At 40.3% G+C, this 66424-nt stretch overlaps 1 protein-coding gene across 3 annotated transcripts; it reads right to left on the bottom strand.

Annotated features, from left to right (window-relative positions):
* Positions 1-20370: 20370 nt before the first annotated feature.
* On the bottom strand, positions 20371-50364 carry rd3 (retinal degeneration 3, GUCY2D regulator). Of its 3 annotated transcripts, XM_059985340.1 has the most exons (4): positions 49968-50364; positions 38522-38624; positions 24080-24397; positions 20371-20929 (listed from the first exon to the last, which is right to left on the bottom strand). In XM_059985340.1, the coding sequence occupies exons 3-4, from the start codon at positions 24373-24375 to the stop codon at positions 20638-20640; spliced, it is 588 nt and encodes a 195-aa protein (XP_059841323.1). In that variant the 5' UTR covers positions 24376-24397; positions 38522-38624; positions 49968-50364; the 3' UTR covers positions 20371-20637. The 3 variants fall into 3 exon arrangements, with proteins under 3 accessions (XP_059841323.1, XP_059841326.1, XP_059841325.1); XM_059985343.1 differs by lacking the exons at positions 38522-38624; positions 49968-50364 and adding an exon at positions 30072-30298; XM_059985342.1 differs by lacking the exons at positions 38522-38624; positions 49968-50364 and having other exon boundaries at positions 24080-25588.
* Between the last annotated feature and the right edge of the window lie 16060 nt (positions 50365-66424).

Below are 66424 nucleotides of genomic sequence, written 5' to 3'. Positions count from 1 at the left end.
AAATGAATGCATGACATCACCCAATTTACAAAATTGAGTGTTTCCCATATGGACAAAAACACAATGCACTTGAACCTCATGAAAGACTTATTTTAGGTGGAATGTATTTTGATCATTTGAAAAGTAGTAGAAAAGAATACAGTAATAAGAAATTAACTGCATATTGTAATAAAAGAAAAAAAATAGTATAAAAAACTGGATGAAATACAGAAAATTCATCCCTTCAGACACAGCATTTCTCATTGTGCATGGTAGGTTGTGTCTGACCACTCCTATAGAGTTTTCAAGGAGTTTACCAGGAAAGGCAGTGGATGTTTTCAACATGGGCTTTACCGTGGCTTTTGACAAAGTTCCACATTGATCAACAAGGTTTAGTTATTCGGCATTCAGGATAAGGTAAAAGCCAGAGAGCGGTAGTGGATAAGCTGCCTCTCTGACCTGAAGCCTGGGATTAGTGGTATACACAGAGATTGGTGCTGGGTCAGTTGTTTTCTGTTATCTGTATCAACAGACTGGATGATAATGTGGTAAACTGGACCTGCAAATTTGCAGATGACACCAAGATTAATTGCACAGTGGACAATGAGAAAGACTATTAAAGCTTGCAGCAGGTATGGAGCACTGTAGTCCAGGTGCAGGTCAATGGGACTACTCAGAGTAATAGTTCTGCAAGGACTAGATGGGCCAAAAGGCCTGTTTTTATGTAGTAGTATACTATGACTCTTGCTACATTGTTTTATACAAGTACTGTCAGCAATATTCTTGATTATGAATTGAAATCAGAATAGGTTGAATATCACAGATATGTCATGAAATGTGTTAGTGGCAGCAGCGCATTGCAATTCATTATAAATATAGAAAAAATAAGTGTAATAAATATATATATTAAAATAGTAGTGCAAAAACAGAAATAAACAAACAAAGTGAGGTAGTGTTCATGGATCAATGTCCATTTAGGAATCTGATGGCAAAGGGGAAGAAGCTGTTTCTGAATCACTGAGTGTGTACCTTCAAGCTTCTGTACCACCTTCCTCATTATAACAACGAGAAGAGGAGATGTCCTGGGTGATGGGGGTCCTTAATAATGGATGTTGCCTTTCTGAGGCACCACTCTTTGAAGATTTCTTGGAATTGAACTTCAAACTCCACCCAGCGTTCTAATAGTGTCATGCTAACTGCTACCCAGCGTGGTGCCCAGTTAGTATGTAGGCCTAAAAGACAGTGTTCCTTGGTGGGGTTAACTTGGTCATAGAAGACTTTGAATGTTTTGTTATCTCTACTGCAGCATACCCCTGGCAGACATTTCACGTTCTTTACTCTTTAGACTTGATATCAACCAAAACACTTTCACCAAACCATCTTTGTCCATTTCCCCTGTGCTTTTGAAACCTTTCAATACATCCATAGCCTTATTCTGACCTACTTTTGTAATTTCTTTGAGCCTTCAACCCCTCTTAGCTACATGTCATCCTACATTTCTGACTTCTTAGGCATCACTCCACTTTCAGGCTGTTTATAATCCTGGACCTTCCACTCATTTTTGTTTCTCCCCATCTCCAAGGCCTTAAGAAACCTTGTTGGCAAAGTTTGTGGTCTTTACCATAATATCAATTATATATTGGTAAGGGTTTAAAATAATTTGGCAGGAGGATGGGAACCAGAGTGACCAGACTGAGGATGGGGCGGTTGGTATACAATTCGATGCATTATGTAGAGAGATTTTGAGGAAGGACAGGCAGATGATAAAGCAAAATTGCAGTTAGTGGGATGAGGTGCAGTTTAACATGGGGCAAAATCAAAAATGGTGATGAATACAGGACTGAAGGTGTTATATTTGAATTGCTCGCAGTATACAGAATAAGGTAGGTGATCTTGTGGAGATTGTGGAGGCATTAGTAATGATCTTTCAAGAATCACTAGATTCTGGAGTAGTTCCAGATGACTGGGGAATTGCAAATGCCACTTTATTCTTTAAGAAAGAATGAGGGGAAAAGACCGGAAATTATAGGCTGGTTATCCTGACTTTAGTGGTTGGGAAGACATTCGATTCTATTATTAAGGATGAGGTTTCAGGGTACTTGATAAAGGGGGACATGATAAAGTAGGCCAAAGTCCTTAAGGGAAAACCTTGCCTGAGGAAATAACTGACAGGATTGACAAAGGAGAGTCAGTGGATGTTGGATTTTCAGAAGGCCTTTGACAAGGTGTTGTACATGAGGCTGCTCAACAAGATACAGGAAAGACTTTAGAAGAATGAGGAGGAATCTCAATGAATCCTATTGAATATTAAAAGGCGTAGGTACAGTAGATGTGGAGAGGATATTTCCTGTAGTGGGTGAGTCTAGTACGAGAGGGTACAGTGTCAGAATAGAGGAGAATGGGGTTGAGAGGGATAATAAATCAGCCATGATGGGATGGTGGAGCAAACACAATGGGCAAAGTGGCCCAATTTTTCTCCTATGTCTTATCTCCTTATTTAATCATACTTATTTTTGTTTGTGATGTGCCTTGGGATATTTCGCTGTTTTAAAATTGCTTTTCGTGTTTTGGGGATGGCAGTCTGCCCTGTTTGATAGCGTTCTGTGAAAGTTAAAACTTGGCCACATTTCACCTGCAGTTGCAGCTATTTTTGTAAGATAATATTTGAAGCTTACAAACATCAAATGATGGTGCTGTGTTTAGGTTTTTTTCAAGGGCCTAATTAGAGCTTGTGTGTTTTGTTTTTTGATGGACCTAAAGTCTTGTTCAAGAAAATGTTGATCACTGGTAACTTGGTGCATTTATAGCACCAAATTTTCCTGCAATTGAAAATTAATTTACTCTGGGTATACAGTAGGTGTGTGAAAGTACATGCTTATGAGTCATCACTCTGTTTTTATGCTAGATAACTTGAGTATAACACAATAGATGTATGGTAGCATATTTGTTGTGATAGCAATGAGAGAAACAAATAATTGACTCGTTGGTGTATACTAATCAGAAGGGAAGCATTTTTTTTCTTGGCATTAGTACCGCAGTAAGTACAGAAAATCAAAATGGCAGATGCTGAAAGCCTAAAATAAAAACACTGTTTGAAATTCTCAGCCGCTCAAGCTGCATCTGTATCTTGCTCGAGAAGGAGTATATCATCGCAGAAGTGACTATGGTGTAGAAATGGCCAAGTAAAAAGTGTTTTACAGTGTAAATTTAATTATCTAGATTTTGCAGCAGGAGTGAGCGCTGTCTGATCAGCAATGACTTGTAAAATATGCGTGGAAAATTACATTTGGTCATCTCACTGGAAACTTGAGAAAATCACAGAGTATCCTTTGGTGAGGACCTTCACAGCAAAAAGGGGCTCCATACTAGAGTGGGATCATGCAGGGTGCCAAATCTAACCCCATGCACAAAAAGTGCACCAGTTCACCCTCACATCACTGGCGGATAGAGTTTTCATTAAATCAAGGTTTTAGAAACCAGCAGAACACTTTAAAGGTGTTTATAAAATTTAAGGTCATAAAGGAATTTGAAAAAAATAAAACACAAGGCTTTAAAAAGGTCTAAAATCAATGTTTCTAGATATTTAGAATAAATACAATGTTTGAACTATCTGAATTTTTTTTAATTATCCATGACTCCTGGTGCTGTTTTATGCCATTCAAACTGAGAACCCCAAGAGTCAACAAAAACCTGCACCTTGCAGAGAATTCTTCAAGCATGAAGAACCAGTGTAGTGTATTTACAACGGATTTTCACTTGTATGAATTCCAGAATCAGAATAATTGCTACCCATGTAGTCCAGTATTTCTTCATTTGCAAATACCTGCATAGAAGTCCTTAAGTTGGTGTCGGTTACAAAGGCCAGTATCAGCATTTCCACATAAAATTTATGCCAGTATCTAGTGTAACCCTCTCACTGGGTTTGTATGCAAGCTTAGCTCATTAGCTGGCTCCACTAACAGCCATGTGACTCAGTGATGAGAATGCCGCCTTTCGCAAACAATATACGTCTGGGGTCAGTATGATTTGGGGTTCAACCAAGCCGGAACGTCATGATGCTCCGTTAAAGAAACCTCAATCTGAGCAAATGCTGTGTAAATACTGCCCATACAGAATTGCCGGTCGGCAAGAAATAGCAGATCGTGCGCTCATAAAATTATAAAGAAAGCATATTTGCAAATTTCAGCTTTATTGAGCAGTTAATAGGAAAGAGTAAAGTAAAAGAACATAAAAGGGCCCATTACAGTTGAACCAGGCCAATGTGCACATAAAGTTGCTCATCCTGGAGTTGTCTTTGCTCACGTGTGGACCCAGGGTCTGCATGAAAGCACACTCCATATTCTGAACGGGGCTCGAAATCCATCTCGAGCAACTGGGCTCTCTCTCTGGAGTACTGGCCCTTCCTCCATGGAGCCATTCATCTGCACAAAGCACTTCATGCAAAGGGGATTTGCCTTCCTGCTGCATTCTGTGACATCTACCCTTCTTTGCATCTCCTGCACGAGCCCACGAACCAGACTACTGTCCTTCAGAAAACCCTACCCCACAGCTCTCTAAAACCTGATTGATTGACTGACAGAACATTCCTAAGTTGAACAACATGTGTCCTTAACTTTAGCTGAAGCCAAAACACACTTTCCAGCATGGTACACTGCTTTTACAGAAAGCTGCTAATGTAAATTATCCCACAACATAGCAGTAGAAATCTTAACCAGGGTATTACTCTAGCAATATTTTGCTTAATAAAAACTATCAAGGAAAAATATAAAGTAACTTTAAATGGTATTTGAAAACAAAAGCAAAACTTTAGTTTCCATCGTCTCCAAGGACAAAAAGGCCTTCCACTTCAAAAGAGCAGAAAATATTTTTTAATCAACATGCAATAGCTGAGAAATATAAAACACATTTTAAATGTCAGCCCTAGCCCTATCCCAGTTCTTAAGATTGGTGTTAACCTTTAAAGTTTTGTCAAACATTTCACACCCTTTAAAAGAAATTATTTCCAGCCATTATTTGTATAATTTTCCCTTGACCTTTTTGCCCCTCTGCTGCCAATTCAACATAAACTCTCCTGTTCTATTCCAACAACAGTTTTCCCCTTCCTCTCTCCCACTACCTTGAAAATAATTCATTGTTATACACCTCAAACTTCTCCCCTCTGTATTTTTCAGTCAAGAAGTGCTATTTCCATTAGCGTCAAATTTCCTCTCCAAAATGTATTACACTCAACAGTTCCCCATATTCATCCAACTCCCCAATTTATTTTTGTGTTTTATATAAAATTTTATTTCCTGCCACTCAAACAAAAAATGACCAATTTACCTTATTCGCTACATGTGTCAACCTTCCTTTATCCTTAAGAAACGTTATGGAATTGCTTGCTGCTGCTTGACAAGAAAAGTAATCAAGAAAGTACTACTGGCACATTAATGTGTCATCTCGCATTCCGTAGAATAAATTAAAAAGAAATGTACAGATATGACTATTTCATGATAAAAGATTAGGCCTGACATGCTAAGTATTTCCAGCATTCTGTGTATTTTAGATTCCAGCATCTATAGTTCCTTTCGATTTTCACTTTGAAGATTACATGACCAACTAAGTTGAAGTGTGTTTTATTCTGGCAACTGAGGACCTATTGCCGGCAAAACAAAATGGCTAGCAGATAGTCACCCACTCTCACTGCTAATCTATGAATGAAGACCACACTTGGTGCTTCTCAATGAGGATGAGAATAGCCAGGTTCTCAGCTGTACATGGATTTTAGCCGTTGGAAAACAGAAGTGCATGAGTATGGCCATGTGGAGAAGGGAACACAGGAAAATATTCCCATTTAAATGTTAATAGTTCAGCATTTGTATTCCATGCCATGATCAAAATAGATATCTGATAAAACACCTTACACAGAACTGAATTTTATCATTGCACTCAAATAGAATCATGAGGGAAATTGGGAATTGCAAATGAAATGGCAAAATCCGACAGATTTGTTTTAAATTTGAAAGTCCAGTTTTTATTATTCTGCTTTTGTAACAAAAACGGTTTTGTTATGTGAAGAATTTTTTGCATATATTTTGAATTTTGATATGACTGCCACATAGGGGGTTTTCACAGTAATCCTATTGCTGAAAGTGGCAACGTTTATGTGTTTGGTCTATGAAGGAATAAGCAAAACTCTGTTCTTTTGGATCTCTTCATTAAGACAAAGTTATTTTAAAGAATTAATGTGAGTTTTACAGGGTGACTGAGCAGTAAATCCTCTTTCTGAGTTTTTTCCTGAAAAGATGGTAAGTCGTAATTGCTAAGTCTTTATACTGAAATGTCTTAGAAACATAGAAACATAGAAAACAGGTGCAGGAGTAGGCCATTAGGCCCTTCGAGCCTGCACCGCCATTCAGTATGATCATGGCTGATCATCCAACTCAGAACCCTGTACCTGCTTTCTCTCCATACCCCCAATCCCTTAGCCACAAGGGCCATATCTAACTTCCTCTTAAATATAGCCAATGAACCGGCCTCAACTGTTTCCTGTGGCAGAGAATTCCACAGATTCACCACTCTCTGTGTGAAGAAGTTTTTCCTCATCTCGGTCCTAAAAGGCTTCCCCTTTATCCTTAAACTGTGACCCCTCGATCTGGACTTCCCCAACATTGGAAACAATCTTCCTGCATCTAGCCTGTCCAATCCCTTTAGAATTTTATATGTTTCAATAAGATCCCCCCCTTAATCTTCTAAATTCCAATGAGTATAAGCCTAGTCGATCCAGTCTTCCTTCATATGAAAGTCCTGCCATCCCAGGAATCAATCTGGTGAACCTTCTCTGTACTCCCTCTATGGCAAGAATGTCTTTCCTTAGATTAGGGGACCAAAACTGCACACAATATTTTAGTTGCGGTCTCACCAAGGCCTTGTACAACTGCAGTAGAACCTCCCTGCTCCTGTACTCAAATCCTTTTGCTATGAATGCCAACATACCATTTGCCTTTTTCACCGCCTGCTGTACCTGCATGCCCACCTTATTTCCCCTTTTCCTAATCAGCCACTGTTCAGATAATAATCTATTTTCCTGTTCTTGCAACAAAAGTGGATAACCTCACACTTATCCACATTAAATTGCATCTGCCATGAATTTGCCCACTCACCTAACCTATCCAAGTCACCCTGCATCCTCTTAGCATCCTCCTGACAGCTAACACCGCCACCCAGCTTCGTGTCATCTGCAAACTTGGAAATGCTGCATTTAATTCCCTCGTCTAAATCATTAATATATATTGTAAACAACTGGGGTCCCAGCACTGAGCCTTGCGGTACCCCACTAGACACTGCCTGCCATTCTGAAAAGGTCCCGTTTACTCCCACTCTTTGCTTCCTGTCTGCCAACCATTTCTCTATCCACATCAATACCATACCCCCAATACCGTGTGCTTTAAGTTTGCACACTAATCTCCTGTGTGGGACATTGTCAAAAGCCTTTTGAAAATCTAAATATACGACATCCACTGGCTCTCCCCTATCCACTCTACTAGTTAAATCTTTAAAAAATTCTATAAGATTCATCAGACATGATTTTCCTTTCACAAATCCATGCTGACTTTGTCCGATGATTTCACCTCTTTCCAAATGTGCTGTTATCACATCTTTGATAACCGACTCTAGCATTTTCCCCACCACCGATGTCAGACTAACTGGTCTATAATTCCCTGGTTTCTCTCTCCCTCCTTTTTTTAAAAAGTGGGGTTACATTAGCCACCCTCCAATCCTCAGGAACTAATCCAGAATTTAAGGAGTTTTGAAAAATTATCACTAATGCATCCACTATTTCTTGGGCTACTTCCTTAAGCACTCTGGGATGCAGACCATCTGGCCCTGGGGATTTATCTGCCTTTAATCCCTTCACTTTACCTAACACCACTTCCTTACTAACATGTATTTTCCTCAGTTCCTCCATCTCACTAGACCCTCAGTCCCTTACTATTTCTGGAAGATTATTTATGTCCTCCTTAGTGAAGACAGAATCAATTGGTCTGCCATGTCTTTGTTCCCTCTGATCAATTCTTTTCCTCAACCTCTCAAGACACAGAGCAACTTTTCCTGTAATAGAAATACATGCATGTTCTCACTGTGTCCTGCAAATTTGCCTCTTCATTAATTTTGCAGTTGAAGTAAATATTCTAATGTGATGGTTCTGCTTAATTGTCACTGTGTAAAAGGCCAGTCATTGACCACAAATATGTCCTGTATTTGAACATTATGAAGCTTATAAAAAGGCATTACTGTGGAGAGTTATGTCATTAATGCACAGAGACCATCAATACCTTCAAATTTTTCATAGTCCCTTTTTGAAGTAGTGAAATCATTTCATTTTCACTCCCGGCTGTTTCTAGTATTTCCAGGCCTGAATGCTTGAAACTGCAGTAACGAGAACACTTCTAAATTGTCTCGCTGTTAAAAACCACTGCTTTTTGAACATACACTCAAGCAACTGACGCTATTTAAAAACTGTTCACTTTAAGCATGGTGGAGTGTCTAATGGACACACAAGTGCACATGACTGACACGAGTTAGAAACTGTTCAGCAACAGTCTCCTGTCCCAATTAGGCGGCCTAAGAGTCCCAAATAAATAAAGGAAATCCCAGCAATTTTCTCGATTCATTTTTGTTCTTTAAAGGTTGTCCTAAATAAGCAGCTGCCCGATGGCCCAGTTAACCAGAATCCACTGTATTTTGGAAAATATTGTAGAGAGTCCTAGTGAGATGACAGCATGGAAACAGGCCACTCAGCATGAAAAGCATATCCACGTCGCCTATCAAGCACCCATTTGCACTGACCTACAGTATATTGTTGCCATTTCTATTCTCCCCCATCAACTCCACACTCACCTACTGACTAGGAGTAATTAACAGAAGACATTTAACCCACCAACCTGTGTGATTTTTGGGATGTGGGAGGAAACCAGAGAAACAGAAAACTCATGCAGTCACCAGCCAAGAGCTGAAACTCTATGCAGAATGTCAGAACTGAACCCACATACCTGGTGTGCAGCAGCGACTCTACCAGCTGCACCGGTTTGTATGTAACAGTTCCGTAACCAGTGAGACATTTAATAGAGTCAAGCAAGGATTTAGAATAACAGTAAACATTAGCATCAGTGAGTGTTTAAAATATCCTCTCTAGACAAGATGTTCTCTTTCAATATTTTTATTAATGTATACAAGAATATATAACAAATACAGAGTATATATATAAAAAAAATTACTAACAGAATACAGACAATAGAAAAATTGAACTGTATAGGACTGAGTAACACACTAGTATATAGTACTCCGGTAATGATTACTAATACTGCAAATTTATAAAGAGTATACATTAGGAATTTTATATATATAAAAAAATCTAGCCCCTACCAAGAAAGCCAATGGGTAAGAACAAAGAAAAAATATTTTTTAAATAAGTGTCACTAAGTTGTTAACAAAGAATAACATAATTAATAACATCTACGCAGAAAAAAAACAAGTTAGAGTAGTAGTTCATAAAAGGACCCCATGTCGTATAAAAGTACTGTACTGAATTAGAAATAGAACACTGAATCTTCACCAAACTAAGATGAGTCATAACGTCTTCTAACCACTGCATATGAGTAGGAGAGACTGCTTCTTTCCATTGAAGCAAAACCCGTCTTCTCGCCGTAAGTGAGATAAAAGCTAGAACATACAAGTCTGAGGGAGTTAAAGTTATATCTTGAGTACCGAGAATACCAAAGAGGATTAGGTTCAAAGTTAGTGTTAAAAAGTTGAGAAAAAAGTAGAAAATACTTCTTTCCAAAATTTTTCTAAGCTGGGACATAACCAAAACATATGAATTAACAAAGCATTGGCTGAATTACATTTGTCACAAATTGGAGAAATATCAGAATAAAAACGGGCTAATCTCTCTTTAGCCAAATAGGCTCTATGTACCACTTTAAATTGTACCAAAGAATGACAAGTGCAAAAAGATGACTTATTCACTAATTTCAAAACAGCATTCCAATCTTCATCAGAGATTTGCATATTTTAATTATTTGGATGGAGGTACGGAGTTATTGACACTGCTGTGTATATTTAACATAATGCAATGGCCCATGTTGGTTAGATTTTTTTGGAGTGTTTTTTTTCTTATTTACTCCTTTTTTCATAATTACTATGAGTTTCGGAGGTTATTATATATGGATTATCATCTATTTGTATTTATCCTTTAACCTATTAATTATGTATTCTCAAACTCTCTGTATCTATGTTTCTCTTATGTTTGTTAAAGATTAATAAAAAGATATAAAAAGAAAGAGATTTATATATTCAGATCAACCCATTTCATGTGCCGAAATTGCCGAGGCTAATGCGACTCTTCACTCTGGTAAAACTCCAGGACCAGACGGTTTTCCTTGTGAATTTTATAAAATCTTTTCTAAACTACTTATGCCTCAATTATCCGCTGTTATTTCTGAATCTTTTAAATTAGGTAAACTTACACAATTCTTTTATCAAGCAACTATTTTGCTGATTTTGAAGAAAGATAAAAATCCTGCTGAATGTGCCTGCTATAGACCAATCTCCTTACTTAATGTAGATACTAAAATTTTGTCTAAAATTTTAGCCCGCAGGCTTTAAAATATTTTACCGTTCATTATACGAGAGATCAGACTGGATTTATTAAAAACCACTATTCATATTTTAACATTTGGCATTTATTAAATGTGATGTATTCCCCCTCTAACAAGGTTTCAGAATGTATATTATCTTTAGATGCAGAGAAAGCCTTCAATAGAGTGGAATGGAATTATCTATTCAAGACTTTACAAAAATTTAAATTTGGACCTAATTTTATTTGTTGGGTTAAACTATTATATCTCTCACCTACAGCTCAGGTTCTTACCAATTCTCAACTCTCTAAACCATTTAACCTATATTGAGGTACTAGACAAGGCTGTCCCCTTAGTCCTCTGTTGTTTGCTTTGCTTCTAGAACCTCTGGCCATAGCACTCCGTAATTCCAAGGATATTGCAGGTATCACCCGAGGTAATACTATTCATAAAATTTCTTTATATGCAGATGATATTTTACTTTTTATTTCCAATGTGAATGACTCCTTAGCTTCCACTCTTTTTTTATTCTCTCAATTTAGTCGATTCTCAGGTTATAAGTTGAATTTATATAAAAGTGAATTATTTCCTTTAAACAACCTGATACCAATAAACACCAACCTTCCATTTAAAATTATGACTGATCAGTTTACTTATCTTGGAATAACTATTACTAAAAATTTTAAACATTTGTATAAATCTAATTTTATTCCACTACTGAGTTACCTTAAAAGGCTATTTAGTAAATGGTCTCCTCTTTCTTTATCCTTTAGGCCATATTAATTCTATTAAAATGAATGTGCTACCTAAATTCTTATATCTTTTCCAAGCATTGCCTATTTTTATTCCGAAGAGTTTTTTCGACTCTTTGGACTCAATTCTCTCTTCTTACATATGGAATAATAAACAACCCTGGCTGAACAAAGTCTTTCTTCAAAGGAAAAATAAAGATGGTGGTCTAGCTTTATCTAATTTCAGACTCTATTACTGGGCAACTAATATAAGGAATATCACATTCTGGTCATATTAAGTGGAACGACTGATGGAATTTACTAGAAGGTCAATTGGTTAAAAGTGCCTCAATTATTTCTCTTCTTGGATCGTCTCTTCCTTTACCCTTCAGTAAAATTACTGATAACCCAGTTCTTAAACATACTTTGAGAATCTGGTCGCAATTTAGGTAGTTTTTTGGTTTGTCTCATTTTCCCCTTTCTAGTCCCATTCTTTGTAATTATTTTTTACTATCCTCTACTACTGATAAAGTTTTTATAGAATGGAATAGATTGGGTATTCGACAATTTTTGGATTTATTTGTTGATGGGAACTTGGTGTCATTTGAGCAGTTGTCCATCAAATTTGGTTTACCCCAAACTCATTGTTATGGTTACCTTCAAATTAGAGATTTTCTGCGTTCTCAATTGGCTACCTCTCCTTCAAGTTCAGATAAGAATCTCGTAGATGATATTTTAAATTTGAAACCTTTTTTTGATGGATCAATCTCTAATATATATAATAAACTGCTTATGTTTCAGCAGCTTTTTTTACATAATATTAGGCATACTTGGGACAAGATGTTCTGAAGTCTATTTTCACAGGGAAATCATGTTGGCAATTCAAACAAGAAATTCAACCAACTTGGCTCAAAGCCCAATTAATTTAAATGCATGTTTAAAAGCAAAATGTCCTTGTAGTGTTGACTAAAGCAAATTTGTACAGTATTAAATACATCATACTGTACTTGTCAGTCTTTGTTCAATGGTGGCATTCTCAATTTGGAGTCAGAAGTCATGAGTCCAGAGCCTATTCCAGAGATTTTATCGGCTAATCTAGTCTGCCACTTATCTGCAACTCAATGGAAAATATTGACTTTCAAATGAGGCATTAAACTAAAACCTCCTGTGCATTATTCATAGAAGTGTTGGAGTGGTCTCCTGAGGCCCTGGCTAATATTTAGCTTTCATCCATCATTGCAGAAGTAGATCATTTGGTCATTTATTTTGTTGTAGCTTGTAAAATCCTGTAATGTCCCAGCTGACTGCATAACATTTACTACAGAATGGTTTATCTTGGCTGTGAATTGGATTAGCACATATATTATACAGTACTTTGTTTTTCTGCGTAGCTTTTCAAAACTAATCGTGTTACAAGGTGTAGGGTGACTGGAAGAGAAACTCGCAGAGTGAGTGAAACTTAATCCACTAGTGCCATTGAGCTACTTGGTCAGTTTCAATTTATTTAGTGAACCATGTTGGCTTTCTCTTTCTTTGGCTTCATTGTGATTGAATATTGGGTTGTATTCCATATCACAGGTGGTCATGACGTTTTTTTATTCCACATTCTGCCTTTAACTTCGGCCCTTATTGTGGAAAGTATATGTTTAGAAAGTGGATGAAGTACCTGTGTAGATGCAAAAAAGGGTGATATCACACCCTGTGTTTTCAAAAAGTTATAGAATCCAGAGGAATGTGAAGAATAGTCAAATGTTGTGTTGCCTTTTTAGACAATAATACACACATTCTCGAAGCTTCTGTTTGGTACATCTTGTTCATTACATATGTTCAGACATTGTTTAGGTTCACATGGACTGGAAGTTCACTTTTCAAGCTCGGAGTTGGACAATCCACACCAAGGATGCATGAAAAGAGATACTTTTTCATCAGAGCGGCAGTCGAGGTGTTGAAGGCAGAGATTCGCAGCTGTTTTTCTGAGTTGAGGGGCAACCAATCAGCAAGCGGCAATGCATAGAGGGCTACCTTTTAGTCAAGTCCGCGTTCGACATTTAAGGAGCAGAGCTTCGAGCCAGTTTTCTCTGAGTTGGACAATCCACACCAGGGGTGCATGAAAAGAACGAATTTTTAATCAGAGCGGCGTTCAAGATTTTGAAGGCAGAGTTTCGCGGCAGTTTTTCTGAGTTGGGCGAACTATCAGCAAGCTGGATTCACTGGAAAGGGCCAATAAAAATAGCACAGGTGCAAATGGAGCAGCTATTCTTGTGAGTGTGCCAGTGTTTAGAGTGGCTTGGGCCTATCAGGCTTGGGTGAGGTATGTCGTCCTGTAAGATTCTCTCTCTCTGTCCATGCTTGTTCATTCCTCAACTGTTAGGGCAGAGTAACTCAGTGAGAATGGCTCCAGGGCCAGTGTTTTGTACTGTGTGTGGGATGTGGGAAGTCTGGGGGACCGCCAGACCAATGACATATGTAGACAAGCGATTTTATGTAGAAGAGCGATTTTAGGGAACTATGTAGAAAGCTGGAACACAGGATCTCCAGGGTAGTAATCTCTAGATAGCTGCCTGTGCCACATGCCAGTGAGGGTAAGAATAGAATGATTTGGCAGAGGAATGTGTGGCTGAGGAACTGATGCAGGGAACAGGGTTGAAGATTTATGGATGTTTGGCATCTCTTCTGGGTAAGCTTTGACCTGTACAAAAGGGATGGGTTACACCTGAACCCGAAGGGCTCCAGTTTCCTTATGGGCAGGTTGGCGAGGGTGGTTCAGTGGGCTTAAACTTATTCGACAGTGGGATGGGAACCAGAGTGATAGTGCAGAAGTAGGTAGTCGGTTTACAAACAGAGGCAATGTTTAGTCAAAATTGCAGTCAGCGGGATAAGTTGCAATGTAAAAGGTGGACAAATTCGAAAAGGGTGAATACAGGACTGAAGGAATTATATTTAAATATGTGCAATATATGGAATAAATTAGGTGAACTTGTATCACAGTTACAGATTGGCATGTATGATGTTGTAGGCATCACTGAATCATGGCTGAAAGAAGATTATACCTGGCAGCTTAATGTCCAAGGATACATATTGTATCGAAAGAACTGGCAGGAAGGCAGAGGGAGCAGCATTGCTCAGTTGGTAAAAATGAAGTCAAATCGTTAGAAAGAGGTCAGAAGATGTTGAATCATTGTGGATGAAGCTAAGGAACTGCAAGGGTAAAAAGACCCTGATGGGAGTTATATACAGACCCACAAACAGTAGTAAAGATGTGGTCTACAAATTACATTGGGAGACAGAAAATGCATGCCAATCATGGAGGGGGATTTCAATATGCAGGTAGATTGGATAAATCAGGTTATTGCTGGATTCTAAGAGGGGAAATTTCTAGAATACCTACAAGATGGATTTTTAGAGCAGTTCATGGTTATGTCGACTAGGGGATCAGATATTCTGGATTGGGTGTTGTGCAAAGAACTAGAACTGATCAGAGAGCTTAAGGTAAAAGAATCATAATATGATCAAATTCATCCAGAATTTTGAGAAGCTAATGTCAGATGTATCAGGAAAAGTGAATTACAGAGGTATAAGAGGGGAGTTGGTCAGACCTGATTAGGAAAGAACATTCAGGGATGATGGCAGAGCAACAATGGCTGGAATTTGTGGAAGCAATTTGGAAGACACGGGATATATACATCCCAAAGAGGAAGAAGTATTCTAAAGGCAAAATGACATAACCATGGCTAACAAGAGAAGTCAAGACCAACATAAATGCCAAAGAGTATATAATAGACCAAAAATTAATGAGAAGTTTAATGATTGGGAAGCTTTCAAATATCAACAGTAAAATGCCAACTAAAAAAGTCATTAAGAAGGTAAAGATGGAATGTGAAAGTAAGCTAACTAATTAATATTAAAGAGGATATCAAAAGTTTCTTCAGACACATGAAGTATAAAACAGGTAAGAGTGGATATCAGACCGCTGGAAGATGATGCTGGAAAGATAGTAATGAGAGACAAGGAAATGGCAGAGGAACTGACTATTTTGAATCAGACTTTGTGGTGGAAGACACTAGCAGTGTGGTGTAAGTTCCAGGTGTCAGGAGGCATGAAATGTGTGAAGTTATTATTACTAGGGATACGGTTCTTGGGAAATTGAAAGCTCTGAAGATGGATAAGTCACCTGGACCTAATGGTGAACACCCTAGGGTTCTGAAGGAAGTGCTGAAGAGATTGTGGAGGCATTAGTAATGATCTTTCAAGAATCACTAGATTCTAGAATGGTTCTGGAAGACTGGAAAATTGCAAATTGCAAATCTCCAGGAAAGGAGAGAGGCAGAAGAAGAAAATTATAGACTGGTTAGTCTGCCTTCAGTAGTTCGCAAGATCTTGGAGTCGATTGTTGAAGATGTCGCTCCAGGGTACTTGGAGGTACATGATAAAATAAGCTGTAGTCAGCATAGTTTCCTCAAGGGAAAATCTTGCCCGACAAATCTGTTGAAATTCTTTTGAAGAAATAACAAGCAGGATAGACAAAGGAGAATTGGTTGATGGTGTGTATTTGGATTTTCAGAAGTCCTTTGACAAGGTGCTACACTTGAGGCTGCTTAACAAGCTACAAGCCCATGGTATTACAAGGAAGATTCTAACATGGATAAAGCAGTGGCTGACAGGCAGGAGGCAAAGTGTGGGAATAAAGGGAGCCTTTTCTGGTTGGCTACCAGTGACTAGTGGTGTTCCACAGGGGTTTGTGTTGGGACCAATTCTTTTAATGCTATACAGTATGTTAATGATTTGGATGATGGAATTGGTGGCTGTGTTGCAAAGTTTACAGGTAATACAAAGATAGGTTTGGGGGGGTAGAGAGCCTACCCCCTCAAGAGAGTACTGAGATTAGGAGAATGGGCAAAGAACTGTTAGATGGAATACAGTGTCGAAAAGTGTATGGTCATGCACTTTGGTAGAAGAAATGAAAGGGTTAACTATTTTCTAAATGGAAAGAAATAACAAAAAACTGAGATGCTAAGGGATTTGAAAGTCCTTGTGCAGGATTCCCTAAAGGGTAATTTGCAGGTTGAGTTTGTGGTGAGGAAGGCAAATGCAAGGTTAGCATTCATTTCAAGAGGACTAAAATATAAAAGCAAGGATGTAATGTTTAGACTTTATAAAACACAAGTGAAGTTTCACTTGGAGTATTGTGAGCAGTTTGGGGCCCCATATCTTAAAAAGTATGTACTGAAACTGGAAAGGTTTCAAAGGAGTTTCACGAAAATGGTTCCAGGTTTGAACAGCTTGTCATATGAAGAGTATTTGATGGCTCTGGGCCTGTATTCACAGAAATTCAGAAGAATATGGGGTGACATCATTGAAACCTATCAAATGGTGAAAGGCTTTGATAGAATGGATGTGGAGAGGATGTTTTCTATGGTGGGAGAGTTAAGACCAGAGGACACAGCCTCAGAATAGTGGGGCATCATTTTAGAATGCAGTTGAGGAGAAATTTCTTTAGCCAGAGAGTGATGAATCTTTGGAATTCTTTACCACAGGCAGCTGTGGAGCTATGTATATTTAAGGCAGAGGTAAATAGATTCTTGATTGGTCAGGGCATGAAGTGATTTGGGGAGAAGGCAGAATATTGGAGCTGAGAGGGAAATTGGATCAGCCTTGATCAATGGGCCAAATGTTCTAGTTCTGCTCCAAAATCTTATGGTCTTATATAAACTTCATATTTTATGAAATAGTAATCTCCTGAGAACTTAATAGAAATTTCCATTCATGGGATTAACAATGAACACTAGGATGACTGAGTGTTCAGGATATTCTCTCTAGACAAGGTGTTATTGTCTAAAATCTAATTATTGAACCCAGTAAATGGAAAGGGGAAGATCTAATAAAGGAAATGAAATACTAGTAATTTCATAGAACTTACATTTACTCTGCCTCAAATGTGGTCCTGAACATGTATTCTTTCTGTTTGACACTCAGCATCAAAGTCAAGTACAGATTGCCAGCATTAAATAAATTATTGTTCTATACCAAATTCCCTCCTAAGTTTGGGGTTGCACAGACAAATGCAGGACTAATCTCCTAGAGACAATTTACGTTTCAGGAGGTGTATATAGTTTTATTAACCAAAAGTTCAGTCACACTGTTATTTACTTTTGTAAGAAGGTTTTCATCCGTACATCATGTAATTAATGTGAAGGGTAACACAACATAGGAAAGTACATTTTGAAACGTTATATAGAGACTGTGGTATGTCCCTGAAAATTATTGATTAATTCATCAGTGCAATCAGTAGACAAAGAATAAAAATCACAATGGATTGGTCCTCATTTTGAAGTGAGGAAGGGTAACTAAGATGATCTCTTGAACCTCCCTTTCCAATGAAGCAGATAAAAGATTATTGGCATGAAATAAATGTTAAGTTTCTTCTTTTTTCCACGTGTGATTTGTGATGTTTTAGGAATATATAAGGTTACTTTATCTTTTTGAAGGTGAAATGTACAATATTTTTGATGAAGAATAATTGGAGAGGAATATATGTGTGTGTGTGTGTGTGTGTGTGTGTGTGTGTATTAAAATTTAGTTAAAATGGAGTAGGTCAGCAATACATTGCTAGAGACTAAAAAAGAAGTTGACAGTTTGCTATCAGACATAAAAAATTACCTTTTATAAAGATACGAGGGAAGCAATAGCAATGTAGTAGGATGGAATTTGAACAATAAGAAATATTGGTTTATGACTTTAGTTCATTGGCCTTAATGTCAGCCTGATAATATTATGACCTCCACACAAAAAGAAAGGAAAAATATTTTGAGAGACAGCTTTGCTAGGCTACTCTTCTACATCTAAGTTCACACCTGTACTGTACTGGTATAGGAGACAGTTGTATCAGAAACATATTGGATGAAAATATCCAAACAGTTTGGACACGTGTATTTAGAAATGTTGAGGGGAAAAAATGAGTGTTCAAATTCCACATCATTCCTATTTTCATTTTAACTGCCACATTGGATCAATAAAGGAAGATGGGTTCAGTCATGAACATTTCCATTCTAATTAGGATCACACTGACAGAAAGCATGCAAATAATCCTATTAGTGTGCCTTCTCCTGAAACTTAAGTAATTGCATTATATGACTTAAAGCAAACAAAAGCATGGAGTTGAAAATTGCTTTGAACTGCAGGAAAGCAGAAAAAGGCATTAACTTTTATTTAGAGATAGGTTATGAAAACTACTTTTAAAGATTTGCATTTGTGTAATTCTTGAATGCACTACACTTTATTCCATTGTGTTTCATAATAGCACAGGTGCCATTAAATCAAATGTCTCCAGTGTTCTGTGACCCTGCATCACAAAGTATCTGTTAAAAATTAAGCCAGCAGGTGAAAAATAGGTATTGCTATTATGAACTCCAGAGATATTGGGTAATGAATAAATAGTAATAAGCTAGATGTTTTTCTGTTATATAACAACATTACCAAACAAGGTGATTGAAAACCTGCATCATGTTTAGCTTTGATTCTCAAATTCTTCATAGATATTTTAGTTTGTTGCTGTATTTTGCTGAAGTGCGCTATTTTGCTATCAATGCCACAAAATGCGCAAATGAACTCCAGGATGTCCGGCCCTGCATTTCTTCTCCTTCTCTTTGGAGGTACAGAGAGGAAGTGAGGGAGAGCAAGTTGGTCACATACTTTATACCTGACCTATGGTGCAGGGAAATTTGGAGGAACTGAAAGCATTAATCTGCATCATTCGGCCTGATTTGTCATGTATCACTGCACTGTGCCAAGTTAATGCAAATATCTAATCAGCCGATCATGTGGCAGCAACACAATGCATGCAAACCTAGTCAAGAGGTTTACTTGTTATTCCAACCAAGTGACCACCAGATGGGGTGGTTTGAGTATCTCACAAGCTGCTGAACTCCTGGGACTTACATGCACAACAATCTTTAGAGTTTACAGAGAATGGTGTGAGAAAGAAAAAAATCCAGTTCTGTGGGCAAAAACACCTTGTTAATGAGAGAGGTTAAAGGAGAATAGCCAGACTGGCTCAAGCTGGCAGGAAGATGGCAGTAATAAATAATCAGCATTACAAGGGAGGCATGCAGAACAGCATCTCTCATCGCACAACACATCAAACCTTGAAGTGGAAGGGCTACAACAGCAGAAGACCATGAACATGCACTCAGTGGCCACTTTAATAGGTACCTCCTGTACCTAATAAAGTGGCCACTGAGTGTATATTGTTCATACAATCAATAAATCTGTAAGTGCTACCCCATTCCTAGCTCCTAATTTGTACTATTTGAAGGGTTTAATGTTAACATTATACTTGTGGACAGAGAAAATAAGATTGATTTCTAAATGAAAATCACTTAATTATATGCATTGTATCATGCATTGCAAAATGCATTCCAAAAGTATCAATAACAACAATTCATTAGTGACTATGCACTATACAAACCTGTTTGTAGGAAAACATCTAAAATACCATCGGATTATTTTTCATAGATGTCAAAACAATTGTTCCATAGTCATGAATTAATAATTCATATCTGAGTGCATAGGCACTTGAATTTATATTCAATAGAAAATTATTTAAAATTAATCTTCCAAATCAGTGCTGTTTGTTCAATGCTTTTGTCAGAAACCAATTTCACTTTCAATTTTACTACATCCTGAGACAAGCAATTCAGAGCCTCATCTGCAAGTCTGCAAGTGCAAATTTAATGTACATTTCTAAAAGATTGATTGTATATTAGCACAGTGTACAAGACTGACAATTCAAAGGCCTTAATATTATCTAAAATATTAGCTTAAACTGAGTTCCCATCAGGGCAGATGGAGAATTTAAATTCAAGTATTTAATTACATTTTGAAATTAATAAATATAACCAGTATAAGTGATCATGATATAAAAACCCAACTGGACTGTTATAAAAACCCAACGGATTCTCCAATGTCTCTCTAGGTTAGGGGTTCCCAGCCTTTTTTATGCCATGGACCAATACCATTAAGCAAAGGGTCTGTGGATCCTTTGGGAACCCCCACTCGAGGGGATGAGATTTGCCGTTTCTCCCCAGTCTGCTCACCATGTGATTCCAGATTCACAGTGATGCAGTTAACTTTAATTCTTGTCTGAAATGAACTAGCAGGACAAGAATAACTGGAGAGGAGTAATAAACGCAGAGTTTGCCAATTGTGCTCACACCATCTGAATGTCTAGTTCATGAAATCAATCCTAAATTGAGTGATTAAATATATTTTATTGACTCTATACAATCATATAAATTAGGCTGCACAATCCATTAGAAGTCTTTAATAGTCTTGAACTCTGGCATGCTCCACACTCGTCTGGCTGATATGAAGCTTTGCTCCACATCCTCTGAAACTGTCTTAATATTACTGCTGAAGGGATAGATCCTTACTCGAGATTTAAATGTCATCATGCTCACTGTCCGTTTCTTGCTCCATTGCCTAGTCAGGTTCCTTGTTTCTTGATCTTCCTTCATTCTCCCTATGGTATCCTGAAGAACGAATCGGAATAACTGCACCACCTCCTGCACCTCTGGTTCATATTCCTCAATCAATTGCCGAAACCTGCACATCAAATGAATATCTTAATTTAACCTATACATTCAACTAAAGTACAGTACAGATCAAAGAGTTAATACTTGTTGCTGCTCCTCGGGATCATGCATTTGCAATGGAACAAAAGGACAAGACCATTCAGCCCTTGACACTGTTCAACCATTCATTGAGAGAATGCCTAACACAACCATTCATGTTTTCCCCATATCCTTCACTGCCTTCAATAGATTTTGTTAAGCAATCTTAGAATTAAAAACATCAATTGAAAGGAATTACAAATTTCTACTTTTTGCAAATAAAATTGTTTCCTAAGTTCACTTCTGAGATAACAGATTCTGATCTCTAGGTAACGGTGGCTTTCCCAGCTGGCTGAAATGCTTTATTTATATCTATCTCTTAATATTTTGAAAATTTTATTTAAATAATCTATTAACCTTCTAATTTCAAGGATGTATAGCCCTCCTTTCTGAAATCTCTCTTTGTAATTTAAAATCTATGACCAAACCCAAGCTCCCATGCCTCAACTCCCAGAGACACTTATGCCCAAGCTAGTATTCCCAAAGCATATCATTAGAACAGCTCACAGTGTTCTGGGTGTGGTCGAACCAGGCTTTGAAACAGACAAATGTTTAAACAGAGTATGGCAGAATGAATGCAAAGGTGTTGTTTTTTCTGGCTCAAGTGTCTAGATCCAGGGTTCTTCATCTCAGAATATGGGATTGGCTGTTATGGACGGGGTTTCAAAGGATTTCTTCACCAAAAGGGGAGTGAATCCTTGCAAGAGTATTGGAGAAGTTCAGTCATCGGGGCAGAGGTTTTTAGATAATAAGGGAATCAGGTAGGTTACTGGGGAAAATTGACACTAAGGGTTAAATTCAGCCATAATTCTACTAAAGCAGCAACTAAGAGTGAATGACTTAATTTTGCTCCAATTTTATTTGCATACATTTATACATTTAGCACAAGTATAAGCGTTCATATAAACCTAAAATAATTTAACAGATAATGATCAGCTTCTTGTTGCCAAATAACTTGCCTGTGTTCATTATCTGTTTTCACAAAATAAAAGCAAGAATAAATAATTAATAACCTGTTGGATCAAAGTACTAAACGGTGACCAGCACTTTGGAGACATAGCACAATACAGAATGGAGGATCTTTTATCATTGACAAAACAAAAAAAAAAGCAAAATTGAATGAACGTTATGATATAACTACAGTTATTGGTGGTTTAAGTATGAATGAATCCCTGCTACATAGGATGTCACATAAAAATGCACAAAGATGTATTAAATTTCTGAATTATAGTACTATGTATAATTGAATATTCTGCCCTTAGAAAATATCTCTATGAATAGCACTATGAAATTATCCACCAATCATTTTTATAAAGTATTCATTTAATTAATTGTTAAAATAATTGGTTCTGATTCAAATGATAGGATTGTTGAAAGAATGGCTATAGTTATACCAAGAGTAGACAGACTGTAGCAAATGTTACTTGTTACCGTGGTGAATATGTAATGAAACATTGCTCACTGCACTATAATGATATAACAGAAAGTCCTAAAACCACCAATCTTCCTTTGCTTGACCATGAGACCGTTATATCAGTCAGTGAGAGATTCTGAAACAAATTTGCCCAGAGATGTAATGTTCTTGTCGAAGTCTGTCCCAAGCATCAGTGTAACATTGTGTTCTACAGGCTGCTCCCAGTTACCCCAAAACCACAGACAGAGAGATATCAACTCAGTTAAAGATACCCTTGGTTGACTCAGCACTTAGTGTTCTTTCAATACAAAGAGCCGTCCATGACTGAATTTTGCAAGGTACAGGGCTATATACAGACGCTTGACACAGCCACTGTATAGGTTCTGTGAGGAGAGGCCACAGTTTAAAGAGCTTTAACACAGTGAGGAGTTGGAGCCCATATTGAAAAGAAGCCTCACTGCTTTGTTGTGGAATATGTGTTAAAGGGCAATTCATGTCTGTTTGATTCAATTATGTAAACAAAATTATCTGTCTTATTATGAATAGTGACATGAATAAGCTCTGTTGGATCACTGTACATTTAATGAATAATATACATATATTTTGAGAAAAGAGAATATTCAATAACAAATATATGCCTTGCACAAATCACTGCATCTCTAGCAGAGGCAGAATTTCATAATGCAATGTTTTCCTTTCTGTGACTTAAAAGGGGAATTCCGGAGTGAGTCACTGTGCAGTTGTCGAAGCTCAACTCAGACAGGTCCACTGTCTACTTACCTTGTTATTTTCATAGCATCTTGCCAGCTCACCACCCCACAGTAGCAAACATCAATTGTCAAAAATTTGTGCCCTGCACTTTGACACCCTCCCACCACATGTTTGTACACATCCCCATACACATTACCAGCAGCCAAGTCATCCAGTCCTCATCGCACCACCTCCCCAAAATACAGGCATCAGATTATTTTCCAACACTAAGCTGAGAATCCAAACGCTACCTTTTTTTGCTCCATTATAAACTGCACCACTCTGAGTTCAATACATTGCCATGACACTGTCATCAGGCTGAGGAAGGAAGAACATAAGCTCTGGAGGTTATCAACAGCAGATTAGGGAGAGTAGTCAGCAGAGCAGAAAGATGGAATCAGCTACAGGGCACGTGGAATGCTGCCCAAAGGAGGACAAAGTGTCACCGGAAAAGAAAAAAGTTGCCAAAGGTTGAAGAAGCTTATAAAAGAAGACAATTTCAACAAAGCAAACCATCACACACAACAATCCTGTTCTCTCACTAATTTTTCTCTTGAAGCCACTTCTCCATACATTCCCATTACCATTCACCCTTGCCCCGATGCCACATTCTGCCCTTCACTTAGTCATTTAAGGTAATTTATTATCACCAATAACCTGCTGACCTGCACAGCTTTGGCTGTGGAAGGAAGCCTGGAAACCTGAAAGAAACATTGTTTATTCAGCTGTAGTGGTCATGGAGAGCACATGAAGACAGAGAGGGAACCAAAAATTATGATTAAATTTTGGTCACTAGAACTGCGAAAAGATGGCTCCGTTCACCATACCACTGTGCCTGCTTCTTAATCAGTTTAGTTCATCCAAAGGAAGAACAAGACCATTGTATAACAGATTAATATCACGCTGTAGCAACATTACCTAAGTACCACTGGTCCACAATAAGAAGGGTGGATGTTGGAACATGCTTCTTCAAACTCTAGCCTCTCCCCAGGAGTCAAATCATAGCTGTGTTGAGGATGGCTGACCAGCCAGCTGTAGTCCACACCTGTTTTTATTCTTCTATACTCATCCTCTCGCTCTCTCTGCATCTTCTCAGCTTGTTTTATTTGCCAGCTCAGCTCCATCATGAGGGTCTCTACGACCATATCTGTAGGGTTCCGCTGCGGGAATCTGTGATAGGGCTCATTCCATTTAAACCATGAAGATATTGACATTGTTCACTGGTGATGTTGTTCTCTGAAAGTACATTAAGGAAGATTTAGTGATCTGCATGAATTTCATCCTAAAGTCACAGGAGCTTTAAAAATTTTTCCTTAACCACTGAGGGTGATCATAATAAACAAATGCTGAGTGATTCTCTAAAAAGGAATTAAACTACCAATTGCAATGCTGGAGGAGGCAGTCTTATACAAATATATAGCATTTCCTAGCACCTCTTTCTTAAGCTATTTGATGAAATAATGGATGGGTGGAGGTAGGAAGTGCCTAAGCCCAAGAGATTCCGTCGATGCTAGAAATCCAAAGCAACCAGATGGGGAAACAAATAGAGGTGTCAGAAATGGACCAAGTGCATTTAAGGGCAGGGTGGAAGTTGGAGGCAAAGTTGACAGGTGCCTCCAACTAGCATAGCAGTTAGCACGACGCTATTTCAGCTTGGGACTTCAGAGTGTGGAGCTCAGTTCCAGCATCCTCTGTAAGGAGTCTCTGCACGCCCTCCCCGCGGAATGCATAGGTTTTCTCCAGGTTCCTCCCACAGTCCAAAGGCACACCAGGTAGGTTAATTAGTCATTTGCAATTGTCCTGGGATGCAGTTAGGGTTAAATTTGCACTCTCGGGATTTGCTGGGCAGTGTGGCTCAAAAAGCCAGAAAGGCCTATTTCACGCTGTATCTCTAAATAATTTAAATGCTGGAGGAAATCAGTAGGTCAGGAAGCATCAATGGAAATGAATAAGTAAGTCATCAGGACTGGAAAGGAAGGGGTGAAGATGCCAGAATAAAACAGTAGGGAGAGGGGAAGGAGCACAATCTTTAAGATGATAGGTGAAGCCAGGTGGGTAGGGGCAGAGGAGGATGAAGTAAGAAGCTGGGAAGTGATAGGTGGAAAAGTAAAGGGCTGAAGAAGGGAGAATCTGATAGGAGAGGAGATTGGGCCATGGAAGAAAGGGAAGGAGGAGCACAGGGGGAGCGATAGGCAGGTGTGGAGATGAGGTAAGAGGCAAGACTGGGGAATTGAAGGATAGGGAAGGGTGAGGGGAGGAAATAACCAGAAATGGGTGAAATTGATGTTATGGCATCAGGTTGGAGACTATGAGGGAATACAAGGTGTTGCTCCTCCAATCTCCTAGTGGCTTCACCATGGCAAAACAGGAGGCCACTGAACAACATGTTGGAATAGGAATTGAAATGGTTGACCACCAGGAGATTACTTTTTTTACAGATGGAGCTGAGCTGCTCAACAAAGCAGATCCCAATCTACTCTGGGAGACCAGATAGAATAGAACACTGTAGCCAGTTTGTCATAATAGGTCTTCAGTATTCAGTCAGGTACCCCATCTGGGCCAGATGCTTTCCCTGGATTCACTCTCATGAAGAATGCTCTCACATCGGCCTCAGAGACTGAAGTCACATTGTCATTGGGGGCTATGGGAGTTCATGAAGGTACCTCCATTTCTCCAAGAAACAGACATTCCTTGACATTCCTCCTAGTTACAAGGATTTCAGTAATAATGGTTATTAAGGAGATCAGGAATCTTTACTTCCTTTTTTAAAGTTCAAAAAATATACTTTTATCCATCTTAGAAGTGTAACATAGAAACATAGAAAATAGGTGCAGGAGTAGGCCATTCAGCCCTTCAAGCCTGCACTGCCATTCAGTATGATCATGGCTGATCATCCAACTCAGAACCCTGTACCTGCTTTCTCTCCATAACCCTGATCCCTTTAGCCACAAGGGCCATATCTAACTTCCTCTTAAATATAGCCAATGAACCAGTCTCAACTGTTTCCTGTGGCAGAGAATTCCACAGATTCACCACTCTCTGTGTGAAGAAGTTCTTCCGCATCTCAGTCCTAAAAGGCTTCCCCTTTATCCTTAAAATGTGACCCCTCATTCTTGGACTTCCCCAATATCGGAAACAATCTTCCTGCATCTAGCCTGTCCAATCCCTTTAGAAGTTTATACATTTCAATAAGATCCCCCCCCTCAATCTTCTAAATTCTAGTGAGTATAAGCCTAGTCAATCCAGTCTTTCTTCATATGAAAGTCCTGCCATCCCAGGAATCAATCTGGTGAACCTTCTCTGTACTCCCTCTATGGCAAGAATGTCTTTTCTCAGACTAGGGGACCAAAACTGCACACAATATTCTAGGTGTGGTCTCACCAAGGCCTCGTACAACTGCAGTAGAACCTCCCTGCTCCTGTACTCAAATCCTTTTGCTATGAATGCCAACATACCAGTTGCCTTTTTCACTGCCTGCTGTACCTGCATGCCCACCTTCAATGACTGGTGTACAATGACACCCAGGTCTCGTTGCATCTCCCCTTTTCCTAATCTGCCACCATTCAGATAATAATCTGTTTTCCTGTTCTTGCAACAAAAGTGGATAACCTCACATTTATCCACATTAAATTGCATCTGCCATGAATTTGCCCACTCACCTAACCTATCCAAGTCACCCTGCATCCTCTTAGCATCCTCAGCACAGCTAACACCGCCGCCCAGCTTCGTGTCATCCGCAAACTTGGAGATGCTGCATTTAATTTCCTCGTCTAAATCATTAATATATATTGTAAACAACTGGGGTCCCAGCACTGAGCCTTGCGGTACCCCACTAGTCACTGCCTGCCATTCTGAAAAAGGTCCCATTTACTCCCACTCTTTTCTTCCTGTCTGCCAACCACTTCTCTATCCACATCAATACCATACCCCCAATACCGTGTGCTTTAAGTTTGCACACTAATCTCCTGTGTGGGACCTTGTCAAAAGCCTTTTGAAAATCTAAATATACTACATCCACCGATTCTCCCCTATCCACTCTACTAGTTACATCTTCCAAAAATTCTATAAGATTTGTCATACATGATTTTCCTTTCACTAATCCATGCTGACTTCGTCCGATGATTTCACCTCTTTCCAAATGTGCTGTTATCACATCCTTGATAACCCACTCTAGCATTTTCCCCACCACCGATGTCAGACTAACTGGTCTATAATTCCCTGGTTTCTCTCTCCCTCCTTTTTTTAAAAAGTGGGGTTACATTAGCCACCCTCCAATCCTCAGGAACTAATCCAGAATCTAAGGATTTTTGAAAAATTATCACAAATGCATCCACTATTTCTTGGGCTACTTCCTTAAGCACTCTGGGATGCAGACCATCTGGCCCTGGGGATTTATCTGCCTTTAATCCCTTCAATTTACCTAACACCACTTCCCTACTAACATGTATTTCCCTCAATTCCTCCATCTCACTAGACCCTCAGTCCCATACTATTTCCGGAAGATTATTTATGTCCTCCTTAGTGAAGACAGAACCAAAGTAGTTATTCAATTGGTCTGCCATATCTTTGTTCCCTATGATCAATTCACCTGTTTGTGACTGTAAAGGACCTACATTTGTCTTGACCAATATTTTTCTTTTCTATATCTATAAATCTATAAAAGCTTTTACGTATCTATAAAAGCTTTTACAGTCAGTTTTTATGTTCCCTGCCAGCTTTCTCTCATAATCTTTTTTCCCTTTCCTAATTAAGCCCTTTGTCCTCCTCTGCTGGTCTCTGAATTTCTCCCAGTCCTCAGGTGTGCCGCTTTTTTTTTGCTAATTTATATGTTTCTTCTTTGGACTTGATACTATCCCTAATTTCCCTTGTCAGCCACGGGTGCGCTACCTTCCCTGGTTTATTCTTTTGCCAAACTGGGATGAACAATTGTTGTAGTTCATCCATGCCATCTTTAAATGCTTGCCATTGCATATCCACCATCAACCCTTTAAGTATCATTTGCCAGTCTATCTTAGCTAATACACTTCTCATACCTTCAAAGTTACCCTTCTTTAAGTTCAGAACCTTTGTTTCTGAATTAACTATGTCACTCTCCATCTTAATGAAGAATTCCACCACATTATGGTCACTCTTACCCAAGGGGCCTCACATGACAAGATTGCTAACTAACCCTTCCTCATTGCTCAATACCCAATCTAGAATGGCCTGCTCTCTACTTGGTTCCTCGACATGTTGGTTCAGAAAACCATCCCGCGTACATTCCAAGAAATCCTCTTCCTCAGCACCCTTACCAATTTGGTTCACCCAATCTATATGTAGTTTGAAGTCACCCATTATAACTACTGTTCCTTTATTGCACGTATTTCTAATTTCCTGTTTAATGCCATCCCCAACCTCACTACTACTGTTAGCTGGCCTGTACACAACTCCCACCAGCGTTTTCTGCCCCTTAGTGTTATGCAGCTCTACCCATATCGATTCCACATCCTCCAGGCTAACCTCCTTCCTTTCTATTGCGTTAATCTCTCTAACCAGCAATGCTACCCCACCTCCTTTTCTTTCCTGTCTATCCCTCCTGAATAATGAATATCCCATCCTTGGTCACCCTGGAGCCATGTCTCTGTGATCCCAACTATATCAAATTCATTAATAACTATCTGCACATTTAATTCATCCACCTTGTTACGAATGCTCCTCGCATTGACACACAAAGCCTTCAGGCTTGTTTTTACAACACTCTTAGCCCTTATACAATTATGTTGAAAAGTGGCTCTTTTTGCTTTTTGCCCTGGATTTGCCTGCCTGCCACTTTTACTTTTCACCTTACTACTTTTTGCTTCTACCCTCATTTTACACCCCTCTGTCTCTCTGCACTTGTTCCCATCCCCCTGCCACATTAGTTTAAAGTTTCCTGAACAGCAGTAGCAAACGCTCCCCCTAGGACATTGGTTCCAGTCCAGCCCAGGTGCAGACCATCCTGTTTATACCAGTCCCACCTCCCCCAGAACTGGTTCCAATGCCCCAGAAATTTGAACCCCTCCCCATTGCACAATTTTTCATGCCATGTTTTCATCTGAAATATCTTCCTATTTCTACTCTGACTAGCACATGGCACTGGTAGTAATCCAGAGATTATTACCTTTGTGGTCCTTCTTTTTAGTTTATCTCCTAACTCTCTAAATTCACCTTGTAGGACCTCATCCTGTTTTTTACCTATATCGTTGGTACCTATGTGCACCACGACCACTGGCTATACACCCTCCCATTCCAGAATGTCCTGTAGCCGCTCAGAGACATCCTTGACCCTTGCACCAGGGAGGCAACATACCATCCTGCAGTCTCGTTTGCGGCTGCAGAAACGCCTATCTATTCCCCTTACAATCGAATTCCCTATCACTATAGCTCTCCCACTCCTTTTCCTTCCCTCCTGTGCCGCACAGCCACCCATGGTGCAATGAACTCGGCTGCTGCTGCCTTCCCCTGATGAGACATCTCCCCCAACAGTATCCAAAACAGTATATCTGCTTAGGAGGGAGATGACCTCAGGGGACTCCTGCACTACCTGCCTACTGCTACACTGTCTAGTGGCCACCCCTTCCCTTTCTGCCTGTGTAGCCTTTACCTGCGGTGTGGTCAACTCACTGAACGTGCTATTCACGATTTTCTCAGCATCACAGATGCTCCAGTATGAATCCAATTGCAGCTCCAGACACTCAATGCGGTCTGCCAGAAGATGCAGTTGAACACACTTCCTGCACACATAGTTGTCAGGGACACTGGAAGTATCCCTGATTTCCCACATGCTGCAGGATGAACAAACCACGGGGCCGATCTCAGCTGCCATGACCTACCCAATACTTGCCTCAACTTTTGAAACTTTCTCCTTTGAAAGGAACTTACCCAGCCTTACCTCACTTGGAGTGAAGCTCGTCCTCAAGCTCTCGAGTCAAAGCCTCAAATCTCCACTCCTTCACTGGCCCACTCACTCACTGGCCGCTTTCCACAGAATTGTGTATTGTGTAAGAAAACAAAAGACTTACAAAATAAAGGTAGTCCCTGATGCTTATTCTCAAATCTTCATTGATTTTTGAATTAAATTCTATTGATCAATGTTAATAGAACCTCAAAATGGATTTATTGTTTAGCATAACTTTTAAACTCAGGAATCTTTAAAAAAACACCAATATTAGTGTTTGCCTCTAGGAGATGCTTTGCTTCATTAATGATATGATCTTGTTTCCTAATTTTTATAAAATATTATTACAGAATAATTAGATGCTCAATGACATAGCCAAATCAAACTGAAAAACAATAAATGAATTATTTACACCATCCTAAAAATCACAAGTTATGTGAAGAGAAATATTCAAAAAAAATTTTCATGTTTGTGTGATCACCTCTCATTTCCTAATTGCAGCAATTTCTGCAGCTAACTAGTGTCAGTAGACTGTTAATACCTTTCCCAGTTGTTCATTCTTTATGTGTAAACCAAAGTTCAAAGTACATTTATTATTAAAGTATGTATACATTATACAACCTTGAGATTCATCTCTCTACAGGCAGCTGCAAACCCAAAAGAACCCTTTAAAAAAGAGGTCACTGAACATCTAATGTGCAGAGAAGAAAAAACAAATAATGCAACAATAAAATCAACGTCATTAAATCACTGAGCCTCTCTACTGTGAGCCTATTACAGTCTACATCCTCACAGTAAACATATTTACCACCAGCAGTCCTGAAGTGAAGAAAGTGGCCATGTTGTTGATCACCCAAGCTAATCCATTGGGATAATTACTGCATTTGTAGCCACTTCCTCACCAATTGTCTCAGCATCTATTTGTCCAAATACTAGCACAAAAGCATTCATATGTTTAATGTAACTGCTATTTCAGAATTGGTATAAGTGTACTCAGCACTAGGACGACTGAGAGCAAAGATCTAGATAAGGAAGAGCATCATCCTTCCATGGAGGGGTTAAAATTTGCCAAGCTAGTATGAGAGAGAACTGACTGACCAAAGACCAGAGTGAACATCTTTGTGTGGAGTGAGAGGAGATGGACGAGGTCCTCCGTGAATATTTCTCATCTGTTTTCACCCTGGAGAAAGACATGAAGACTTCAGACCATGAAATAGTTAATGGGAATGTCATGGAGAAAGTCTGATTTAACGTTAAGAGGATACTGAATAGTATTAAATGAATGGAGGTAGATAAGTCTCCAGGGCCTGATTAGGTATGTACAAGAACATTTTCAGAAGATTAAGAAGAAATTGTGGGAGCATTGGCTGAGATATATGAATCATCATTAGTGAAGGACGACGTGCCAGAAGACTAGAGGGCCGCTGATGCTGTGAAGAGCTGCAGGGAAACACATACGAACTACTGACCAGAAAGCCTAGCATCTATAGGGAAACACATACGAACTACTGACCAGAAAGCCTAGCATCTATAGGGAAACACATACGAACTACTGACCAGAAAGCCTAGCATCTATGGTAGGTAAGTTATAAGAAGAGCTTCTGAGGGAAATTATATACAAATGTTTGAAAAAAAGAGGTTAATTAGTCAGTGCTGCTTTGTGCTTGGGAGATTTGATTGGGAATTTTAAAGGTACCAAGAAAGTTGGTGTGATGAGGGTGGTGTATGTGGTCAATAAGGTTCCTCATGACAGGCTGCCATGCAGCACTATGCTATGCTATGCGGAGGAATTAAACTAACTAGAAGTGTGCAGTGAGACTCTGAGGAAAGACAGGTAGATGATCAGGCAAAATTGCAATCAATGGAACGAGTTAAAGTGTAATAGGGGGCTGAATTCAAAAAGGGTGTTGAATAAAGGACTGAAGCTGTTACAGTGTATATATGAAAGCACGCAGTACACAGAACACGGTAGCTGATCTTGTAGTGCAATTAAAGATTGACTGATATGATGCTGTGGGCTTTGCTGAATTGTGGCTGAAAGAAGTCCTGATGGATACACCCCAGGATTCTGAAAGATGTAGCTAAAGGGATTGTGGAAGCATGAGTAATGATCTTTCTAGAATCACCAGACACTGGAATGGTTCCGGAGGACTGGAAAATTGCAAATACACTTCACCCTTTAACAAAGGAGAGAGGCAGAAGAAAGGAAATTATAGGCCAGTTGGCCTGACCTCAGTGGTTGCAAAGATGTTGGAGTCTATAATTAAGGACGAGATTTTGAGGTTCTTGGAGGCATATGACAAATTAGACCTAAGTTTCCTTAAGTGGAAATCTTGCTTGACAAATCCGCCAGAATTCTTTGAGGAAATAACAGTATTGATAGACAGAGTCAGTGGATGCTGATTGTTTGGATTTCAAATGGCTTTGACAAGGTGTCCCACATGAAACTGCTTAGTATTACAAGAAAGATTCTAGCATGAAGATTGGCTGACTGGCAGGAGATAAAGAGTGGGAATAAAGGTGGCTTTTCCTGGGTGTCTGTCATTGATTATTGGTGTTTTACAGAGTTGGTGCTGGGACCACATCTTTTCCCATTATGTGTGTAGCATTTGGAGAGACATATTCTGACTAGGGATAGTCAACGTGGCTTTGTCAAGGGCAATTATGAGCCTAATTGAATTCTTTGAGGCTGTAACAAAATGCAGTGGATGTAGTGTATGTGGATTTCAGTAAGGCATTTGATGAGGTTCGCCATGCAAGGCTCATTCAGAAAGTAGGGAGGCCTTGCTTTGTGATTCCAGAATGGGCTTGACCACAGAAAGGGTGGATGTAGATGGTTCATATTCTACATGGAGGCCGGTGACCAGCAGTGTTCCGCAGGGATCTGTTCTGGGACCCCTCCTCTTTGTTATTTTCATAAATGACCTGGATGAGAAAGAAGGATGGGTTAGTAAGTTTATTGATGACACAAAGGTTGTGGGTGTTGTGGATAGTCTGGAGGGTTATCAGAGGTTACAGCAGGACATCCATAGGATGCAGAACTGGGCTGAGAAGTGCCAGATGGAGTTCAACCCAGATAAGTCTGAAATGGTTCATTTTGATAGGTCAAATTTGAAGACAGAATATAATATTAATGTTAAGACTCTTGGCAGTGTAGAGTGTCAGTGAGATATTGGGGTCCATGTCCATAGGATGCTCAAACCTGCTGCGCAGGTTGACAGTGTTGTTAAGGAGTATAGTGTGAAGGCCTTCATCCACCATGGGATTGAGTTCAAGAGCCGTGAGGTAATGTTGAAGTTATATAAGATCTCAGTTAGACTCCACTTGAACTACTGCGGTCCTGTAGGGTGAGGAAGGATGTTGTCACTATAGAGAGAGTACAGAGGAGATTTACAAGGATGTTGGCTGCATTGCCTTATGAAAATAGTTTGAGGGAACTTGGCGTTTTCAACTTGGAGTGACAGAGGATGAGGGGTGACCTAATAGAAGTGTACAAGATGATGAGAAGCATTAATCATGTGGATAACCTGAAGACTTTTCCCAGGGCTGAAATAGCTAACACGAGGGGGCATGGTTTTAAGGTGCTTGGAAGTAGGTACAAAGGGATGTCAGAGGTAAGTTTCTTTTTACACAGAAAAAATTTCTGGTGTCATTTCACCAGAAACATGGGAGGACAGCACAGATGGACGGGGCCGGGACCCAGCCGAGCTCAACCACACTGCGGCACTTCCACGCCACTAACGTTGTCACCAGCATCAGACAAGCCCAAGGCTTGATGTCTAGTTCTCACTACAACTGAGGCTACACAACTCCCATGTCGACCATCCCTCACCAGATGAGGGTAAAAGGCCTGTGGCAACTTACATTCTCACTGTCCAACAGAGTCTTGCGATCACAAGTAAAGGGTCTGAGACAATCTCCCGCGGTGATACTGCACCAACTCTGATGCTTCCGTGTAGTAGGCAGCCAGGACTACTCCGAACCCAAACCAGCTCCTCCAACACAATGGTGGACTCCTCCAATATCCTGAGTGACTCCTTCAATATCCCGATAGGCTCCTCAGATGCACCAGCGGGCTCCTTCGATATCCATACAGGCTCTTCCGATATCCCACTCAGCTCCTTTGACATACCTTTGCCAACCCCTTCAACACCTTGGCCAGCTCTGCCACCGACATCAGTCCAGCTACTGCGATCAACGAGCAGCTCACTGATGGAGTTGCCCTGCAGTATCCGATGTCCTTGGAGTAGAATTGTCTTTGGATCGTAAAGAGCACATTTTACAAAGAGAAAAGCACCTTTGATCGGCCCCTGAGAGGATGCCGCTTTCATGTGTGCTGCCATCTTACCAGAAGACATCTCAATGGGGTTGAGAGGGATAATAAATCAGCCGTGATGCATTGGCGGATCAGATATGATGGGCTGAATGGCCTAATTCTGCTGTTACAGTATTTCTTATGTCTAGTTAGATTGCGTGGGATCTAAGGAGAGCTACTAATTGGATATGGAATTAGCTTGATGGTAGAATTAGAGGGTGATGGAGGAAGGTTATCTTACAGACTGGAAACCAGAGAATAGTATTGCTATTTGTCATCTATATTAATGCCTTGGATGAGAATGTTCAAGGTGTGGTTGGTGAGTTGGTAGGTGACAACAAAGGAGGTGGTGTCATTGAGAATGAAGATGGTTATCAGGATTCGCAAAGGGATCTTGATCAGTTGGTTAAGTGGATCAAGGAATGGAAAATTGAGTTTAATTTAGATAAATGTGTGGTGTTGCACTTTGAGAAGAAAAATAAAGGTAGGAATTCAACAGTGAATGGTTTTGCTCTTGGGAGTAGAGGGGCTTTAGAGCACAAGTATGTGGTTCTATGAAAGTGGTGTTGCAGGCAGACAGGATATTGAGGAGGCTTTTGTTATGCTGGCCTTCATCAGTCAGGGTGCTGAGTGTAGAAATTGGGATGTTATGTTGTAGTTGAACAGGATGCTGGAGAGGCCACATTTGAAATATTATGTTCCGTATTGGCTACCCTGCTATATAAAGGATGCCATTAAGCTGGAAAGGGTGCAAAGGAGATTTATAAGGATGTTGTTGGCATTCGAGAGGCTACGAAGCAGAAAGAGGTTGAACAGGTTAGGCTGTTTTTCTATTGGTGAGTAAGAGAATGAAGGGTGATCTTTACGAGGTGTACAAAATGATGAGGGGCACAGATAGTGCACAGTCTTTTCCCCAGGGTTGGGAATCAAGAAGCAAAGGGCATTAGTTTGAGGTGAGAGGGAAGAGATTTAATAGAAACCTAAGAGCAACTCTGTAATTCCTTTCTGAAACCAACCCTTTTAAGAAGAGTGATCAAGTCCAATATCGTGACTTGATAACGCCTTCAGTTCCTCAATATATATAAATTATTTTCAGTTACTTATTTAGAGATCCAGCATGGTAACAAGCTGTACAATGAGCACAACCACCCCAGTTACACCCAAACCTGTTTATCTTTGGAAGAAACCCATGTGGTCTTGTGGAGGACATACAATCTACTTAGCACAAGAGATTCTGAAGACGATGGAGATCCAGAGCAACACATTCAAAATGCTGGAGGAACACAGCAGGAAAGGCAGCATCCATGTAGGGTGATAATGAGTCAACATTTCAGACATACACCCTTGATCAGGACCCTGATTTAACCCTTGCCTAATCACAGGACAATTTACAATGACCATTAACCTACCAGCCGGTATGTCTTTGAACTGTGGAAGGAGATGAGAGCTCCTGGAGGAATTCCACACGGTCATGGGGAGAATGTACAAACTCCTTACAGGCAGCGGCGGGAAATGAACCCAGTTCGCTTCTACTGTAAAGTGTTGTGCTAAGCACTATGCTACCATTTTAGCTAAGGTTTGAGGGGACAATTTGGATTGCACTGACACAACAAGTGACGGTGCCTATAAGAAGTAGGTGCAAGTTTTAATTTTTTTCCAGTGAGTGGTGCCCAGCCATCTAAATAACACCACATTACTGCTCTGAAATGAGCTGACATGCAACATATGGAACAATGAATCAGCTGTGGGAATCTGATTCATTTGTTAGGATCATTACCCTCACCCACTTTTCAATATCATCTCACTGAGAGAATTCTTTGTAGGAGTAATGGATCAGAAGCAGTCAGAACTTTGGGTAGGTGATACAAAGGCTGAGTGTGACATTAAGAAGCGTATGTGGGTAGGGAGTCAGAATTCTCTGAAATTGACAAGTGAGCAGTAAATATGGTTTAGACCATAGGTGCAGAAACCAGCTTGTCCATGACTATTTGCCAGTGCTTGACCAAATCCCTTGAAGCATTTCCTATTCTTGCAGCCGTGCAAATGCCTTTTAAATTTGTAATTGTACCCACCTCTGCTACTTCCTTTGATAGGTTATTTCACATACCCACCACCCTCTGTGTAGAAAAACTTGCTCCTCAAGACTCCTTTTAAATTATTCCCTACCCACATTAAATCTATGCCCCCCCCCCCAGCCCTGGGAAGAAAGGACTGTGACCAGTCCCCTGATCTAAGCCCCTCAATAAGTCACAGGTGACCCACTGAGTTTAAGAAACATGCATTTCTGTGGAGGCTTTCAATTTTTAAGGTAAGAAAGACTTCCGGTCACTTGGAAGAAACCTCTGCCGCAGAACCGAAAATTTTGAAGGAATAAATTGTAGATTTATTTTCTACCTGAAGCTTCACTGAGAGTAAAGTTCTGAAAAAAGTGGTAGAGGGTGCAAAAACATGACGAATTTTCATCTGCTCCATCTTCAGTGGAGTGTGGTAAATAAAGCTCACAAAGAGGCAAGGTCACAGCAAGAATCACTCACAACTCAGCAAGTTCAGGGACTGTGAAATATTCTACAAAATTTCTGAGGAATATCTCAAACCAGGAGCTGTAGTGAACAAGTGCTAACCCTAGAGTCCAAATACTAAAAAAATAATCAGAGAAAGGGAGTGAACGACATCAGTCCTCCACTATAAATCAGAGAGAAAGGATTAAAAACAACTTGTCAGAAAGTGGCAAAGTGAGGAACTGCAGAGACAGGGATAAAGGAAAATATTTACTCTCTTTGGACAAGCCACAGACTGGTCATGGTGGGGCACTTTTGCAGAAGTCTATCTGCTATCTGAGGTACAAATAAAAATGAATGAGTGTGAAATTAGATTCCAAATTGCAATAGCATCTGGTTAACGGTCATTTATCAAAATGTATTTTCCATTGCATCTCAAAAACAAGTACAATTAGAGGAGCTCATATTATTAGGTCAGTAAGTATGCTGGGTTTTGTTATTACCTCTGAGGATTTTATTTCATCAGTTTTGTTTTTTTAATATGCAGGGACCTTGTTTTGTAAAAATACTGCTTGCTGCCCAGAGTATTGATAGTACCTGCATCATTCCAGATTTAATAAATAACAATGAAATATACTATATCCGGTTCAATTAACAACGCCACTTAGCTACTTAGCTTTTACTCAATAATCATGTGTGTGAGTTCAACTATTGTTATTAAAGATCCTGTTTATGGACGGAAGATATTGTGTTGTAACGATTTCTACCGCATGTACATAATTTTGTTCCATTTCACTCCGGATTATCACTAGTAGATAGATCTCAGTTTGGAACAGAACCCAGCACAACAGGAGTAAAATCGGATTGTAAGGCACAGTATCTGAATGCTTGTTCTCATGTTAAGGGACGTACTTTTTTACAGAGTTGGTTAATTCAAAAAACAAAAATGTTACTGATAACTACATCACTTACTCTTGTCAAAGGCAGAATCTCCTCTTTCAGGGATCCTCGCGTCTGTAAAGTGTGCTGAAACGCCAGTAAAGTGAGAGACAAAAAATCCCAATCTCATGCACCAACTTTATTTTTTGGTGACCGGGCGATCAAAGGTGAAGGAACAGCTGGGGAATCGTAGCCCGAGCAAGGCTGCTTCCCGGAACCTGTTACCTCCGTTTTACCTTCCTAAAAATGGTTCACTGGTGAAGCCTTCACTCTCCTCTGATGATATGCTGTTGCTATGGAGATGGTCTAAGCCGATTTCCACAATAAGCTTTGTCTAGCGATCAGATTGAGTGCAACCCTGGGCAGCAAAGCGTAGGCCGAGGTTGCAGGCATGGTGCGTTGGGGATTGATGCGCACTGTCACAAGCGGGCAATCAATCATCGCCGGATCCTTTCAGAAGCACAAGAATGAGACAGGGCTCATTAAGCAAATAGCATTAATTGCTGCCCAGACCTAGCATGTTTTTGAATTGATTTCATGATCCGATTGGATTCCTGTTTCAAGAGCTTCCTTCTGTTTTAGCCGGATTATTGTATATCTAATTTGTGAAACATGGAAAACAGTTGTTTGATAAATTACAGAGATTGGAATAATCTTCTTTAATAACCACAAGAGGATTTCTTTAATCTTACCTGTTCTAATAACTGGCAATTTTGCTTTCTATAGTCCTTTTAATTGCATTTCCCGACTTTTAAAAAGAACTTGCATTCCTCAAGATTCCTTCAGGTGTTGTTACTTTTGGAACAAAAAGAAGATATTTTCTACAATTGCATCAAAGACAGTTTCAAATGCTACATATTGTGTCAAAAATCTTTTTTGAATATATGCTCATGGCCACTTTATTAGGTACATCTGTCGACCTGTTCCTTGTGCAAATATCAAATCAGCCAATCATGTGGCAGCAACTCAGTGCATAAAAGCATGCAGATCATGGTCAAGAGGTTCAGTTGCTGTTCAGACCAAACATCAGAATGGGGAAGAAATGTCATCTCAGTGACTTTAACCATGGATTGATGGTTGGTGCCAGTCTGAGTAGTTTGAGTATCTCAGAAACTGCTGATCTCCTAGGATTTTCGCACACAACAGTCTCTACCGTTTACAGAGAATGGTGTAAAAAAGAAAAAAAAACCAAGTGAGCAGTTCTGTGGGCAAAAAATGCTTTGTTAAAGAGAGAGGTCAGAGGAGAATGGTTAGACTGGTTCAAGCTGACAGGAAGGGGACCATAACTCAAATAACCACATGCTACAACAGTGGTGTGCAGAAGAGCATCTCTGAACGCACAATGCATCCAACCTTGAAGCAGATGGAATAGAGCAGCAGAAGGCCACAGACGTATAGAAATTAACTCAGTGGTCACTTTGTTGCCACCTGTACATAACCAAGTGGCAACTGAATGTATACATTTATGGTGAGATGGCCATTGGTTAGAAAAACTGTAACCATTAGTTAAGACATGGCAAAAGCTGGAAATCAAGATTAAACCAAAAAGTATTACAGTGCAAACATTTCCCCTTCGTAAACTCCTAGTTGCACAGTCTTCTGATTTGCTTCATGACTACTGACCATCAAGTCTATTTACTCCTCTCCCCAGAGGTCAGACCCGGATTTATGCTCAGTCTTTTCCCCAATATCTGCTGGGTAATGGCTTGAGATCAACAACTGTATGTAAGCAGCCATATTCCTCCACTGATTGAAAAATTACTGCTGCCTCCTAACATCAACATTTGAATGAAACAAAATTTTTGGCTTCAGTTAGATCTTTAATTTCCTGGTTGCCTTTGAGGCTGAATCTTGCTTTCTGATTTCCATTCCTTATCTACCCAAGAAGATAGAATTATTCTCTTTTATAACAATGCCAGCAACCACTTTGCTCTCACTATGATTTGATCAGCTTTACTCTACCTCCCTGCCTGGGGCATTCCATAAGCTCCAGAGGACATGTGTACAAATAACTCCTCCTGCAAACCTATTCCTTTCAATCTTCAGGCCGGGTTTCCAAATTCAATAACTCTAAAATTCTTTGTTTACATCGTACCTTTAGTTTATTCAAATATTCTCCATTTATCCATCAACTGACATCCTTCTTTATATAAGACCATAAGACGTCGGAGAAGAATTAGGTCATTTGGCCCATCAAATCTGCTCAGTCATTCAATTATGGCTGATTTATATTCCCTCTCAATCCCATTAAAAGAGACTATGGAACAGTACAATGCAGTGCAGGTCCTTTAGCCCATGATGTTGATGTTAACCTACTCTAAGATCAATTTAACCTTTCCCTCCCATATAGCCTTCCATTCTTCTTTCATCCATCTGCCTACCTAAGAGTCTCCTGAAACTCCTTAGTGCATCTCCCTCTACCACCATTCCCTGTATAAAAATATTCCCTCTGACATCCCCCTGTGCTTTCCTCCAATCGCTTAAAATTATGACCCCTCTTATTAGGCATTTCCCCTTTCGGAAAAAGGAGCTGTCTGTCCACTCCTGCCTTCTCACCGTAAACGCCTTAACTAATTAAAAGCATATCAACCTCTGCTTTAAATACAGCATACGCAATGAGCCATCTGTGTCAAAGTATTCACGATTCTCTGGCTAAAGGGATTCCTCTTCACCTCTATTCTGTTAACTCTATTTCTGAGAGTGAAGGAGACTAACGTGGACTCAGTGGTACATTATGTAGAATAAACTGAAGCAGGTTCTTCAGCCCACTTTGATTCCTTATCATGTGTAAGAAGTGTTAAATTATTTGAACTGATTAGCTAATTGGTATATTAAATAATCATGCAATACTATTTCAAGTGTAACGTCATCATTTACACACATAAACTCAGACATTTCAGCACTCAAGCATTCTTTCATTGGGTTGTTCAGGTCAGCATTTGCTCTATTGGATGTCTTTCAAAAACCTTTCTCAATCTTTGTGGCCTGTTATGTATTGAATAATGTGCTCACTTTAAAGCATCGAGGTTTAAGATGGTAGAAACAGGTAATTTAGCCTAAATGGTCTGTGCTGATGTTTCTGCCCTACATGAGCCTCTCTCCATCTGTCTGGGGAAAGAGTGCATCAATTAGTCACGGAGTATTCAGCTGTTGCAGCCTATTTATGCTGACGCATCAACTGGTTTGATCAGTGAACTGAAAGTAACTCTTATCCTGGCATACTTATCCCAAGAGACTATTGAGAAAAAAATGCACAAATCCAGTTGTCTTTCCTGAATGAAAATGTGGGGCAAGAGAGACATACAAATACAGTTTACAATAAAAATCCAAGTAAAGCAAATTCTCCATTGCAGCTGGGACTGTAAACCTGGTCACAGAGACTCAAACCTTTCAGCTTTATGTGTTACAGCATTCAAATGCAAATATTTCAACTGTCACTCAGGAAAGCTGGATTTCACAGTAGTGGTGCACATTCTAAATCATATAGAACGTATTTGATATTGATTTATTATTGCCACATGCATCAAAATACAGAGAAAAGCCTGTCTTGCATACTGTTTATACAGATTATTACACAGAACTGGAATAAGGTAAAACAATAACAATGCAGAATAAAGTGAAAAATGCCATTGAGAAAGTGGCAGTGCAGGTAAACGACACAGGCAGATCAGAGAGGTAGATTGTGAGGCCAGGACTCCATCTTATTGTACAAGAAGTCCATTCAAGAGTCTGATAACAGTGGGATAGAAGTTGTCCTTGAGTCTGGGGGTATGTTCTTTTTGTATCTTCTCCCCGATCGGAGAGGGGAGAAGGGAGAATGTCCAGAGTGGATGTGGATTTTGAATGTGCTGCCTGCTTTACTGAGGCAGCAAGAACTACAGACAGAGTCCATAAAGAGGAGGCCAGTTCCTGTGATGTGCTGAGCTGTTTCTAGAACTCTCTGCAGTTACTTGTGATCATTAAATACGGATTGGACACACACACACCATGTACCATGTGTGAAATAAAAATAAAGGAAAACAAAACTCCCCTTTCAGCTCAATCCCCATTTTCCCTTCCTTCTCCTGATGTTCACCTGCCTGAATATCATTCACGTGTACAATACCAACTTCGAGTGACACTATTACTGTCCGTGCATCAGAGTTCAGAGTTCAATTCTGGCACTGCACCTAAGAAGTTTGTACGTTCTTCCTGTGAGTGCATGGGTTTCCTCCCATGGCCTAAACCAGGGGTGGGCAAACTTTTTGACTTGTGGGCCACAAAGGGTTCTAAAATTTGACAGGGGGGCCGGACCAGGAGCAGATGGACGGAGTGTTTTGGTAATACACCTCATAAGAGAAAATAAAATATCATGGGATATGTAGAAAACATGTGCTTTAATTTCAATTGAAAATGAACAAGTGCATTACAACAAAATATCTGTCTTTGAAGTCCCATGGTATTTAGCTATTTATTGAAATGACTTTTAAAACACTGAAAATTAAATGAATAAAGTACAGCTTTTTTTAATAGTAACAATTATTATTTTAAGCACTGAAAATTCTGTTATCCCTCAAGATATTATCATCATCACTCTCCTCCTGACTGTCTTTATTTCAAAAACGGTAGGAGATGCAGGTCTACTTGTCCTGCTCCTTCTTATTCAATTGTCCCCTGTGCCAAAACTCAACGACCAGCACAAGGACAGAACATTAACAGCGCACCAGTATGTGGAGCGCGTTATTTGATCTGGAGCACATTTTTTATTTTGAGAACGTACATGCACCTGCGCACTACTCATGTCCATCACTTAACAGAAATGACATGTAACATGTAAGGCTTATTGAAAAGAATATTTTCAAATGCATTTTTTACATAACACAACGAAGAAACTTATTTTTAATTTCAGTGGGAACAGTGTTGTTGGTCTCCCTTTTTAGCCAGCGCATCAAAGTCTGGATTTAGTTTTGTTGTGGCGATTCTCAGGATGGATCTGAGGTGTTGGTCAGTTAACTTGGATCTGTGGCTGGCTTTGTTGATGTTCATGATGCTGAACGCCTGTTCACACAAATAGGTCGAGCCGAACAAAGAGTAAAGCGCAAACATGGAGTAATACGCTGCACCTCAACAAAGGTCAATGTGTATAGAGTGCGTCATCTATTGGGAAAACGCCAGAATTGCTGGGAAAAAATGTTAACAAGGTTTATTAATATAATTTCATCAAGTTCTGCGGGCCGGATTAAAAAGCTTAACGGGCCGCATATGGCCCCCGGGCCGTAGTTTGCCCATGCCTGGCCTAAATACATATTGGTTAGTGGGTTAATTGCTCACTGTAAGTTGTCCTGTGATTAGGCTTGTTTTAAGACAGGCAGGCAGACAGACATACTTTATTGGTCCTGAGGGAAACTGGGTTTCGTTACAGTCGCACCAACCAAAAGTAGTGTAGAAATATAGCAATATAAAACCATATATAATTTAATAATGATGATGATAATAATAATAATAATAATAATAATATTAAGTAAATTATGACAAGTGGGAATAAGTCCAGGACCAGCCTATTGGCTCAGGGTGTCTGACACTCCGAGGGAGGAGTTGTAAAGTTTGATGGCCACAGGTAGGAATGACTTCCTATGTCGCTCAGTGTTACATCTCGGTGGAATGAGTCTCTGGCTGAATGTACTCCTGTGCCTAACTAGTACATTATGGAGTGGATGGGAGTCATTGTCCAAGATGGCATGCAACTTGGACAGCATCCTCTTTTCAGACACCACCGTCAGAGAGTCCAGTTCCACCCCCACAACATCACTGGCCTTACGAATGTGTTTGTTGATTCTGTTGGTGTCTGCTACCCTCAGCCTGCTGCCCCAGCACACAACAGCAAACATGATAGCACTGGCCACCACAGACTCGTAGAGCATCCTCAGCATCATCCGGCAGATGATAAAGGACCTCAGTCTCCTCAGGAAATAGAGACGGCTCTGACCCTTCTTGTAGACAGCCTCAGTGTTCTTTGACCAGTCCAGTTTATTGTCAATTCATTTCCCCTGGTATCTGTAATCCTCCACCATGTCCACACTGACCCCTTGGATGGAAACAGGGGTCACCGGTGCCTTAGCCCTTCTCAGGTCCACCACCAGCTCCTTAGTCTTTTACACATTAAGCTGCAGATGATTCTGCTCGCACTGTGTGACAAAGTTTCCCACCGTAGCCCTGTACTCTGCCTCCTCTCCCTTGCTGATGCATCCAACTATGGCAGAGTCATCAGAAATCTTAGATAGATGGGTTGCTGGGTGGTGTGGCTCACTGGGTCAGAGGACCTATTCCATGCCGTATCTTCAAATAAGATTTTAAAAATCAATCAGATGTCAAAAAAACATATAAACATTAATGTTATAGCTTGTCAGAATAACAGTATGACTTAGCTGCCCAGATAAGGAGTGTCCAATTGGCAATAGTGTGGTGACAAGTGCTGTCGGACTGACGAGAGGAAGACATGCTGACAGTTGCATCTTGGGAGTGCTGCTTCTTGTCAGGGCGGCTGCCACTAACACTCTTCATACTATAGTGCAGAGGTTTGTCTCAGGTTTGCCTGCATTTCCTGTGTCACCACGCAGGAGTGAGCCAGTTTCCAACTGGCAAAGGAACATGTTTGCAGATGAGTTCCATTTCAGATGATTTCACAGAAAAACCGACAGACAAAGACAGCACAATCTGCACCGTGATCTGTCTGGGGCACTGGGAGGTCTGATACCGAACTGTGGGGAGTCCTGGATTGTTTCGCACCCATACTAGCACCCTCAGCAATCCTTTTTGCTAGAGAATGGGTTGATGGAATGGCATGACACAGGTGGCCTTCTCTGCCATTGATACCCAGAGCTTCAAAGCACTGTTCTCAGGCAAACGGAGTGTGTCAGACCTTCCCATGCAACACTCAGATGTAGGATGACCGTTACTTGGGCTGTGATGGAATTCCAAGGAGATGATGAATAAACTCTTCTCGGGCTGCCAGGCAGGTACAGGTATCGATTTTAAGAAGAAGCTGGCAGAGTTGGTCATCGAAACTTCAGTTATAATCAATAACTGTACCCAGTTGGAAGCCTGAGAAGAGTTCACTGTTGTGTACGCTGGGAAAGCACGAGATCCTTTTTCCTAGGAGATGGTGTTTAATGCTTGAGTTGTAATTGAAACCTATTAAGTGCTTGGTCAGCTGGTGTGCAAGTGGGAAAAGTGATCATGACCCTTCTCTGCACAAATATTCTCCCAAGGTTTGGTGGGAATGCCCTGCCAGTGGCCCAGGCTATCACCATGCTTGTGCTGTCTGTCAGCGTCTCTATAAATCCTCTGAAAGAGAACTCATCTGCTAACATGTTCCTTTGCTATCTGGAAAACTCACTTTTGCATGGTGATTCAAAAGATGCAGGCCCTGTGTCAGAACTTCACACTAATGTATCAAGTGTGTCAGTGTTAACAGCAACTCTAACAATCAGCTGCACTCCCAAGGGGCAAGGCATTCCTGCTACCAAGGCGTAGATGTCAACATGTCTTCCTAGCACCTGCACCAGAATGAGCTGTGTCCTGACGAAGGAACTCGCTCGGAAGTATTGCCTGTTCATTTCTCTCTATAGATGCTGCCTGACTTTCTGCATTCCTCCAGCATTTTGTGGGTACTGCATTTGCAGAAGCTCTTGTGTAAACCATGCTGCTGGCCCTCTGCCCTGCTCAAACATAAGACCATAAAACATGGGAGCAGAATGAGGCCATTTGGCCCATTGAGTTTGCTCCACCATTTCATCATGGATAATCCAGCTTCCCTCTAGACCCCATTCTCCTGCCTTCTCCCCGTCACCTTTGACACCCTGACTAATCAAGAAACAATCAAACTCCAACTTAAATATATCCAATGATCTGGCCTCCACAACCGCCTGTAGCAACAAATCCCACAGATTAACCACCCTCTGGCTAAAAAATTCCTCTTCATCTCCATTCTGAATGGATGTTCCTCTATTCTGAGGCTGTGTGCTCTGGTCCTAGACTCTCCATTGCAGGAAATATCCTCTCCACATCCATTCTATCTAGGTCTTTCAACATTGATAGGTTTCAATGAGATTTCCCGCTCATTCTTCTAAATTCCAGCAAGTACAGGCCTACAGCCATCACACGCCTCTATATGATAACCTTTTTATTCCCGCAATCATTCTCGTGAACCTCCTCTGAATCATCTCCAAAGTCAGCACATCCTTTCTTAGATAAGGGGCCCAAAACTGCTCACAGTACTCCAAATAAGACCTCACCAGTGCCTTATAAAGCCTCAGCATTACAAGTCTGTTTTAATATTCTAGTCCTCTCACATTGCACTTGCCTTCCTCACCACAGACTGAACCTGCAAGGTTACCTCTAAGGAATCATGCATGTGGATTTGCCCTCCAGATTTTGTAAATTTGCTGACCATTTAGAATATATACTTAAACCTTGCTTAACACTGAGCTGTGTTCCTTGGAGGTGGACAGGATGTAAAGAAGTGCTATCCAGAGTCATTATAACCTCAAGTAAATAAATATGTGTGCCTAATAAAAAAAAATCAAACCTGAGATATATATTATTTTATGTATACACAGTAATTCTTGGAGTAACAAACACACAAATAGCCCTAACCCGGACATTGGTGGAGCAGCAGCTGAGAGAAGCAGGCATTGGTTACCTCTTAGAGGAGGAAAACGGGCTGTGGGTCCTCCTCTAACTTTGGCTTCTTCTTCAAGTTGGCGTCAAGATTTGACTGCCTTTTATTAACTTTCCTCTGATGAAGCAGTTCTAGGTAACAGGAAATCATGTCAAGAACACCTCTCTTTGCCTTATTGCTTTGCTCCCGGTCAGGGTTATTATTGATGAACTGGTCCATGATTTGTGTGATCGTGGTGATGCTGGTCTTGAAGGATTTTGTGGTGAGGTTTCTTGCTGGTGTTTCCTCTTCTCCATCTGTGTCCTCAGCTTTACCCAGAATACTTTGCTCTGCCAGTTCTCGAAGCTCGTCATTATTAAGGCTCTCACCATGAGAATGCAGTTTTACATCCATGCTCACGCTTTTCCTAGACATTTTAAATGTTCTGCCCTCACTGGAAGTTGCAAGCCGTTTTCCAGACATTATGGATGAAAAAAATGGAAAAATTGGTGAGGGAGCAAGAACTTTTACACACGCAGGGGAGGCAGAGCATGAACTAATACATGATTGGCTGTGAGTGGCTCAGAGCTTCTGTAAAGCACTCTCATTGGCTGATTCAATGTTTACTGTAGTGGCAGCCACTTTTGAGAAGTTTTTAAGTGTTATTTAGAATGAATTTTTTGTCAATTTTTAAAATTTCAATAAAGAATTGAAAAACCACAGCATAACAAATTGGCACTGTGTGGGGAAGCGTTATGCGGGCTAACAAAGAGCATGACCAAACACTTCCTGACTCTGCATTCCATCTGCCACTTCTTTGTCAATTCTCCCAATCAGTCTAAGTCCTCCTGCAGTCTCCCTGCTTCCTCTGCACTACTAGCCCCTCCAACTATCTTCGAATCATCTGAATAGTTGGTCACAAAGCCAGCAATCCAGGTCCACAAGACCTTTATCAACTGCAGCTCAGCATCCCTCCAAAACTAATCAATTGTTATGTGTGCTGAACAAACCAGATGGAAATGGGGTCCAGAGCTGCCCCCCCCCCCCGGGAACTATGCTGCTAATGAGAGAGAAAGATGAAGAACAGAGGTCGAGACATCTGCTACAGATAAGAGAGAGAGAGAGAGAGACGAATGATTTATGTATTATGGCTTCTTCAGTGATTATCTACCTTTTGCTACAAGGACACTTCGTTGCTCGTTAATATTCTTGCTGAGACAGCAGGGAGTGGACTAGTTTGATGGACATGGACATGTGGAGTTGATGGATGGCTGATACCCCGTCAGTGGGATAAAAGACGGATCTGGGGAGACACCCTCAGACACACCAGTGGACACTGAAAGAGTGTTGTGCACCCACAGGAAGGTGGGGGCCTGGAGGATCTGTTCAGGAGAATCAGTCTGGAGCACGGTGGATGAAGGCAGGCCGGTGGGGGCTGGTGTGTGTGTCCGGTCTTGCCTGGCTGATGAGCCCACCACTGGAGAACAGTCTAGCCTGGAACGTAAGGGTCATAACCGGTGTCCCCAGCGGTACAACGGAACGAGATGACGATGGAAGGTTTGCCTGCTGCAGCTGCTCATCTCTCTCTCTCTCTCTCTCTCTCTCTCTCTCTCTCTCTCTCCAACATTGCAACACAACTACCTCAGCACGAACTGAACTGAACTGAATTCTATATTCTCTTATGACAATACATTTATCCCTACTCTTTGATAGAGCTTGTTTATTACTGTTGATTATTATTCCTACACTTTTGTTTTTATTATTGCTAACCTGTTTTATATGTATATTGCCATTTTTGATACTGTATTGTTTAGTTACTAATAAACACCTTTAGTTTCAGTACCACCAGACTCCAACGTATCATTCCATTTCTGCTGGTCTGTTAACCCAGTTACAGGGTACGTAACACAATAAACTTCAAAATCTTTGCCCCAGTACCTCCTTGTGCAATTGGATCCTGGATTCCTTCAATTACAGACTCCATTCAGTTCAGATTGGCAATAACATCTCCTCCACAATTTCCATCAACACAGGTGCACCTGTGTCCTTAGCCCACTGCTCTATTATCTTTACACTTATGACTGTGTGGCTAAGCACAACTCCAAAGCCTTACTTAAGTTTGCTGATGATACCATTCTCATTGGCTGAATCAAAGGTGGTAATGAATCAGCATATAGCAAGGAGTTTGAAAATCTGGCTGAGTGGTGTCATAACAACAACCTCTTACTGAAAGTCAGCAAGGCCAAGGAGCAGGTTATAAACTTCAAGAGAAGGAAAGCAGAGTTCCATGAGTCAGGCTTCATCAGAGGATCAGAGGTGGAGAGGGTTAGCAACTTTAAATTCCTAGTGATTATTTTGGAGGACCTGTCCTTGGCCCAGCACATAAGTGCTATTACGAAGAAAGCACAGAAGCACTTCTACTTCCATTGAAGCTTGTGGAGATTTGGCATGACACCTAAAACTTCCACAAACTTCTCTAGATGTGTAGTGAAGAGTATATTGACTGGTTGCAACACAGCCTGGTTTGGAAACACCATGCCCTTGACTGAAAAATCCTACAAAAAGTCATGAATATGGCCCAGGCCATAATGGGTAAAGACTTCCTAACCGTTGAGCACATTTATATGAAACATTGTCACAGTAAAGTAGCACCCACCATACAAAACCCAGGACATGGTGTCTCCTCACTGCTGCCATCAGGAAGAAGGTACAGGAGCCTCAGGACTCACACCACCAGGCTCAGGAATGGTTACTACCCCTCAACCATCAGGCTCTTGAACCAAGGGGGATAACTTAACTCACCTTCACTCACCCCATCATTGAAATGTTCCCACAACCTATGGACTCTCTTTCAAGGACATGTTCTCAATACTTATTTTATTATTATTATTATTATTATTATTATTATCATTATTGTTGTTGTTGTTGTTGTTGTAGTATTTGCACATTTTGTTGCCTTCTTCACTCTGGCTGAATGCTGTAGTTGGTGATCTTTCACTGATTCTGTTATGGTTATTATTCTATAGATTAACTGAGTTTGTCCACAAGAAAATGAATCTATATATAAGATATATCTAAAATGAATGTATATGGTGACATATATACTTTGAAAATAAAATTTACTTTGAACTCTGGATAGATAGATAGTAAAAGATTGTTTCAACTAGTCGCTGAGTGGGCTACAATTCTTGAACTGAGGGTAATTAAATCAACGAATGTATCATTATATATGGGATTTGAAGGGAAAGACTGAATAAGCATTTAAAAGGATTTCCAATAATGATGATGATGAGGCCTCTGTCGGTCAGGGTCGACCATGGATGTTGCATCCTAACTGTCTAGATATACACTACGATATGGAGTGCAAGTTACTGCCCGTGTAACAAGCTTTCCCTCTCTATGAATCTGACAAACCCAAAAGAACGGCAGAGACCGATACAGTTTGGCACCAGCAGCGTCACAGGAGTTTCCAGTCTGCATTGAACTCAATGTAGGATTACCTTAGGAACTTCGGCTCTGTGTATTTTTCCCTCTGGGTTTACTCTTGAAGCCTTCCCGATGAGTAGGTATAGCCACAAGGTAGGAAGGTTTGAGATCAGAGTTTTCCTTCTCCTAGATGAGCTGCCAACCGTGGCTGATGAGCCCCGTCTGGCCAAAGCGACTGGTGTAAGGGCTCATCTTTGTCTCTTCTCCTGTCGGTGGAAATGGCTTAGTAGCTAAGCCACACATGAAGGCCAGGAGCTGGACTTTGTTGTCAGAGGCTATTTGAGAGCATGCCTTTGGAAGCATTTAATAGGTAGTAGGAGTTTATCCCCACTACCAACCCGAGCTTTAAGGAATAATTGAAAAAAGATATAAAACAGGAGCTCAGAATGAAGAGTTGGCACCGGCACAGTTCTGAAAACAGCAAGGTCTCCTTCCTTACTGATTCCTTTCATTCTAAATAAGCTTAACAGCAGACGGGCAAAGTTACTCATCTACAGCAAACCAACCCTTCCCTAATGATTCTTACAGACATCATATGATCAGGGGTCATGTGGTCAGTTTGTCATGTGACCAAGCACAAGTGGAAAAACTCCAACCAGAGTTACTCTAGCAAAGGCAAAATGGGGGAGTCAGAGTCTTGAGACCTACGTTTTTAAAGCCTTTGTACAAATTACTGTCAGGTGACTGTGAGGAAAAAAGGGTCCAAAGAGACCATATGGGAGAATGGGATTGCTGCCTGAGTGTACAGAATCTGCAAGCTCTGATATTTGAGCAAGTGTGGAAGTCAGGGCTGAATCCCAAATATACCTGAACAACTTATTTATGTAAATAAGTTAGTGTTGGTGACTAGGGACTGTTCCAAGATCTCCACTCCCCATAAAGCACTGTGAATACCAGAGGAGCCTGTCAGTTTCTAGTTATATCTAAGGTATAATTAGCTTTTCTAATATACGAGTAGCTATTACTCTCCATATGCTGAAGGCAGTGTTTCAGATTGATTCTATGGCTCCTTCATCATGTTTTTCCTTCCTGAGCTTGTTTGTATTTGTACTGAATGAGATGACTCAGGGGCAGCTCAGTGAGCCTTGTTGTTGGCAGGCAGCCCATTCCACAGGGGCACAGAATCATTAGTGTTTATTCACGGTAAGAAAGGCCTGAGTTTTCCTGCTGGGGCCTGGAGAAGTGCATGATTAGCCTCAGCAGCCAATGCTGTGATAACATTCCAAAAATAAAAGGACACTTCTAGTATCTTTCCCCTCTTCATTGTCCCAGGGTTTTGTCTAAGCTACTTTGGGTTTTCCCAAGGATTAAATGTGGGGTTAGAGCATTAGAAGGCACAACTACCTGATCTCAGGGGTGTTTCTAGCAAATTTCATTTTCAAAAAAAAACACAACTTCTGGCAATTGTTTGTAATATAATTGGTTGGGAAAACATCATAACATGCAATTAAGGTGAGAGATGGAAAGCTTAAGAGAGCTGTGTGGAACAGGAGTGGTGAAGGGTGCCTTGACTGTGCAGCTGGAGGACATGGTAGAAGCAGATACAATGGTGATGAGTTTGGCACATAAGTGGAACGTGTATAAGCAGAGGAGATTTCATTTCATTGTGTTCTGCATGTACATGACGAGCTGAAGAGCCTGTACCTATGCAGGGTGTGGTTCTACGTTCTGTGTTCTATGTTCAATGGAACTCTCGGTCAAAACATTGTCATTTTCAGTTGTTCAAAATGGCAATGACACAAAACACTATTCCCTCACTTTAGATTGTAGAATAGCACTGCAGGCGATTCAACAACTAAACTACAGGCAAGTCTATAGATTATAGTCCTTTAATCATCCTCTTCTAGCGACATCCATACAGGTAATGTTTCGATATCACTTTCATTGGTATAATAGCTCTACATTGACACTCTCCCTTCCTCTTCAACTAACCCTATCAATACTGACTCACTCCTCTGTGGATATGCAGCCTCTGCTTAAATACATTTATCCTAGCCCTTCATATAATAAGTTCCATAGTCTATGCACTCTCTGGATAATGACTATTTTTTTTCCTGAAGTTAACATTGAATTTAATAATTATTTACGTCAGGGCTGACGAAGGGTCAAGGCCCGAAACGTCGACAGTGCTTCTCCCTATAGATGCTGCCTGGCCTGCTGTGTTCCACCAGCATTTTGTGTGTGTTGTTGTTTCAATATCAGTACTTTATTTTTACGGCCTTACCTCACACAGTAACTTCTAACGATTGACAGATCTGTTTCTCCAAATCCCTTTTTTCTTTACCCCATTTATGCATTTATTTTACACGATTATTAATTTATTTGGTAGCACGCTATTTTGGAATTTTGAGATTTTTGGCTATTTATGAGGTTGGCCGAAGAGTAAAGGCTGATTAATACTTGTGCATCACATCTATGCCATAGGTACCTTGTACCCTATGCCATAGGGTGACGTACACCTCTTCAAAAAAGTAACTCACACGTCACAGCGAAGCAGACTGCAACAACTGTGATTGGAGTGCTTGGTAACGTCGCATTTCTTCCTACGCATTTCCGGTTGCTTCTTCTCCACCATGTCTGTACACCAACGTGAAATAGTTGAACCAAATCATCAAATCTACCTGCTGACATGCAAAAATGTTTGAAATGCATTTCCTCGTCCATGTCCCTCACGAAGAAACTCAACACAGTGGCATAGAAACCCCACCACAAACTAGCATTTTGGCGCACACCAATGCGTGCTCGCTACAGCGTAGAGCAAATGCAGAAGTTAAAATCAGGGCTACGGTGTAGCCCTTACACACAAGTATAAATCAGCCTTAAGGGAAGAATGTGATCAGAGGAAGGCAAAGAGATGTTGTGGATACAGATGGTGGTGGCATAAGATTGCCAATCAAATGGCATAGTATCTCTCCCACCAATTGTGTCATTGAAATACAATATTCCTAAAGGAAAATTAGAATGATTTTCCATTTAAAATAACTTTTGTGTCTCATTCAGTCTCATTCAGAAGTATAAACCTTTATTCAGACACAGTGTTTGGATATTTTCTATAATTTTTTCCATAAAATTCATGTATTTTGCGTTGTTAATACTAACTTTACAGCCAATATAAATATAAAGGACAATCATAATGCAAAAGTACTGGCATGAAGGTTGAATCAGGACATTTACAAGGCAATACTGGAGATTGTTCCTCTCCAGTTCATGGAGAAAGAACAGTCTAATCAAATATTAATCTCAGTAAGTGCACCATTTGCAGTTTAATGATAACTGGCATGACAGATGAAATTAGGCTGGGTGAATATTAACATGAACTCCCTTAACACTGGCTGTCAAGTCAATCAGTCAACTTGGGAGAAACATCAGCGAGATCTGGAATTCAGTATTGATGAATGGGGACAGTTTGAAAAAACTAGACCATACATTTCTTTTGCCTTTCACATAATTTGCACCAAACAGCTTATCAAGAATCCATCTACCTCTGCCTTAAAAATATTCAAGGACTTTTGACCTCCCTTTGAGGAAGCGATTCTTAAAGTCTTGTGATCTTCTGAGAAAAAGAACTCTGATCTCTATCTTAAATGTGCAATGCTTTATTTTTAAACCACAACCCTTAACTCTAGATAAGAATCAGAATCAGGTTTATTATCAGCGGCATGTGTTGTGAAATTTGTTAACTTAGCAGCAGCAGTTCAATGCAATATATAATCTAGAAGAAGAAACAAAATAAGTAAATCAATTACAGTATACACATATTGAACAAATTAAAAACTGTGCAAAAGCGGAAATAATATATATTAAAGTGAGGTAGTGTTCACAAGTTCAATGCCCATTTAGGAATTGGATGGCAGAGGGGAAGAAGCTGTTCCTGAATCACTGAGTGTGTGCCTTCAGGCTTCTGTACCTCCTTCCTGACGGTAACAGTGAGAAAAGGGTGTGCCCTTTTAATAATGTCCTTAATAATGGGCACTGCCTTTCTGAGACACCATTCCTTGAGGATGTCCCAGGTACTTTGTAGACTAGTACCCAAGATGGAGCCAAATAAATTTACAAACCTCTGCAGCTTCTTTCGGTCCTGTGCAGGAGCCTCCTCATACCTGACAGTGATGCAGCCTGTCAGAATGCTCTCCACGGTACATCTATAGAGGATTTTGAGTGTATTTGTTGACATACCCAATCTCTTCAAACTCCTAATGAAGTATAGATACTGTCCTGCCTTCTTTATAGCTGCATCAATATGTTGGGACCAGGTTAGATCCTCAGAGATCTTGATACCCAGGAACTTGAAGCTGCTCACTCTCTCCACTTCTGATCCCTCTATGAGGATTGGTATGTGTTCCTTCGTCTTACCTTTCCTGAAACCTACAATCAACTCTTTCATCTTACTGATGTTGAGTGCAAGGTTGTTGCTGTGACATCACTCCACTAGTTGGCATATCTCACTCCTGTACACCCTCTCCATCTGAGATTCTCCTAACAATGGTTGTATCATTAGCAAATTTTTTAATGATATTTGAGCTATGAGCTATGCACAGTCATGTGTGTACAGAGAGTAGAGCAGTGGGCTAAGCACACACCCCTGAGTTACACCAGTGTTGATCGTCAGAGAGGAGGAGAATTATCACCAGTCTGCTCAGATTCTGGTCTTCCGGTTAGGAAGTCGAGGATACAATTGTGGAGGGAGGTACAGAGGCCCAGGTTCTGTAATTTCTCAATCAGGATTGTGGGAACGATGGTGGTAAATGCTGAGCCATAGTCGATGAATGGCATCCTGACATAGGTGTTTGTATTGTCCAAGTGTAAAGCCATTTGAAGAGGTTGCATCTGCCATTGCCTGTTGTGGCGATAGGCAAATTGCAATGGGTCCAGGTCCTTGCTGAGGCAGTTCAGCCTAATCATGACCAACCTCTGAAAGCATTTCATCACTGTAGATGTGAGTGCTACTGGGTGACAGTCATTAAGGCAGCTCACAGTATTCTTATTTTACTTTAAGTGAGGTGCACACGTATATGACTTAACATCATGATGACGTATGCCATTTACATACTCTTACAGATAAGCAGCAATGCATTATGTAAACAACAAAGAATAGTTAATCAAATAATATATTCACAATATTACTTTATTATTACTGAAATATTAAATACACAAGAATCTTCAATATTTCCATCAAGTACCCTCTCACTTTGATACAAACCCAGCTGCATAGAGCAACCTACCTCCTGCAAGTATTAATCCAAAATAAACCTTCTCTTGTTTCCAATCCATTACCACCATTACTTACTTAAGGAGACCAATCGATACTCTATACAGAACTCCAGATGTAATCTCAGCAATGTTCTATGATATGATAAGTAAAGCATGATATTCAGTGCTCTGGGCCAAAGGGTCTGTTTCCACTCTGTAAGATCCTAACACCTTCTGACTTTTTTGTTCAGTTCCCCTAACAATAAACAGCAATATTCCATTTCCTTAATTACTAGCTATACCTGAATTCCGTCCTTTTGCGAATCACGCACTGGGACACCCAGATCTTACTGCAGCTCAAAGCTCGCCAGCCTCTGCTGTTAAATTTCCTTCCAAAACAGATCACCTCCTATCTTCCTAAATTATTTTCCATGTGCTAGATACATACCCAGACTTTTTACTTTATTTCTTATGTCTTCTTCACATCTTATTTTCCTACTTATCTTTGTGACTGTGGTGAACTACATATACCTGTCTGGACACACCCCCTGCTGACTGCTCCTGTGGCTCCTCCCGCAGACCCCAGTATAAAGGTGATCAAGGCCTGAGCCCGGCCTCTCAGTCTCCAGGATGTAGTATAGTGGTCACTCACTGCTTGTTCCTTCTTCCAGTCAATAAAAGCCGATATCTCGCCTTCACGTCTCAGAGTGAGTTATTGATGGTGCATCAGTGACACCAGTAAATGAAACAACCATCCTTCTGGTGCCACTATGATAAGAGAAAGCTGAGACCCACTTAACCCTGACATAGATAACTTGTTACATTTTGCCAACTAAAACAGACCTACTTATGGTTGGCCAGTCTTCGATCAGCATCTATAAGCTTGCTCCCATAGCATAAGTTTTAACTTTCTGCAATCAGCTTTGATAAGGTACCTTATCAAGTGCTTACTGGAAACCCAATTACAGAGATTCCCCAGGTTCTCTTTCGTCCATTACTTCTTCAAAGATTTTCAATAGATTGGTCAAATGTGATTTGTCTTTCATGGAATAATATTAAAATTTGTCCAAATTCTTTGCCCTGCTTCAAAAACTTATCACATGTTAACTGGCCTGAAGTTTCCTGCTTCCTGCCTCCTTTCCTTTTTGAATAATGAAGTTACAGTCTCTACTGGCTAATCTACCTGAGCCACATGCAAATTAGCATTGAATAACTAAGAGCAGAGTACTGAGTGCATGACTGGTGTGCGAAAATCAGTTTCAAATCACAGAGTACTGGCACCACTTCTGGAGAAAGAGGGAAATGCTTTGTTGGGATGCAATAGAACCTACAGCACACACCATTCTATGGCAAGGGAAAGTACCATGGCAACAGATTCAGAAACACGCTGTTATTTACTTCATAATTGATTTGGGAAAACTAATTGCTGAGCTCCACTGCAGAAATTGAGATAAATTAGGATAGATTTCAATCATTACCACCTGGGACACAGTCTGAAGCAAGGTCTTGATGCAATGTCTCATCCCAAAATGTCTACAGTTCCTTTCTTCCCACAGATACAGCTCAGCATGTTAAGTTTATTAAGACTTTTTGTTCCTTAAGATAAAATGTTGAGACTGGTCCCCCAATGAGTCTTTCCACTCACAGACTGCCTCAGCTAAATTCTGATTCCTAGTTCCAAACCCATTGCTCTCCACAGACTCTGATTGTTCAGGAAATGATCCTGCAATTTTTTTATGAAGTTGTGTGCCGAGTTTCCTGTCTGGTGCTCACACTTGCAGGTACTCTCTCAGGGTTACTCAGCAACTCTGCTGGTGCCACAGACTGACCGTGCTGAACAGGACCATCACCTCACAGATAAAACTTCTTCATTGATACAGTCAGTTCTTCTCTCAGCTTCACACAAGTTTGGTTACCTTATCCTCACTGCCAGTTTGCAAGCTATGCATGTATTCTAACTGTGGGGAGTGCAAGAAATATTGAGAATTATGGAGAGGCACAAATGGCTACATGTTTAGACAGCTCTCTAACCAGTGCACACATGCACACACATCATGCTAACACTACTAACGACTTTCCGATGAATCTCTGGGGAAGGGTGTGGTGTGATATTTGGCTGGTTGCCTGAGGCTGTGCTGCCTCTGCTCTTTCCCTGAAAGCTTCACCTACATGATTCATGTTCTTGCTAATAGTGCTTGTGGTTCAAGGAATGAAGTATTCCTTTAGTCTGGAGCATATAGAAATCTGCAAATGGATTTCCTCAATCGCTGGTGATCTCACATTTTATCTCCAAAATGTAGCTTGATAGAGATGCTCGAAAAAGCCAGATGTGGCCATGTTAGCATGGAAATAGCAACATAGTTCATATCAAAGGGGAAATGATAAGGACCTTAGATTGCCATATCTCCTCAGAAAGGAGCCCTATTTGCAAGTTGTTAATAAATTCTCTAAGCAGGATGACTAAAGTTTATTCAATCATTCCCACAATGTAGACAACAAGTGAATGTTCTTGTTGCTCTTTTTTCCTGCACTACTTCCAAAACTTGAATGACAAATCTGTTGGAGTTCTTTGAGGAAGTAACAAGCAGGGTGGACAAAGGAGAGGCAGTGGATGTCATTTACTTGGATTTTCAGAAGGCATTTAATAAGATGCCACACAAGAAGCCTCTGAACAAGATAAAATCCTATGGTGTTACAGGAAAAATACTGGCAAGGATAGAGGAGTGGCTGACTGGCAGGAGGCAGTGAGTGAGAATAAAAGCAGCCTTTTCTGGTTGGCTGCCAGTGAGTAGTGGTGTTCCTCAGGGGTCAGTATTGGAAGCACTACTTTTCACATTGTTTGTCAAGGATTTGTAATAATTGAATTGATGGCTTTGTGACAAAGTTCACAGATGATACTAAGACAGGTGGAGGGGTAGGTAGTACTGTGGAAGCAATGCAATTGGAGCAGGACCTAGACAAATTGGAAGAATGGACAAAAAAGTGTCAGATGGAATAGAGTGTTGGGAAATGTATGATAATGCATTCTGGTAAAAGGAACAACAGTACGGACTATTACCTAAATGGGGAGAAGTTCAAACATCAGAGGTGCAGAGGTACTTAGGAGTCCACATGCAAGACTCCCAGAAGGTTAATTTTCAGGTTGTGTCTGTGCGAAGGAAGACAAATGCGATGTTGGCATTTTTTTCAAGGAGAATAGCGAGCAGAAAATTCTGAGCCACTAGTTAGACACTAGTTAGGCCACACTCAGAGTATTGTCAACAGTTTGGGGCCCCATATCTCAGAAAGGATATGTTGTTGTTGGAGAGCGTCCAGAGGAGGTTCACAAGGATGATTCTGGGAATGAAAGGTTTAACATATGAGGAGCATTTGGCAGCTTTGGGTCTGTACTCACTGGAATTTAGAAGAATGCATGGGGACCTCATTGAAACCTACCGAGCAAGCGCTAAGGAGCAGGATGAGCTGGAGTGCACACGGTAGAGTGAGGAACCAGCAGGATGCAGCTCCAGCCGATCTGGGTGAGAAACAGGGTGCAGCTCAAGTGGACCTCAAAGGGAAAATCAGATTTTCACCGAGCAGACTTGAAAGGCACATTACGTAGGGTAACTCGTGAACAAGGGTGAATCACACAAATGGGCAATTAAAAGTGAGCTATGTGATTGGAGGAGGCACAGGGTTATGAGCCAGCACCCCAGGTAGTGTGAAGTATTAACAGGCTGAGAAGACAAAGTGAAGCATGAGTGAACCATGTGGGGAAGTGTAGTGGTGGGTGTCAGGAACGTGCACAGAGAAGGCAGGAGGACCAGAAGTAGGCGACAGGGTTTGGCTTTAGCAGACCTGAAAGGGATACAGACTAGAGTGGAGCACTAACCAACTTGACAGAGAGTAGCAAGGTGCAGCTCCAGTAGACCTAAAAGGATCTTGGGAGGGTTTCGCTGAAAGGAATACACCGGGGTGGAACTCAACCGAACGGCAAAGGGTTTAGGGTGAGCCGTAACCAGAGAAGGGCAGAGCAAAGGAGCAACTAACCGAGATCTGCACCACACTCAGAACAGAGCATGGAGAGTATGCTGAATCAAAAATCTGCAGATGCTTGGATCTGAAATAAAACAGAGAATACGGAAAATATGTTAGCTCACACAGCAACTTTTCAATGTTATGCTGAGCCTTCTTTATAAAGTTGTAGATGAGCCACTTGTAGAATATTTGATCAGTTTGTGCTAGTTTTACAGAACAGGGTGTGTACATCTCAAGCACCTGGATACTGATGGCTTAGACCTCTGTTATGTCAATCTCAGGACACAGCTCTACATTTAATATCTTCTCCCCCATTGTTGTCTCTAATGCTTAAGTGTTTGATCTCAACCTGCAGTGGTTCTATTTATTAGCTTGCCTCCTCAACCTGACTATGTACCACCCATCACCAAACTCAATCAAAAATTGGTGTCAAACACTTATCAACTTGTCTTGTGCATCTATTTTGACAGAGGAGCATGAGAAAGTAATTGCATTGGAATTTTACAGATGCAGCGAATAAACAGAACAAAGTTGTTCAGTGAGTTCTTTCTCACCTCAGCTGTAATAGTTTGAAGTTTAGCAAAGGATTGCATTAAAAAAGAGTAAAATAAATTCCGCATATCTGTCCGCCTACATAGACTCCATTTTATCCACCTTGCTTCATTCCCTTCTCACCTACACCCACGACACTTCATGTTCTCTTTTTCTGTTTGTCTGCCTAACTACCAAATCCCCTATCATTACTGAACTGTCTGACTTTACCCTCAGTGCAGGCCACATTGCCACCAGCCTGGCTGCTGCTGCTGTGCCCTGACTGGTCACCCTGCCCACAACAGTATCCAAAGAGGCATACTTATTGCTGAGGGGAATGACCACAGAGGAACTCTACACTGACAGCTTAATTCTCTTATCTCTTCTGATAATTTCCCACAATAATGGAGTTTGCAGTTTCAAACATTGATAGTAGAAATAGAATAATAGAAAATACTGGCTACTGGCTACACGGTGCACCATATATATGTAAGTGTGGAATCAATCATTGTAATGTATTTGGGCTTGGGAGATTCTTTATCACAATTGTTTCAAGGTATTGGTAGTCGGTGTGTGTATGTCCATGTCTTGCAAATGCCATCTGAAGGAACTTCTCAAGTCCAAACTTCATAGCCAGTAGCTCCTATTTCCTGATGAAGGGTCTCAGCCCGAAACGTTGGCTACTCTTTTCTCAGGGATGCTGCCTGACCTGCTGAGTTCTTCCAGCTTTGTGTACGTATTCTAGCTCATTTTCCTTTTGGGCATAGTATGTCTAAATGTTAGTCAGTGACCTAATTGCATACATTATTCAGAATCAGAATCAAATTTAGTATCAGTGGCATAATTAGTAAATTTAGAACAATATTTGCCTCCAACTTCCATCCTGCCATTAAATTCTTTTGGTTCATTTCTGTCACCTCTCTCCCCTTTCTCCATCTCTGGAGACAATCTGTCTACCAATAACTTTTATAAACCTACTAACTTTCAAGGCTATCTTGACTATACCTCTTCCCACCCTATCTTCTATAAAAATGCCATTCCTTTCTCAGTTTCTTCGTCCCTGTTCCTAGGATGAAGCTTTCCTTCCTAGGGCATCAGAGATGTCTTCCTTCTTCAAAAAAAAGGATTTCCTTTCCTCTACAAATGATGCTGCCCTCATCAGAATCTCCTCCATTACCCAGACATCCACCCTCACCCTATCTTGCTGCTGCCTTAACAGGGAAAGAGTTCCTCTTGCCCTCCCTTACCACCCTATAAGCCTCCACATCCAACAGATCATTCTCTGCAACTTCCGCCATCTTCAATGGGACTCTACCTTCAAACACATCTTTACCTGCCCCACTCACTGCTTTCTACAGGGATTGCTTCCTCCATGTTTCCCTTGTCTATTTGTCCCTCTCCACTAATCTCCCCCATGGAGCGTATCCCTACAAGTGGCCAAAGTGATACAGATACCCTTTCACCTTCTTTTTCACCTCTATTCAGGGCCCCATACATACAATCCTTCCTGGTGAGACAACACATCACCTGTAAATCTGTTGGGGTTGTCTACTGTATCCAGTGCTCCCAGTGCAACCTCCTCTGCAATGGTGAGATTGGACGTAGATTAGGGGATCACTTTGTCAAGCTCCTCAGCTCCATCAGCAGATATCAGTATTTACCCTGGAGACCAACCATTTCAATTCCTATCCCCTTTCCCATTCCAACATGTCAGTCATTGACCTCCTTTTCTCTCATATCACCATATAACAACAGCACAGAAACAGGACATCTCGGCCCTTCTAGTCAGTGCCGACACTTACACTCACCTAGTCCCAGTGGCCTGCACTCAGCCCATAACTCTCCATTCCTTTCCTGTCCATATACCTATCCAATTTTACTTTAAATGACAATACCGAACCTGCCTCTACCAATTCTACTGGAAGCTCATTCCACACAGCTACCACTCTCTGAGTAAAGAAATTCTCCCTCATGCTACCCTTAAACTTTTGCCCCTTAACTCTCAAATCACATCTTCTTGTTTGAATCACCCCTTCTCTCAGTGGAAAAAACCTATCCACGTCAACTCGATCTATCCCCCTCATTATTTTAAATACCTCTATCAAGTCCCTCCTCAACCTTCTACGCTCCAAAGAATAGAGACCTAACTTGTTCAGCCTTTCCCTGTAACTTAAGTGCTGAAACCCAGGTAACATGCTAGTAAATCCTCTCTGTACTCTCTCTATTTTGTTGGTATCTTTCCTATAATTCGGTGTCCAGAACCAGCACTATACTCAATAATGAGGCTGCTCTCAGGTTGGAGGAACACCACCCTATTTTCCATCTAGGTAGCCTCCAAACAGATGGCATGATCTTCAATTTCCCTGGCTTCTGTGTAATTTTTCTCCATCCTCCATCCCTCCTCCAATTCCCCACTCTGTTCCCCATCTTACTTTTTCTCTTCTCTTCATCTGCCTCTCACTCTCCCCAGTTCCCCTCTTCCTTCCCTTTCTCCTATGGTCCAATCTCCTCTCCTATCAGATTTCTTCTTCTCCAGCCCTTTACCTTTTCCACCTATCTCTTCCTAGCTTCTTACTTCATCCCCCCTTCCCCACCCACCTGACTTTACCTATCCCCTTCTAGCCTCTACTTCCCTTCCCCCAACCTTCTTCTACTGGTATCTATCCCCTTCCTTTTCAGTCCTGATGTAAGGTCTCAGTCAGAAATGGCGAATGTATATTCATTTCCATAGATGCTGCCTGACCTACTGAGTTCCTCCAGCATTTTTTGTGGGTTGATCTGGATTTCCAGCATCTGCAGAATCTCCTGTGTAAAATAAATTCTCCATTTAAAGGGGTTACATTTCAAATAAAATGAGCACAGATTAAAACAAAACATTTGCAACTTTAAATGAATGCTTCCATTAGAAGAATTGTCTCTGTGTAGATTTGATGTATTTTCTTAATTAACATACTAAGTAATAGGTATGAAGATTATAAACAATGTTTATACAAGTGTTTAGCCTTACCATTGATATAAATCAGGAGAAACTGAGGAACACTGCCCCATTGATCATTAGACCTTATTTTCCAGTCCAGATTCTTGCCAAGCTAGGCTTCAATTTCAAAATATCTCTTTAACCAGTAAACTGTACAATAGCTTATCTGCTAATAAACATTGCAACAATATCAACATGTCTGACACAGGGGTAGTGAACGTATGGCACACGTAATCATGATGGGAAGTGCCAATATTTTGTTGGCACATGCCATGCATTGGTGCCCCTTGATTCTTTAAACCTGACATGTAATGAAAAGATGTTTACTGTTAACCTTTATGTCCAAATGAAGCAGCAAATTATTTTTACAATCCAAGGGCTGTGAAATGCTTTCACAGGTTTCGTGCCAGATGAACGGTTGAGAAAACATATTACATTGGACGATACATTTTGAAATCCCCACAGACTTGGTCTACAGATCACTATTATATAGTAAACCCAATAACAATAACAATACTATTTAGAAATGATGTTATTTTTCAATTGTCTTTTTAAAGACTAATATTAATAATTTTGAACAGGTTTTCTGAAATGCTTCATTTATTTCAATCTGTTATGTATTTATTAATAATAAAACAATAAATATGCATAAGTTAGCAACAGGACTCACCATTTTTCCTTATAAAAGGTCCATAATTATTGTTATAATGATAATCTCTGCTCAAAATTACCATGGCATTTGAGAGAATTTTTTGAAAGATTATTGCCAATTTAAGCACACACTCTCAAAAAGATTGGCCAGCCCTGACCTGGAACATACTGTAATACTTAAACTGTCCTAACAATTGCAAGTGACCAGCACACAGCTACTTAAAAAAATATAATGTATAAACATTCAAAGTTTGCAGAACGATTAAGAATAAAATTTGCCCTGGGCAATAGATTAAAATTAGCAATATCAAATCAATTAGTTTTACAATCTACCTTTTACATACAAAATGACTGCACTTATAGCTGTACAGCATTCAAAAGCGATATCTTTTAGTGAGTCAAGTGTTCACCTTAACATATATAAACCAAATATTGAAGGTGATATCATAATTACTCTGGAGGCTGAGCAGAACTTGTCTGGGCAAGTGTAGGCAGCAGTGCCATCAGTTTAATTAAGCCAACTCGTATTTCTCAAACAGTAAAACCAGAGTGCTATTTTCTTTCCTGATTCAACAAGCACTCACATACATTTACATTTCTGAACAGCAGGTAAGATCTGGGTTACATGCTTCAGAAATAGAGAAAAATTCAGTTTGTATAATAACGATTAAACTTTCCTGCTCGTAAGTTCCAGTGGTACTTACCCAAATGCAAATCACTCAGTGTCAATGACCTGCAACACCAAAGGACTTGTTTTTCTGGAAATATAATGGGAATGTGGACACAAGAACAGCACCATGGGATGAGTGCCTGAGTGAAAACATCTCCAGAAATCAGCCTTTAAGGAGCAAATATTTTTTTATTCATTAACATAACTGCAGAGCGTGCATATTTCAAATACAATTTCATTAATTGTGTAAAAAAGAACTCAACTGACAAATCTCCCATAATAAATCAATAAACTCACTAAATGAAACTTTTAAAGGATTTTGACCATAGAATGATTATTGGTGCCAGATGGGGTGGTTTGAGTGCTGGGATTTTCATACACCACAGTCTCTAGAATTTACAGAGAATGGTGCAAAAAGCAAAAAAAAAAATCCCGTGAGCGGCAATTCTATGGGCAAAAGCACCTTGTTAATGAGAGAAAAGCACAGTCGACGTTTCAGCCTGAAACCCTTCAGCAGGACTGAAGAAAAAGAGTTGAGGAGTATATTTGAAAGTGGGGGGAGAGGAGAGAGAAATTCATGGCGGGGAGGAGAGAGAGAGTTTCACTGAACTCCCATCGAAGGGAAGGTTTAAACTTTTTCAGGGTAGGCATCCCTGGAAGAGACTTCACAGAGTAGTAATCAAATCACAAACAAGAGAAAATCTGCAGATGCTGGAAATCCGAGCAAAATTCTCTCACACAGCTCCTCCGCTCTGATTTTCTCTCTCTCTCCTCCCCCCACCTTTCAAATCTACTCCTCAGCTTTTTTTCTCTAGTCCTGCCAAAGGGTTTTGGCCCAAAATGTCAACTGTACTCTTTTCCATAGATGCTGCCTGGCCTGCTGAGTTCCTCCAACATTTTGCATGTGTTGCTCAGAGTCCAGCATCTGAAGATTTTCTCTTGTCTGTTAATGAGAGAGGTTAGAGGAAAATGGCTAGACTGGTTCAAGGAGACCGGAAAGTGACAGTAACTCAGGCAACCTTGCGTCACATTAGCAGTGTGCAGAAGAGCATCTCTGAACACATAACACATTGAACCTTGAAGTGGATGGGCTACAACAGCAGAAGTTCACAAACGTACCTAATAAAGTGGCAACTGCATGTATATTTTGGAATATTGAGATTCCATACAGTATCAAATCAACATTTGGGAAATTGGTGCATCGACTCCTTTCATCCATTACCAGCCATCTCCTAATGCTCTCAGTAAAACATTGTCTGCCCAAATGTCCCTACAAGTGAGCACATACAGTACATATCAGTCTATATCAAAAGGCTCAGCACATGACAACATACATTATCGACCTGAATTTGATACCCCACATCTTTAACCACATGTCTTTAAGAAAGGAGGTCATTAATAAAGCTGGAAAATATTCACTTGGGATCCTGGTTGTAGGGATTCCAAGCATGGAAAGCAACACCGTAACTCTGTGATTAAATTGCATTTTTAAAAGTGTTTGCAGCATTAAATGATCTACCTTAGATAACAAAACAATAGGTTAGAAATTGACTGACAGCAGAGCAAGTGGAGGACTGACTGTTGTGATTGTGGAGGCCTGAGAAAAAGGACAAGATTTGCCTTTCTGGCCGAAGCTAGATGCAAATACTCTGTCTCAACTTTAACATTCACACACTGGTCTCTATCTTTTGCCTAGGGTTTGTTCATGCCTTTTTTCCTCTACTGCCTGTGGTTTTGTTGCTACTAAACCAATCACATAGTGTTAACAAATACACAAAAGTACTGACTGTAATATGTGAAGATTTCTTTGAGAATTTCCTTGCCATCACACTTTTGTCATCAAATTGTCAAGTATCATTTTTAACCCACCTTGGAGAATAAACATACAAAGTATGACTGGGGTCAGAAACCCAAAGTAAACCAGAATAGAAAGGCTACAAAACCTATGAATCAAAAGCACAGAAGTGCAAATCAGTGTTTTGATTATATTTCATGTTACGTAATACCTGAACATATATTATAGCTTCGATAATAACATAGAAACAATAATGAGTCATTTAACTGCCTCGCATATGCCTAGCAACCAAAGGATTTTAATGAGTGAATCATTCCTCAAAAGGTTTCAAAGGACAGTTTCTTTATCTGTGGATGATTTAAAATGAGGTCAGTGTAGAAGCCAGTGCTTATCAGATTGTAATATCTAGGCTCTTTAACCATAAAGATAAACTAAAGTTAGCAATTAAATAGCTACAATAGTCTAATTTACTTAAATTAGCAGTAACCTAACAGTTATGCAATGGAATGGAAAGAAGGTAAATGTTCAGCCCTTTTCCCACTTTATTTCACGAGTGCACATGTCATGGTATTTTTTGCACATGAAGCTGATTTTTTTTTCCACTTTATTTCTGGGGTTGGAGATGAAACGTATCAGCTCC

The sequence above is a fragment of the Hypanus sabinus genome, chromosome 12, assembly GCF_030144855.1.
Source record: "Hypanus sabinus isolate sHypSab1 chromosome 12, sHypSab1.hap1, whole genome shotgun sequence".
NCBI lineage: Eukaryota > Metazoa > Chordata > Chondrichthyes > Myliobatiformes > Dasyatidae > Hypanus > Hypanus sabinus.
The sequence above is the reverse complement of the archived record's forward strand: the minus strand, read 5'-3'. Positions and strand labels throughout refer to the sequence as shown.

Excerpts from the sequence above, each read along its gene's own strand:
- rd3 (XM_059985340.1), bottom strand. The coding sequence starts at position 24,375 with ATGTCAATATCTTCATGGTTTAAATGGAATGAGCCCTATCACAGATTC. Across the intron at positions 20,930-24,079 it reads TGTGGACCAGTGGTACTTAG|GTTTCGGCAATTGATTGAGG; the intron begins GTAATGTTGCTA and ends TTTGATGTGCAG.